General features: G+C 41.5%; 2 protein-coding genes across 2 annotated transcripts; both read left to right on the top strand.

Annotated features, from left to right (window-relative positions):
• The first annotated feature begins 511 nt into the window (after positions 1–511).
• Positions 512–24153, top strand: LOC137259233 (uncharacterized). Its single transcript, XM_067796861.1, has 17 exons — positions 512–644; positions 2297–2317; positions 3121–3223; positions 3973–4176; positions 5623–5859; positions 6773–6933; positions 8180–8302; positions 9869–9980; positions 12256–12413; positions 13725–13826; positions 14630–14710; positions 16246–16369; positions 17468–17577; positions 18575–18748; positions 20559–21096; positions 22566–22668; positions 23365–24153. The coding sequence occupies exons 1-16, from the start codon at positions 546–548 to the stop codon at positions 22658–22660; spliced, it is 2442 nt and encodes an 813-aa protein (XP_067652962.1). The 5' UTR covers positions 512–545; the 3' UTR covers positions 22661–22668; positions 23365–24153.
• Positions 24154–30791: 6638 nt separating this feature from the next.
• On the top strand, positions 30792–58025 carry LOC137259417 (ribitol-5-phosphate transferase FKTN-like). Its single transcript, XM_067797078.1, has 7 exons — positions 30792–30797; positions 31781–31957; positions 32403–32686; positions 39919–40169; positions 42356–42489; positions 55000–55124; positions 57839–58025. Exons 1-7 carry the CDS (start codon positions 30792–30794, stop codon positions 58023–58025), a joined length of 1164 nt encoding a protein of 387 aa, XP_067653179.1.
• Positions 58026–60008: the final 1983 nt, after the last annotated feature.

Below are 60008 nucleotides of genomic sequence, written 5' to 3'. Positions count from 1 at the left end.
GGGCACATTACTGTGGCTATGAATCCCAGTCCACCCAGCTGTGAATGGGTACCTCGATAGGATGCGACAGCTACAAAAAAAACTCGGTGCGTCTAGATACAACAAGAGTTGTATACTCCCAAGGGAGCTGAGACTGATGATACGATGGGCCGTTGATATTGACATCCAATGACCGTACTAAATATATGTCAGCGCCTTGAGCAAGCTATAGTTGCCTCGACATGTGCGCTATACAAATATCCTATAAATAATGATACGATGACCAAGAGGTTAAAATTTTCTCTTGTCACGGTGGGCTTCATGAACAGGCCAGCTAGCTGTATATTTCAGTCAAAATGCTTATGTCGAACTACTGTTATGACGAACTGACACTAATGGTCGCTTTGAGGTCGTTTTAACAGTTGTTTACTGTACTTCGTAATTTCACATTGCAATGTAATAGAAAATTGTAAATTTATAAATATACCCGGCTGTAAACCTTGTTAATAACTACATGTATATTAATTTGCAGTGGGTGTTAAGCACACTCCCTGTATCTACAGTAAATGACAGATAACGGACTAGACCTGGACTTTACCCACGTTGCTATCTTCACTGAAACACTCTCCATGATAAATGGTCACCTCGGATTTCCTACGCCCCGGGTAGGTGTGTTTTATTTATAAACGGTATTTAAACTAAAACGGTATTTAAATTAATACCTTGATTAATGATAATAGTCACCCGGGTAGGTGTGTTTTATTTATAAACGGCATTTAAATTAAAACGGCATTTGAATTAATACCTTGATTAATGATAATAGTCACCCGGGTAGGTGTGTTTTATCTATAAACGGTATTTAAATTAAAACGGCATTTGAATTAATACCTTGATTAATGATAATATCCACCCGGGTAGGTGTGTTTTATTTATAAACGGCATTTAAATTAAAACGGCATTTAAATTAATACCTTTCATTTACGCATTGAAACAACGTCCATTATACAATTCGACTTCGAGGAATGGGTTAGCTGACACAAAATATCCGATGTTCGCTTATGGTGCCATAGAACTGGAACATTCAAGCTAAAGTGTCGAATTGTGATTGGTGTACTGTAATGTCCAAAACTCATATGCACGCCTAAAAAAGAACTGTAAACTGTTAAAAGGGTTGTTTGATATAATGTATTGTGTTAAACAATTATAAGTACACGGGTAACAAGGGGTATATGCCTTAAACAAGGGTTGTCTAATATTTCGTGTATGCTGTTATCACCTTCTCATTTGATATTATGTATGGGTTGTTTAACATAATGTAATGTAATAATTATATTATACGTAAGTCATGGGTGTGTTGCGGACACAAAAATATTGTGCGAGCAATAATTCTTGTTCTGGGTCATTGCTCTACATTTGAATGCACGTTTATTCATCCCGTCAAGTAATGGTTTGCGTATTATTTGATGTAGCCAGTAGTGGTGTTCAGCAATGCTCATACGTGAGGTGAAGTGAGGTGAGGTGAGGTGAGGTGAGGCGAGGCGAGCGCATGCGTTTGAATGTGTAGCTGTTGTTACTAGCCCCAACTTTAGCTGGTTTTACAGTGTTAGCTCCCTGAAACACCATGTCACAGTGACACATTAATACGCCACATTATACTGACTCTCTGTCGTCCAGTCCTTGTTGTACCCATTAACCAACAAGAACCACATTTAAACGACTTTTGGTATGGCGTTCTCACCTCCACACCACTGAGTATGTAACTCAACAGGTCACTATTACAAAGCGGTGTATATTTAGGAACGTACGTGGAGTCGTGTACTAGTATCAAACCTGTAACCAGATAACACACTTATTGTTGCACGCATTTAGTGTTGCCCTGCCGAAATAGTTCTGTGAGCATCCCTGTTTCTAATAAGTATGAATAGCTTTTCAAAAACCTTATTTTCGGGATATATTACATTTTCAGTATCCTTTCTCGATAACCTCATCATCGTCGTTTAACACACTTGTCACTTTTGTCAATAACGGTGTCTGTAGGTTTTCAATAAGGCATGTTATTAATTTGCCAATTTTCATAATTAAATATACTTATAGTCTTACTCTTTCTTAGTTATTCATTAAAACACCCTTCACCTTTTATTAGTTTATCACCTAATATTTATATTTATTTTTTGTCAAAACTGAAGTTTTCATTTTTTTCAAAATGTTAATGGTCTTATCATCACCCCTGTTAGTTTAATATCAAAATTTTCATTTTCACTATTTTCTATTCTCCAAATTTTTCCCTTGGTTAAATTTTATATCTGTCTCTTTGCAGGTTTTATTGAATCTCAGCAAGGTAAGTCTTATTTTCACAACATTTTTGAGCGAAAGAACTGACACTAATAGATTTCCGATGAAGATTTACTTTGGAACTGGACCACCAACGTAATGGTTGAAGTCTTTCAGCTTATCCCAGTTGTTTATACACTCGTGTATTGGTCTTCAGCAAGCCATGCTTGTCATAAGAGGCGTCAAACGTGATCGCGTTGTCAGGGCTGCTGACATGGTTGACACATATCATCGTAGCCCAGTCGCGTAGATTTATGTTCATGCGGCTGATCACTGAATTATCTGGCCCTGATTCGACTATTGACAGACCGCCACCATTCAGCTGGTATATCGCGTAAACCTAAACTCAAAAGAGCTAAAGCTCGGAGTGTCGTTAAGTGGGTGACCGTTTTGGACAGCTCAGGAATTTAGTTCTTCTTAACAAGAAAACGCACATGAAGCATGCGGTCTCACCTTAGGCATTTGAATTTGTTAAAACGTGTCCCTGATCACCCAGTTATAAAACTCAAGCACATACTACAATGTACAACCAGCGTACCGTATACGTGTGGATAGCCACTTCAAACTGTCACATGGTAAGCAGAATGAAAATGACATTTGTTCCAACTGATACCAATAGCACACACAAACACACACACACATACACACACCCTCTCTCTCTCTCTCTCTCTCTCTCACACACACACACACACACACAAAGACACACATGTGCCTCGCTACATAAGTGCAATAATCGCCACACCAACTCATCTTCAGTCTGTCATCTAACACAATAGAGAGTCTCATATTAATTCCGGATGTCTATTTCAGATGCGTGTTTTGTTGATGTTGCTGCTGCTGGTGCCGTCGGTGGTTGACGCCGGTTCCTTGGACACGTCTGTGTGTACGCCACCACCGCCTCAACCCACAACAGGCACGTCTTCTACCACGAGAAACTACCAGACAAAACCCCATTTAAAACTGGGGAATATTTAAATACAGTGTGCATATACCCAAACTACGGAAGGCGTTGGCAGATCGTGACCCGTAAAGGTCCGGGGTAGAATAAGTCTCCAACAACCCATGCTTGCCATAAAAGGCGACTATGCTTGTCGTAAGAGGCGACTAACGGGATCGGGTGATCAGGCTCGCCGTCTTGGTTGACACATGTCGTCGGTTATGCACAGATCGATGCTCTTGCTGTTGACCACTGGGTTGTCTGGTCCAGACTCGATTACTTACAGACCGCTGCCATATAACTGGCATATTGCTGACTGTTGGGTAATACTAAACTCACTCAGTCATTGGCTGATAATGTACCTCTAATCAATAATACATCCCGTAAAGGTGAAAGTTAAAAGTGGTCTCCAGCAGTCCATCCTCGTCTGAGACTTTTATGCAAGCAACAAAAGTTTTAAGGAAGTGCGCTATGAAAACCAATAAATATATTAATAGTGTTGTCTGAAGAGGGGAACAACGGGATGTCTGTGGTATGATGCATCGCAGGTATCCAAAGCCATCGATGCTCATGATATTAGCCACTGGATTGTTCCGATTTAATTGTTTACAGTCGTTATCAACAAAAATACAGCAATCGTTTGCAGTTCTTCCAAACAGAAGCATGAACGTTCAAGTCATGCTATATGATTTATACACATTGAATGATGTTAACTGATGTTTCAGGAGTGTTCAGACCAATAATCCCCAATACGTTTGAGGTTCACGTCGACACCATTGTCATGAACAAAAACATGACGACGGAGGTCCACGAACACTTCGATGACGTTCACAACAGAGGAATGATCGAACAGTATGCTTATAACGAGAAATTCAAAGGCTACTACGACTACGCTCACAATGAGTTCGTCGGGATGTTCCCTGATCAAGGTCAGTCTCTCAAACAGTTCCTGTTCAACCCCATGTAGCATCGGACAATCCCTGCTTAACCCAGAGGTATTGTCCTTGTTGCCAGAAGTGAACAATTCTGTTCAACCCAGAGTTGCGTCCCTTGTAACAAGTAGTAAACAATCCCTGTTCAACCAAGACCTGCTCCCCTAGTAGGCAGAAGTAAACAATCCCTGTTCAGCCTGCAGATGTTTCCTTTTGTAAGTAGTAAACAATCCCTGTTCTACCTAGCGCTGCTTCCCTTGAAGCCTGGCTGTGCCTTTCACCGTACTCCTTTCTCGTAATAGACAGTGAACTGTGTCAATACTTTAATGATAGTTGGTTAAACAACTTTTTTTATTATGAGAACAAGAATTCTTAAAGTTGGTATGATGTTTTGATTATGATCAGCGTTTCATTGAGTACGTCATTAGTTTGAGAGTTACATTGCAATTCATCGGTCCGCTTTTGAGCCAAACGGACTATAGAGATGCTTCGCTTCAATTGTAGTCAACAATGAACAGTCGCCGTTTAAGTTAGAGATATTTCAATTGTAGTCAATAGTAAACAATGGTTGTTTAACCTACGGCTTCAGTTGTAAGCATTAGTAAACAATCGCTGCTGTATACAGAGTTGCTTAGCTTGTATCCGGGAGCGTATAATCGTCACCATGTACCGAGTTGTGTCCCTTGTATCCCGGATTCTACAATCCCTTCCCAGTTTATAGCTGATTCTTTTGAATCTCGTAATGATTTATCGCGGCCCTGTACCGAGTTATGTCCCTTGGATTCGTCGAATCGGATCCGTACTCATCATGTTCAAAATTTGTCTTGACGAATTATTTTGAGATTTTACTTTTCATCGTCGTCGACGTAGTCGTTTCATTATAATTAGCGTCAGCGTGGTCCTCTTTATATTTACTGCCAATCTTAATACTATTTATTTTTTTCATTTGAAACAACTTCAATTTCGTTGTTGTACGGTGTTTGGCCTAGTGGTGAAAACGTTTCCTCGTCATGTAGATTACCAGTGGTTCAATTTCCCGCATGGGTACAATGAGTTAAATCAATTTCTGGTGTCCCCCAGCTGTGATATTGCCAGATTATTGCTAAAAGCGGAGTAAACCTAAACTCACTCACTCACTCATAATAATGACCCGTGAAGGTCCTGGGGTAGAATAGGCCTTCTGTAACCCATGCTTGCCATAAAAGACGACTATGCTTGTGGTAAGAGGCGACTTACGGGATCGGGTGGTCAGGCTCGCTGACTTGGTTGACACATGTCACCGGTTCCCAAATGCGCAGACCGATGTTCATGTTGTTGATCACTGGATTGTCTGGTTCATACTCGATTATTTACAGACCGTCGCCATATATCTGAAATATTGCTGAGTGTGGCGTAAAACTAAACTCACTCACTCATAATAATTGTTCTCGGTATATTTTACAGGCATATGTCAAGTGTCAAATCTGTCCACATCTGATCAACGCTACCTCTTCGGGTACAAACAAGTAAATGGGCAGGGTCGCATCTTCACTGCTTCCGGGGCGATGCACTTCGGGGCCAACGAGACGGAGGTGTACTTGGGACAGAGTCAGGTGCGCGGGATCTGGGTGCAAGGATGGCAGTCGTGCCAGTATTGGGATGGCATGAAAGCATCAATGAATGTCACGTGGTACTTCTCAGGTGAGTATGTGTCCCGTGTATTTCAACGTAGAATAGTTCTTCAGCAACCCATGCTTGTCACAAAAGACGCGCGAATATGCTTGTTGTAAGAGACGACTAACGGGATAGGGTTATCAAGCTCACCGACTTGGTTGACACATGTTACCGGTTCCCAATTATCGAGCAGGTCAATGCTCATGCTGTTCATCACTGGATTGTCTGGTCCAGACTCGATTATTTGCAGATCGCTGCATAACTTTCCCCACTGAGAGATTAGTTAGTTGTTTTATTGTTATGTGCTCAGTCTGTGAATGATCCAGTGTGGGTCAGACAGTCGAGTAATCCAGTGATCAGCATCATGAGCATCGATCTACACAACCAGGATGCGATGACATGTATCAACAAAGTAACTTAAAGCGAGTCTAACCACTTGCACCCGATCTCGTACGTTGCCCCAAACGCCAAGACAACTGGTTACTTGTTTATAACGCCGCTCTCAGCATGTCGCAGCTATATGTCGGCGGTGTGAATATATTCGACACTGGACCAGAGAATCCAGTGATCAACAACATGAGCATCGATCTACATATTTGGGGTACGATGACAGAGGTCAACCAAATCAACAAATCTGACCACCTGATCCCGTTACGCCTCTTATAAAACGTTTACCTTCAAAACTTTTGTAAGTCGATCTCTGTCTCTTTTGTAAGTCAGAGACTGGTTGTATGCACCGTGCCTCAAATGTTTGTGTGCTAACAGGGTAGACATGACGTTACAATGACGTAATGGTGACGCAATATGACGTAGTAGTGACGTCACTATTTTTTCACCGCATCTGTATTCATTGTAACAATGTTTATGTAATTGGATTAAGCTGAATATTTTAAAACAAAAATTGTGATTTCGCTGTCACAGGTGATGCATGTATTTTCAGATCCGGATTCGTGGGACACATCTCTTGGAGTGCCCCAAGTGCCTGTGAGATGTCACGTGAAGGGCAAGGTTCAAGACACGGCAGCCAAATCGCATGATTTTGAACACTACTACGAGTTTGTGCATTTCAGGGACCATATCAGGGATCCAAGAGTTTTTGAGGTAAGGATGTTCTAGCAATATACAGGGGCACCAGAAACTGACTTTACACATTGTACCCATGTGGGGAATTGAACCCGTGTCTTTGGCATGACGAGCAAACGCTTTAACCATTAGGCCACCCCACCGCCCCCTATGTTAAAACAATAGTACAATGTCTATATTGCCTGAAAAGTCCATGATTATGTTCGATCACATGTTCATAGTATCAAGCATTGGTTTGGAAGGTCAGTATGTCTGGTATATTCGTGATATCGTTACATCTTTCTAACACTTTTTAGCAACCTTTTCATCGCAAGAAAGGAGTGGTTGGGTAGTCTATTGGTTAAAGTATTCGCTCATCACGCCGAAGACTCGGGTTCGATTACCCTCGGGGTAATGTTTGAAAACCATTTCTGGTGTCCCGCGCCGAGATGTTGGTGGGACTTTGCTAAATGCGACGTAAAATTACACATACTTGATGTACGCTTGTTGCTCGAGAAACTGAGTAGGGTTTAAGGTAACAAATATTGGTACAAACACGATTTGTGACAGAAATGATACACGGTATGTGTAGGAAATATGAAGATCCCGGCAAAACAAGCTCCAGAGGCAAAACAGCTATGAAAAGTATGTGGACGCATCATTAAAATTGTACGCAGAGGGTCGAGCATGTAAAAATCGAGTAGTCCTGTATCACTAGTAGCAATGGATAATATGGGGATGTTTCGGATCCGGCCACGGTAAGGGAACATAGCTGTATGTATCAACTCACGTTGCGACAGAATGAAAAAGGCAGAGTCGAGTCTGGATCCGCATGAATGAAATCAACCGTACTTCCGCATGGTGTTATCAATATGTTTTACAGATTAAAAAGACGAATGCAGGAGAGACCGTTCAGGTGATCCTGGCACAGTCAAGCTGGTAAGGTTCAGGGCTCTCAGCCTCTCTACACGCAGCCCAGACAGCGAATGGGGCTTCTCCCAGGAAATGCTGCCTAGTCTAACCCACCAAGAACTTTCTGGAGAATTTGACTCCCCAATACTGCAGCCTTCTGCAGTACCCACTGTGTCAGAGGGGCTGCTCTCTCGATGGAGAACCCGAGCACTCTCCTGATCTGCGCCAAAGGATCCGGAGACACCAAACCAAGGACACCGAGAACAAAGAAGGGCCTGTCGACAGTATATGGGATGCAAGCGAGACATTTCAAAGACGAGGTCTGCATGCTTAGAATATATGTATTTATTGTTTGTTCACGTTGTTGTTTTAGATGGACGCGAGTGTCGTGTGTCCAGGACGAATCAACACCAAGCCTTTACCTAATGTCCCGGATGTCCTATCGATGGGTGTAGAGCAGGTGGACGAAGTGCAGAAGATTACAACATTTACATCGGTAATAACATATCCTGCTCACTGACACCTGGAGGCGGTTGGGAAATCTAGTGGTTAAAGCGTCCACTCGTCAAGCGAAGAACCGGGTTCGAATCCCCACATGGGTACAATGTGTGAAAGCCATTTCTGGTGTCCTCCGCCGTAATATTGCTGGAATATTGCTAAAAGCAGCGTAAAACTCACTCACACACTGACACCGGTGTAGATTCGGGTTACAACTGGTTTTGAGCAGTCTGTGACTTTGTAAGAGTCAGACTTGTTGACTTGCCTGAAACATGTCTTCAAATTCAAATCGTGTAGATCCACACTCATTATGTCCACCAATGGATTGTCTGAGCCACGCTCCATTGTTTATAGACCGCTGTCATATAGCTGGAATATAGCACAATGGAGCGTTAAACAATAGACAAAAATATGTTGATTGACGCCCGATGTGTTCTGCAATCAAAAGAAGGGAAATTGCGTGAATACACAACGCCATTTAGAAAGTGGGCAAATGTAGCACATGTTATACGATGGAAGCTGTCAGAACCGGCATCTGTCCAATCCGGCAAGTTGTCAACACCGGCATAATTCCTCAGTCCCATACATGGATTGTGCATTTATCATCAGCTCTACAATCTTACATTGTAATCTTACATCTTACAATCTACATCAGCACATTGTCTTAACTGGATTATTTCTTCAGTCCGGTTGGGGTTATTGGCCGAATATTGGCCTTCAGTAACTCATTCTTGTCGTAAGAGGCGACTACCGGGATAAGGTGGCCATGCTCATGTTCATGCTATTGATCACTAGATTCTGTCGTCCTGGCTCGATTATTTACAGACCGTTGCCATATAGGTGGAATATTACTGAGTGCGGCGTAAAACTAAACTCACTCATTCTTAGCAAAGTAGAGATTCTACTACTATGAAGATTCAGTTCCATCCGCGATCCGACCTCACACCCTAATCGCCAGCACACAAGTCAACCACTCAGTTGTGCTGGCGACTAGGTGCCTGACTCTGAGAGTGTTAGTTCGAATCTCGGATGGGACTCAATCCGCCCAAAGTACTAGAATCTGTTCCAAAAAAGTGTAATCCCAAATATAACGCAAATAGCCTGAGTTGCCGTCTGCTAAATTGCACGTCATCTGAAAATCTGGCTTTGGGTAATTGCCCAACTATGGTAGTCCTTAATATCATCCGATGCCCGTGCCTTAAACAATAATTATTCAAAACGAACATTGAGGTGTTCGGTAAGGTAAGTTATCTATACTTGATTCGGGCGAGGGAAACATAATCAAACATCGAGGGTCCATCAACCCATGGGCCCCGTGGCCCCCGTGAACAATTTATAATGCGAATCGTCATGGTATAAATTATCGCACCGGGTTAATCAACCATCTCTGACATACACATACATGCACTCTTACACGCACGCACGCACACACGCACGCACGCACATAAAAGGTCTCCTCAATACAATAAAGTCTCCTCATGTAAAACGTTTCCTCAAAACAGAAGATCGTTTTGTGTTCAAAGAAGACACAAAGGGTCGGTCATGATGTTCTTTTCCTGTCCAGGAATGGTTTGACTCCAGAATGAAGCTGACAAAGATCGACATGTTTCCAAGCTATCTCTCTGCCTCCCAGTATGGAACTAATCTGCTCAGCACTGTCAGAGACTTCAGCACAGGTGAGTGGAGAAAACGTTGCCAGGTGTGTTGCTAAAAGCCGTGAAACTGGTTATTCGGTAGTAATCTAAATGACACCTAATGAACAAATCATAGCTTCCGGCACCTTATGTAAGTGGAGGTCCCTGTAATAAATCGGTTGATTGCGGACCTCAAAATCGTTCGATTTCTCAGTCGTGTTGGATATTTTATCTTAATAGATATTTTATCTAAAATTGTGCGTTATGTTCTACTGATGCTCGGGCATTAAAACACCATTCTGTTACTCGTTTCTATGTAGACATAGACATAGACAGTTTCTATGTAGGTCCTCGAACACTCTTCCCTAACTCTCTTTTGTATACATACAGTCTATAAAACAACTCAATCCTTGAGCACCCGTCTGTAACTCTTTTCTGTGTAGGTACACGGTATATAAAATCGATACTTGAGCACTCTTCTTCTGTATCTTTTTCTGTGGACTTACACTGTACAATAGGAGCTGTCAAAACCGGCATCTGTTCAATCTGGCAAGTTGTCATCACTGGCATGTAATCTCAGTCCCATCCGTGGCTGGTACATGTATCAATAGCTCCATGGTCCTGGACATTGTCTAAACTGGACTATTTCTTCAGTGCCTATGAGTGCCGGTTTAGACAACTTCCACTGTTTGTAAAGTACTAGGTCCTCCAACAATCTCATGTAGCTCTTGTCTGTGTAGATATACACTCTATTAAACAACCCAGTCATTGAGAGCTCTTCTTTATCTCCTACAATATGTATGCAACATATGACATAGTCTCCTCCAGCTACCGTCTGTGTAGATATTATATACGAAAGATCTTCTATAAAACTCTCTTAGGTATGCAATACAGGACGGGCATGGTGCGGGAACATTCTTCTTTTGACCCTGTCTGTGTAAATTACGAGATAAGCATCATCTGTTGGCCACTTTCCGGGTGTTATTGAGTAATGAATATCCCCGGTCTTCAAACACTCAATCGACATTTTAAAGAAAAAAGTAAACCAAAGGGTTTTACTGTCTGCACTCGTTTACATCGATTACGAGTACAGCAGTGAAGTGTCATCAGCTAGCCGTTCCCATGGAAGCATTTGGAGCTGCTCATGTGTGACGTCATTCAGACTTTACGTCACAATATGATTTGAATGACGTCACCACTGTTGATGACACAACAAAACAATTGTTTGCGAAGTTTCTACGTGTCAATACGCAGCAAACAGTCTCGCAGTTTCCGGGAATGAAATGCCATTTGATCCTCTTTTTTGGGCCAATCAGATTAGAGAACACTGTGACTTTTGGTTTACAATGGATATTATATACAATACTAGGCCCTCGTTTATTCTTCTTTATCCCCTGTGTATATATATTGTATATGAAACACTAAGTCTTCCTACATTCTTCTGTGTGCTCTGTTTCTATCGATATCTAGGTATGCAATTCGTCATCGAATATTTTTCTTTAACACTGTGTTGATGTACATTATATAGAATACAAGGTCCTCGAACATTTTTCTATAACTCGTGTCTTTGTAGTTATACCTAATATACAATACTAGGAGATATCGTTTTGATACTAGATTTTGTACAATGCCCTAACAATGCTATGACGTCATGAAGTTGATGACGTCACAATGCTATGACATCGCTGCACTGCAACTGTAATGGTAGTACTGAGTTCAGACGTACATTTGTCACTGGAAACTAAAGAAGAATGAATTTGGATGATAAATAGAATAATTTATCACCCTCGTGTCTATTGATATCAATTATATCAACACTCCTTGATTAAGTGGGGTGGGGGTGGGGGTGGGGGGTTATCAGCGAGTGTTGACATATTTCATATCATTGCACACTTGGGTGAGATTCTCTATATACAATACTAGGCCCTGGTTCATCCGTCTTTATCCCCAACCCGTGAAGATCAGGGTTACAATAGGCCTTCAGCAACCCATGCTTGCCATAAAAGGCGACTATGCTTGGCGAAAGGGACGACTAACGAAATCAGGTGGTTAGGCTCGCTGGCTTGGCTGACACATGTCATCGGTTCCGAGTTGCGCAGATCGATGCTCATGCCGTTGATCACTTGATTGTCTGGTCCAGATTCGATTGTTTACAGACCGCTGCCATATAGCCAGAATATTGCTGAGTGCGGCGTAAAACTAAACTCACTCTCTCACTCACTCACTCACTCACTCACTCTTTATCTTCTGTGTACATGCACTCTATGTCAAACACTAAGTCCTTGAACATTCTTCAATATGTTTTGTCTGTGTTCAGGTATACAGTACGTAAAGGACACTGTCCGTGGAAACTGCACTGTGACTGCTTTGTCGCAGGACAATTGGGATGACCGCATGCAGGACCCCCAACATGTGCGCATAGCCACTGCGCAAGAGTTCTTCCATTTCGACAACACCTACAGTTACACTGGTTTGGTAAACACCTCTCGTCTTGTGTAACCCATGATTTATCCTTTGCAATTTAGCTTGTCTCGTCCTTTTCTGTTTGAAACATTTGAAATGTATACACAATGCTGGTCCTTAATGGTAAGCATACGAAGCTATGTCTGGCACTGAAATGTACAGGTAAAGACAACATTCTGCTGTTTCTCTTGTTTGTGGCGACTCGCTGACATGTTTGACAGACGTCATCCTACACTAATTGTGCAGATCACTACTGATCACACTGGACTGTCTGGTCAAGACTTCTGCATGTACATATCACCGTCATACAGCTGGAATATTGCTGATTACGGCGTTAAACAACAACCCAACCAAGCAACTGCCCCAAGCTGCTGGATCCTCCTGTAAATATTCGGCTTGCCAGCAAAGCCAAGAACTTGTGAGCTAGAATGTTTGAAACAGTTTCGATCTATGATATATCAACAATCACCATGGGCAATATCACAGCCTATAGCCCAAATAGTGTTATCATTTTGTAAAAGTCTTTTTAATTTGTTGGACCTAAAACAAAATTGGTACTTTTTGCAAATTTTCAGTTTATGTATTTTTGTGTTCTACAAGAATTCCTTTCGATCGTTTTGCAAATTAGTATACACTCATTTAATTTCGTAATTAGATGACTCGTCTAGATTGGGGTCAAATTTGGCGCAGACGGTGTCTAAAGGAATCTGGTCAGGCTCCCTGACTTGGTTGACATTACATACAGATCGATGGATAGATTATGGTGTCAGTCATGTATTGTCTGGTCTACGGGACTCTTCTATTTACTGACAACCTTAATGAAGCTGCAGTAATGTTCGATGTTCCGTCACAAGGAAATTTTATTGTGATACTACTCTAGCACATGGACCAGTGAAGGTCCCGGTGTAGAATAGGCCTTCAGCAACCCATGCTTGCCATAAAAGGCGACTATGCGTGTCGTAAGAGGCGACTAACGGGATCGGGTGGTCAGACTCGTTAACTTGGTTAACACATGACATCGATGCTCATTCTGTTGATCAGGGTCGCTGACTTGGTTGAAACATGACATCGGTCCCCAATTGAGCAGATCGATGCTCATTCTGTTGATCACTGGATTGTCCGACCCAGACTCGATTATTTACAGACCGCCGCCATATAGCTGGAATATTGCTAAGTGCAGCGTAAAACTAAACTCACTCACTCACTCACTCACTCACTCTAGCATATTCTTATCACTTATTGTCAATTGGACGAACTCAGTTTCAACAGCGATATGACGACTGTTGAAACCAACCGTATACATGTTGGTTTATTTGTCCTCAGAAATCCATCCGAGGTGTTGACTGTGACACGTGGGTGTCTCTGCGAACTGATTTCCCTCCAGGTCTGCCTACTAACTCCACCTGGGAGTGGGCGTTTGTCTCGGTAGGTTTGAAGTCTTTAGTTTGGTGTAAAGGGCATCAATACTTACTCGATGTTCTAGTGAATATTGAGGGACTTTGGGGTAGTCTAGCGGTTAAGGTGGTGGCTCGTAACGGCGCACACCCAAAAGGGTACAATGTGTGAAGCCCATTTCTGGTGTCAGTCATATTGCTGGAATGTTGCTGAAAGATAAATGCGAAACTAACTCACTCACCCGGAGCTGGTGCTTCGGTGACGTAATAGGTCTGGTGACTCGAGTGTCCAGACCCGTTGCTCTGGGGCGTGGATTGCTTCGGACCACTGGACTCTCTGTTCCAGATCTGCTGGTATCTCTTGTCCTGCAATATAAGCCCTGAAGATCCGGATTAGCATTGACCTTCAGTAGCCGTATGCTTGCCGTTCGAGTCGACTTGAGGGTTCGGATGGTCAGGCTTGCCGACTGGGGTGATACATGTCATCGTTACCCAGTTGCATAGATTGATGTTCATGCTGTTTAATCGATGCTCATGTTTTTGATCACTGGATTGTCTGGTGCAGATCCGATTATTTATTTACAGACCGCCGCCATATTGTTGGAATATCGCTGATATTGCTGAGTGCGTTGTCAAATTGAACTCATTCATTCACTCACACACTCATTCCTGCAATTTAGTTCTCTTTCTGTCTCTGTCCGTCTCTGTTTGTCTATATCTTTAACCTTGTTTCTTGTGTTCATTGTTATAGTGCTGGAATGTTGCAAAAGGTGGCGTTAAATTCAACTCACACACTCACTTTAGATAACAAACTCTTTCATTCACGCTCTACAGGCAAACTGGACCTCTGGCTACGACCCAATCAAATACGCCCAGAGTGCCATACCTTTTCAGCTCAAGATAACAGTAAAAGGCGTGAGTACAACACAGGTCCCTGAGTAGTTTCCCAGTGTCTTCCGCCAGGGCACAGAACAGCAGGAGGAAGACTAGTTTCCCAGTGTCTAACGTCAGTGGGAATAATTTTTCAGTCTCTAATATCAGCAGAGCATCTGACCCTTCAAAGCGTTTTATATCAGGAGAACAGTTTCCATGGGTTGAATGTCAGGGGCACAGTGGTTTCCAATGCCGAATGTAAGGATGCAGACTTATTTCAAATGTTAGGTATTCGTGAAGGTCCGGGTTAGAATGTTGGCTTTCTGCTTGTCATTAAGGGATCGGGTGGTCAAGCTCTCTGACTTGGTTGACACATGTCAGCGGTTCCCAATTGCGCAGATCGATCTTCACTGGATTGTCTGGTCCAGGTTGTTGCAGATTTACGCCATGTGGCTGAAATACTGCTGAGTGCGGCTTAAACCTGAACTCATTCACTCACTCTGATACTAGTATTAGGGGTCACTCTGATACTAGTATTAGGGGTAGAATAGTTTCCCAGCATCTAATAATGTAAGGCCATGGGATATTTTCCCAGGAAATCATCATCATCAGGACGAATTGTTCCCCAGTGTCTAATGTCAGTTGAAAGAAATCTTTGTGTCAAGTCATGGGACAGCATAACTTGTCAGTCTGTTGTCAGTAGACAGAATACTTTCCCAATGTCAAGGAAGAGAATAGCTTTCCAGTTTCTCCAGTAGACACAATGGTTTCTCAGTGGACACAGTGGTTTCTCGGTGGCCTATGTCAGAGAACAGGATAGTTTCAAGTGACTACTATCAGGGAACAAACTATATAGTTGGACAGTGTTTAATATCAGGAGGTAAACAACTCTTCCTGATTAAATGTCAAGGGCAGTTTCCCTTGTCTAACGCCAGGATGCAGACTTGTACCCCTGATTCTTACGTCAGAGGGTAGACTACTTTCTCACGTGCTTATGTCAGGGAACATGATAGTTTCTCGGTGGCTAATATCATCGGGCACGAGAGGGTCTAATGTCAGCTGAAAGGATGTTTCTTTCAGTGCCTAATGCCAAAGGATAGCAGAGCTTGTGTCAGTAAACAGAATAGCTTCCCTGTGACTTAAGTCAGAATAGGGGGCAGAATATTTTCACAAGGTTTAAAGTCACTGGGCAGAATAACTTGTCAGTATCTGATTATGAGGGAAGGAAACAATTTCCCTGGGTGAAATGCTACTTCCCTCTGGACGTCGTGGTGGCTGAGCAGGCTAGGCGGCTGACTTTGCGTGCAGGCGATTAGGTGCCTGACTCTGAAGGCGCAGGTTCGAATCCCGGATGGGACTCAACCCCAAAATGTACTAAAATTTGTACTTAACTAAGAAAGTGAAATCCCAAATATGACATATGATGCATTTGACCATCTAATCATAACGTCTCCCTGAGTCTGATGCCGATGGAGCAGAAAAGAAGCAAAGAAGCTTGTTGGTAGTGTGTTGGATATTCACTTCAGCACTTCAGCACTTCAGCAACTAAGATATAGACCATCATTTGTCTCTTGCAGTTTGGCATGCAGTACACCAGTAACATCTTTCAGTATGATGCTCAGGAACCCAACGTCATGGACTTTGACATCACCAACTGCATGACCACAGAACGACGGCGAAGTTTCAGGGTTGCTTTTCCACGTATGTATAGTCTTTAACGGGTCAACACCTGCGATTCCAGAGAAACACGTCTTTAGCCACTCGGCATTATCTTTGCATGTCGTCAAGCCATTAAACATGTTGGTCGCTGCATGTTAATAACCCATTAAATATTATGATGACTGGATGTCATCAAACCATCAAATATTTTAGGCATTGCCTGTCATCAGTCCATTACATGTGTTGGCCATTGCATGTCAGTAAACCATTAAGCGTTTTGATGACTGCATGTCATCAAGCCATTAAATATGTTAGCCATTGCCTGTCATGATGCCATTAGAAATATTGGTCATTGCTCGTCATCAAGGCTTTAAATATGTTGGCCATTTTATGTCATCAAGCTATTACATTATGTTCGTGACTGCATGTCATCAAGCCATGACATATGATGACCATTGCATGTCGTTAGGTCATTACATATTTTGACCATTTTATGCCATCGAGCCATTAAATATGTTGGCCATTTTATATCACCAAGCCGTTAAATATGTTGGCCATTTTATATCATCAAGCCATTAAATATGTTCATAACTGCATGTCATCATGTCATCACATATGCTGGTTGGGATTTGATGGTCAGGCTCGCTGACTGGGTGGACACATGTCATCGGTTCCCAGCTGCGGAGATAGATGCTCATGCTGTTGATCACTGGATGTTCTGGTCCGGAACCGATTATTCACAGACTGTCGCCATATAGCTAGATTATTGCCGTGTAAAACTGAACTCTCTCACTACATCTAGGGACCTCGACTCCATTATATTTTATGGAATGGAGAGTTACAAAGACATTACGCTTTACATTATTCAAGTCGAGCCAAACCAACCTACTTCAATGACAGTAAGTTTCTTTTCGACGGACTCAATGCTGAGGGGATAGGGTTGACTGGATGAGTATGGTGTACGCTTGTTTTAGCATTATTCGAACAAAATCCGGGTGACAATGGTGCGATTTGACCACTATTTCCTCCCAGATTATATGAACTGAAAGAGAAAGGTAACTGTTCAGGTGACCCCGAAAATTGACTGAAATTATTTGCGATCCCTTGGGTGAGACGTTGAACCACATGCTTGTGTTTCAGAGAAGTACACACAGGTGATCGGTCACAATCAGAAACAGTTCAAGTACGCTGCACTCGTAGGCATCATCTCCTCGGCATCTATCAACCCGATCCGAGTCACAAACATTATGGTAAAGAAGGACACGTGGATGGTCAAGCTTCCGTTATCTACACGCCATACCTTGCCATCACAATGCTTTATTTGACCCTACAACAAGCTATACATCACCAATACTTTGTCTGATCCTATGACATTCTATACTTTCTCCATTACCGAAACTTTATCTGACCATATTACATGCCATACTTTCTCCATCACCGATACTTTATCTGGCCCTACATGCCATACTTTCTCTAAACTTTTTCGATCGGAAAAGGTTTGGGTTAGAATATTGACCTTCTGTAGCCCGTGCTTGTCGTAAGAGGCGACTAACGGGATCGGCTGATCAGGGTCGCTGACTTGGTTGACACATGTCATCGGTTCCCAACTGATCATGAGCAGATAAATGTTCGTCATAACAATAAAAAAAATCCTGGTCAAGATTCGATTATTTCTAGACCACCGCTATACAACACACTATAATATATATAATATATAACAAATATAAGCAATATAACAAACACACCAACATTTGCATTCAACCCTTGCTTGTCGTAAGGGGCGACTAACAGGATCGGGTGATCAGGTTCGCTGACTTGGCTGACACATGTCATTTGCTTCCAAATGCGCAGCTTAATGCTAATGCTGCAGATCACTGGATTGTGTGATCCAGACTCGATTATTTACAGCCGCCATATACGCGGAATATTGCTGAGTGCGGTATAAAACTAAACTCATTCACTCACTCCATCTGACCCCTGAAGGTCCGGGATAGTATAGGCCTTCAGCAACCCATGCTTGCTATAAAAGGCGACGATGCTTGTCGTAAGATGCGACTAACGGGATCGGGTTGTCAGGCTTGCTGACTTGGTTGACACATGCCATCGGTTCCCAACTGAGCAGATCGATGCACATGTCGTTGATCACTGGATTGTCTGGTCCAGACTCGATTATCTACATACCACAGCCATATATCGCTGAGTGCGGCGTAAAACTAAACTCACTCATAAGTCCATTTCTGATTTCAGGTCACCATTTACAACCGCACAGCCCATTTGAGCTTTGACCTCACCGACCTCCCACCAGTCAAAGGAGACATCGTTACCTTCGTGTCTGGGATCTCGTTGGATCTCGCTGCGTCCGAGTTTATAAGAAGTGTGAAGGCCAATTCATTTGATGTCAACCTGAAAATCAATGGAAAGGTCAGTGAAACGTGCGGTTGAGTTGACTTGCGACTAAAGTGACCACCCGTCAAGCAGAGGATCCAGGTTTGATTCCTCAAATGGGTCCATGGGAACCCAATTTCTGATGTTCACTGCCCCGATATTGCTGGAATATTGCAAATAGCGGAGTAAAAGCATACTCACTCCAGCCTTTCAATCAGGCCCGTTCTCGAACGCAGTCATAGGATAAGATCACGCATGACATTAACTGGTCTTCAGAATACCATGCTTGTCGGAGCAGGACACCAACAAGGTTGGATTGTCAAACTCAGTCACTCACTTCGATGATGCTTGTCATCGTATCCAAACTGCATGTTGGTTATGTCCGTCACACTGGATTATCTGGTCCAAATGCGATTATTTACAGACCGTCAGCATATACATGCAGCTGGAATATTGTCAAGTTCAAGTTAAGCAACAAACAAACAACGATATTCATAATGTCGGTCACTGATTACTGATTATTTACAGACCGTCGGCATATAGCTGAAATATAGCCCGGTGTAAACAAACAAACATAAACAAATCGATCAAACATAGCCACGTCGCAAAACAGTCCAGCCGACGTCATTTGCATCTGTCCACAAGCAGTTGAGAGCTAAGGCCCTATTCTTACTGGTCTGCCTCAAGGCTCTTCGTGTACACTCAGTGGAGTGAGACTACATGGGATTGTCACTGTGTCCACGACCACCCCACCTAGTGTGCAGCAAGCCACGTTTTTCGTGTAGTGAATGAGTGAGTGAGTTGAGTTTTACGCCGCATTCGGCAATATTCCAGCTATGTGGCGGAGTCTGGACCAGACAATCCAGTGATCAACAACATGAGCATCGATCTGCTCAATTGGGAACCGACTACATGTGCCAACCAAGTAAGCGAACCTGACAACGCGATCCCGTTAGTCGCATCTTACGACAAGCATCGTCGCCATTTATAGCAAGCATGGGTTGCTGAAGGTCTAATCTACCCCGGTACTTCACATGTCCGTTTTTCGTGTAAGCCCGATAGGTTGCAAAGCTTTATATTAAGATAGTATTAATATATTCAGACAGCATTAAGTTCTTGGCGAACATTTTTAACAACACGTTTAAGAATCGGCCTTTTTAAAATAATTGTTAATTTATAGCTTCGCCCCTGGCAGTTCTTATCCTCCTAATTTCCGACAACAAGAATCATATATCTGATTTTCGTCGAACACTTCTGTAATGTCTGCTCTGCCTTATGAACCAAATGACATTACAGTTTAAGTTCTAAGTTCACCTATTCCATTCAGCTTTTCAACAGACCTTCAGTATAGTTTGTGTATATATAGTATCGCACCATTCATCGTTTGAGGTGTTTTCTGAAATAAGCAATGGCAAGCTCCATTCCAGACATAAATGTGAACTAGGTTTGTGTGAACTAGGTTTGTGTGAACTAGGTTTGTGTGAACTAGGTTTGTGTGAACTAGGTTTGATACTACCCTCCCGCAGAAAACCAAGGTTCCACAGCGGTATACTGTGTGAAGTCAATTTCTCTTGATCACTGCGTTGGTATTGCTAAAGCGGCGTAAAATGGTACTCAGTGACTCAATTCCGGACTAACGGCATCGGGTGGTCAGGCTCGCTGACGTGGTTGACACGACATCGGTTCCCAACTGCGCAGATTGATGCACATGTTGTTGGTCACTGGATTGTCTGGTCCAGGCTCGATTATTTACAGACCACCGCCATATAGCTGGAATATTGCTGAGTGCTGCTTAAAACTAAACTCACTCACTTACTAACTCACTCACTCACTCACTCAATTCCAGACCATCTACTTGACTGGAGTGCCATCATCGCTGGAGGAGATGACATCAGGACCAACGCCATACGTCACCCGACCCCCGTCAACAACCCCAGCGACCCAGTCACAGGGAAAGGTGACCCAAGGGCCGGCAACACAAAAACCGGTAACACAAGGGCCGGGAACACCAAAACCGGTAACACAAGGGTCGGGAACATCAAAACCGGTAACACAAGGGCCTGGAACACAAAAACCGGTAACCCAAGGACCAGGAACACCAAAACCGGTAACACAAGGGTCGGGAACATCAAAACCGGTAACACAAGGACCGGGAACACAAAAACCGGTAACCCAAGGACCAGGAACACCAAAACCGGTAACACAAGGGCCGGGAACAGAAAAACCGGTAACACAAGGGCCGGGAACACAAGCACCACAAACACAGCCAAATCATGTGACCCCGAGAGTCAACCCCCAAAACAGACCCTCAACAGGAAACCCCTATGCGATGGTATCTACAAAGAACCTGGTGTGCAATACACAAGGCGGGGGATATTCGGCGGGTATGGTTGTACATTTTAGTTTTCCACTGCTTTGAAAAGAAATTCATGTTTCTTACAATGTCCGATTAACTCACCATTCCTTGAAAATAATGGAACCAAGCCCCGGAGGGGTCAAGGCACATTATTCTTAAGGATTGGAGCGTTACGAGGAAATTACCTTACTTAAATTACATATTTCTGTTATCAAAATCATATGTCAAAATGACAATTTTAAAGTCTTTAATTTGAAACTGGTCCACATCGCTCCATTACTGAAAAGTTTCTTACATTATGTAGAGGATAATTCCGAGTAACTCTCCTTTCCTAAGAAAGTAATTAAGCCGAGGCCCGTTATTTTTAAGGAATTGCGAGTTACGAGGATACTGCCCTTCTTAAATTACATTTAATTCATTGGTAATATATCTGTTATTACAAGTGAATGTTAAGATGACAAAATGAAGTCAACATTTCAAACTGGTACAAGTCCCTCCATTCCTCAAAAAGTAATGAAGCGAGCAGACAATGGAATGACGTCACAAATGTAATTTAACTGCCAATATCGTAGGAAGTCCTCTCATTCGGCATATGTCTGGATCACTGAAATATCAATCTGAACGCATCCTGGGTACATTTAACTTAAATATTTCCTGTTAGTGTTGTTGAGTTTCCAGTGACGCCACAGCTTAATGAACATTAGAACTATCCTTGCGTAAAATCAACGAGATATTGTGACAAGTCCAAGCATTCTCTCCAACATTCTAACTGTCTGTTCCTAAAACATTCCTAGCCGGCGAGATTTGAACCCGTACACGCCGAATTGCAGATCCACCTTGATGACGTAAGAAATATGTTGGCCTGAACATTCAACGTTTTCGCACACCTCTTCCTCGTAACAAATAGTGAACTGTGTCAATACTTAATGATAGTTTGTTAAAGAACCTTTCTTATTTGGAGTTGGTCTGATATTTTGGTAATGTTTCATTGAGGATTACATGTTTATTAGATTTCAAATTACATTTCAATTCAACGGTCCTCTTTTGAGTCAAACGGACAGTAGAAGCTGAGAGGGTGATGTTTCCACTTCAGTGTCGTGCAGCACGGGCGAAATAGACAAGGGGACCATTAAGACAAATCACGATCGACGCATGCAGCTTGTGCATTGTATCGTATGCATGTTAAAATTTGCTTAAAATGAAAACGGTTAATGAGATGACCATAACACGACCGCTGGGTCTTCTCCCTCAAATGTGGGAATTTAATCCTCTGTTACGGAGATACGGAAGGCTTTGGTAGCGGCCCAGTTTCTGGACAGAAACCCGTAAATGGCTGACAGTACAAGGACAGACAACAAAGGGCCGGTTCTTCTTATTCTGCCTCTTATGTTGAGTACGACACGTCGAAATCGTGACGTTAAGACAACCACCTGTGTATTTACGTACCTGATCACTCAGTCAGAAATATGTTGATGAATAAAAATTATCGTGTGACAGGAGTAATGGCGGGTGTTGCCGTGGTGATGATCGTTGTTGGTGGCGCAGGGGGAGGAACTCTGGCGATGTATCTGTCCAGGAACAGGCGCATCTAGATTGCAGTGTAAGTAGTATGTGTTTTAGTAATATTTCTATATTTTAGTAATATGGTGAAAAGTATCTTTGGTTGGTTGGTTGGTTGGTTGGTTGGTTGGTTGGTTGGTTCTTAAAGATACAGTGGTGGGATAGCCTAGTGGTTAAAGCGTTCGTTCAGTACGCCGGACCCAGGTTCGAAACCCGCGAATGGTACAAGATGTGAACCCCATTTAGCTGTACGATGTCCCACGCCTTGACATTTATGGGGTCCGTGAAGGTTCCGGGGTAGAACAGGCCTTCAGCAACCCATGCTTGCCTTAAAAGCGACTAAATCGATGCTCATCCTGTCGATCTCTGTATTGTCTGGTCCAGACTCGATTATTTACATACCACCGCCACATAGCGGGAATATTGCCGAGTGCGGCGTAAAACTCAACTCACTCACTGACATTTCTGTAGCTTGCGGAAGATGCCCACACCACAATAAAAATATTAACCAGTAACAGTTGTTGTCGTCAATGCCTTTTATTCATTGATTATGATTTTAGTGTATTACCCACGATAGAACTTACAAAACGTGTATCCAAAATGTTGACACTTTCTTTTACCCCGCTCTTTATTTCCGTGTGATTCCTGGGCGATGGTCTTGTTAATTTCCTTTTGAATTTCACCTGTGAATTATATTACGTTCTCTTACTATGATCTCGATGTTGTTGTTTTACAGGGACTGAAAATGTAACAGATCGTTATTACGGATGATGGTCAAGATGCCGATGGGTGGAAGTGTTTCATTCAGAATGTCTACTCTAAAATAACTAACATGGCTTTAGCAATGATAGTTATATAATCCATTTCTATTTAATGATTTAAACGAAAAAAAACACATTGTACATAAAATTATTTCTAGTTTTCATCGTTTAGCAAGGGAGATAACCCTTACAGTGTCTGTGTAGGGGCCTGTAAGTCATTATCATTGGTACCTGTGCTCTCTGGGTCTGTTTATCATCACCATCATCATTATTAACACACGGGCGTGTCCGATGGTGTTACCTTGGGGTATCTCTGCTGTTTTTGTCCTTCTATTCACTGTATAATACTCACAGACTTGTATCGGGAGTGCTTCTGTTCTACACAGCATTCGCTCTTCAAGCCGAAAATCCGGGTTCGATTCCAGATACTGGTACAATGTGTGAAGCCTATTTCTACTGTAACCGACCGTGGCTCACTCACCCGATGGGTTACCATGCAGTTGAACATCACGAACAGATAGATAATACACACATTGCAGTGCTTTGCTTGAAACATTTTATTGTGGCGCATTTTAAACATTGTCTAGTAAAATCATCACCGAAAATGTTTTCAAACGTTTGATAAAAAGTGTTTATCTAGGCATAATGATTCTAGTCTTCTTGTGTACATACGTGAAGGTTATTCAATAAAATTATTATCATGTAATATATCATGTATTATACCATTTCAAAAGATTTTTCATAAAAAAATCTGATTCCCCACGTTTACGTGTTTGTTGTATTTTAAACGCCGCACTCAGATATATTAACGGAGACGGGATAGCATAGTAGTTCAAGTGTTCCCTCGCCACGACGAAGACCCAGGTTCGATTCTCTAATGGGTACGACGTGTGAAATCCATGACTGGTGTACCCCGTTGCGAAATTGCTGGAATAATGCTAAAAGCGGCGTAAAACAAAATTCACTCACGCGCTTACTTGTGGACGGCGGGCTATGGATATACAAGTCCATCCGGTGATTGACATCATGAGCATCGATGACCAGGGGATCTCTGTGTTGCTGTTTTGCGCCACGCGTAAGTTGCTGAATGTTAACACGGATCGTCAGAAAAATATATCCGTGGTTTGATGCACAAAGCTTACTTTCTAAACACGTGTAATTCATATCCATCAAGCCTTTTATACGTAAGTTATGAAACAGGTACTATATTCAAAGGACTGGCTAGCTGGAACCTGAGCTGATGTGGCTTGGTTTAAATCCATCATTTCCGCTGAAACCGTCCACCAGGGGGCGCTGTAATCGTGGTAATGATGCATAGAACTATCGATGGATTGCAACTGGTGAGTTTCTGATAACAATTTATTGGTGTTAGAAACGAAAAACTATGTATGTCTTAGTAGAGATAGTTTAGTAATCGACTTCCTTTGATAAATGCGCAGCGCAAAATACAGGAAGTACCGGACTCGTTCTCTTTGAGACTTGTAGCTTCACTGGGTATATGTTTTAGCTGTTTACCTGATTTTCACGTTTCTTGTCAGTTTTTAAAAGAGAATGAAACTTGTCTTGCTTTTTTTTATTTCATATCAATTGTACATTCTTTTGGGAAATGACTTCAAATGAGACAATTCAAGGGTCAAAACGTATTGCTATCACAGTACTATGTGCTGCAACAGATTATCGCTACTGCAATAGTTGCTTCCCCCTCGTCATTGTCTTGCTGAACAAAACCGTTATAGACAGCTGTCTGCCAGAGTAACCAGACGGAGTTACCAGACAGCTGCCTGCCAGACAGAGCTACCTGGCAGTTACCAGACAGAGCTACCACGCAGAGTTACCAGACAGCTGCCCGCTAGAGTAACCAGAGTTACCAGACATAGCTGCCAGACAAAGCTACCTGGCAGTTACCAGAGTTACCTGACAGTGTTACCAAAGAGAGGTACCACAGAGGTAACAGAGTTACTTGACAAAGTTACCAGGTAAGTTACCAGACACAGTTATCAGAGTTACCAGACGGTTACCAGGCTGAGTTACCAGACAGAGTTAGCACGCAGTTACCTGGCAGGGTTACCAGACATAGTTACCAGGTAGAGATACCACACAGTGTAACCAGGCACAGTTGCCACACATAGTTGCCAGACATAGTTACCACACAGAGTTGCCAGACATAGTTACCACACAGAGTTGCCAGACAGAGGCAAAGTTACCAGAGTTACCAGTTCTTGAACGTCTTTAACTAACACTGCCTCCGGCTTCTTAAAGATAACACTGCTGACCAATTCTTTTGCATATGGCACTCTTCATGCAAATGTCTTCCAGCAACAACTGTTAAGATGTATCTTTGCGACGATTTTTGCAAATGTAAAGCTTCATATAACTATAACCTTTTCCTCGGTCGATGAGTGTAGCAAAGGTCTTGTGCGCCTTTCATAACATAACACACCATACGTTAAAACACATGCCTATAACTAACGCAACTTAAAGCAACAACAAAAAATAACAACGCATCAATAACTGTACAAATAAGCATTAATTAAGCACCACCCATTTTCATTCTATATGGTTGTGATTAACTCAGCACATTGGTCATTCATGATATGGAAACCAAACACATGGTTATAATTTTGTTAACTGAACCATCTGAAGTGTCAATCCATCAACTACCAACACTACTGCTACTTTCGGCTATAATTTATTGACGGTCATATTGGGGCACTAAAAACGTTCTCAATAATCATGTTCAAATTTTTTTCACACAGACAATGTCTGTGATTCAACGTACACAAAGTTCGCAAAAAAACGTTCACTGTTCAATCCTAAGCCACATGCGCACCATTGGAATCTTCCTCTGGCTTCTGCTCTGTCTGTGTCACTGTTCTGTAGTCCAGTTATCGACTTCCGCTGATGCCTCTTGAACAAGATGAAATAGAGTCTCCCAACTGAAGTAATTGCCGGTTTGAAAGACACGTCTCTAGAGAGGTAACGCTAATTCCCAGTGCCTTTGACAGGATGCACAACTGACCCTTGTACAGGAGTGAAACAGATTTTGTCCACGTGGCACCGATGTCGTCGACGTGTTTTCCTGTCATCGACGATGATGCCTAAAAGAGTATTTACACCCTTTGTTGATAATGAGCGAACGGTTCACTGCAAATCTTAAGTTTCCTTCTAAAGCATGAAATTTCGGTTTCTTTGTTTCTTTTTCTCTTTTTTTCTCCTTTCCCTCGCCATTTAAAGTTCTCTTTCAAAAATATAACAAATAACCAGATAAATTTTGAGTGTTTCAAGAAACGTGACAGAATCTAGTAGAAACGAGAAGATATTTGAAATAATGTGAAAAAAATATTACCTTGAAGCCCACCGAATTTTCGTTGCTGCTTATAAAAAGAGAAGAGAAACGAAAGTGAAACTGTACCATGACGTCCCGAAACCTGGATTGTCTTGACATCGAGAGTCTGCTCTGTTTTATCATTGGGATTTATAATCACATGCTTTTTTGTGACGAGTGTCACCGACGGGGAACAATACGTGACCTTGAGGCATCACTGAACCGCACGATTTCGCCTGAGCTATTAGACCGGACTTCTAACTCTTGGTGAAGTTGGACCCTTGCTTTTAGATCGGACTTCTAACTCTTGGTGAAGTTGGACCCATGCAATTGCCTCAGCTACCTGATTTCATATAAATTTGGAAAAACATCAAGGCGCAGTTATATACCCTACTTATATACGCCTACCTTATTTCCTTGCTTGATTTCCCCTCACAAGGTTGCTTAGTTTGTCATCTTTACCCAGTCGGAACACAAGAAACGTTCAGCTGGTCTCACGAAGTACCAGGCCAATCCATAATTTTCTTTCGTTATGTCACATCTTCCAAGGGATAATCATTTCAGTTCTCATCCCATCAAATTCGAACACGCAGAAAAGTTTCTGAAAATCAGTTAGAGGATCCATTCACCTTTTGTCAGTGAGTGAGTGAGTTTAGTTTTACGCCGCTTTTAGCAATATTCCAGCAATATCACGGCGGGGGACATCAGAAAGTTGGCTTCACACATTCTACCCATCTGGGGAATCGAACCCAGGTCTTCGGCGTGACAAGCGAACGCGTTAACCACAAGGCTACCCCACCGCCCCCTCTTGTCAGTTGACACTGTCTCACGGGCGCACAGGGCAGTCACAGAAATGGTCGCTGTTTCTCTACACATCGCACGAAGCATGGGAGTGTAGCTTCCATTACGGTGGTCAATGACACGTCCAACGAAAGTTGCTCCAAAGGTGGTGTTGTCCATCAGTACAGCTAGTAAGTCTCCTCCTCTGAGTAGCGGCTGGTTGTTGTGGTCATATAGATGGATTCGGATCCTTCTTCAGTGTGACAGCACGTCTGTCGAGATGGAGTGTGCCCCTGGAGTGTGCCCCTGACGGAAGACGTCTGACGTCATAAGTTAGCCCATCCGTCTGCGGTTCTTCTATGAACAGTTCACAATCCGCTTTACTGTCGTCATCTCCCGCGTCACATGAACCGTGACGGGACCGTGGAAGTGGATTGAGGATAAACACAAAGCTGATTGATAAATAATACTATTCGATGAATCAAATAGCAGCAAATAGCCTCTCATCACACCTTTGCTCTCCATCAAAATTCCGTATGATTTTCAAACAACATTTCGGTTTTGAGTGTAAGAGACAAACAGTTCTCTTGGTTTGCTGAAAGACAGCAGATTAAATTCCAATGGACTGACAATACATGTGTAATTCAGATTTCATTTTATTCAAATGAGAACCTAAATCTATCTCTTTTGTGCTAACTGTGACAAAGCCAAAGTCTGTGTGATCAGATTATGCGTCGTTTTGTTGTTGTTGTAATTGTTGTTGTTGTCGTCGTAGATGTTGTTGCTGTTGTTGTCGAATTGGTGTTGCTGTTATTGTTCAACGCTACACTCGGCAATATTCAGCAATACCACGACGATTTTGAAATAATTGAATCTGGACTAGATGAGCCAGCGATAGGCATTATGAACACTGATCTACAGCTGGGATAACAAACCAAATTAAAATCATACCATTAATGCTTTACTCGTACGTTTTAAATTTTATCTCAAAGAGAATTGTGAAGTTGACATTACAATTGAAGATTATGATTATGACAATTCCTTAACATGTGTCCTCTTATATCTTTTCCGATATGTGGTCATTGTACATAGCAGCTGTTTGACTTCTTCATAAACCTTGTTTGGCGTTTAACAGAATGAGCTAGTTCATGATATGATCTCTATCCGATAACGTTCAATGAGATGAGATGGAAATAGTTTTTGAGCCTAAACAAAATCAGCGTTGCTTTGTCATTGGCTGTTACACCTGGATGACGTGGTTTAATGTGCACACAATGAATGTGTGATAGTATTCTGTTTATTTATTTATTCATTTATTCATATTCATTGTTTCAACGTGTGTTTGTTTACTTATTTCAGTTGATATAATGTTCGAAGTTCAATGTCACAGAAAGGTATTCACGCGAGAGCTTTGGAAACTGAAAAATATCAATGTTCCTTTGTTTTACAAGGACTGATAAGCCTAGCTGATAATATGTATTTAGCAACATATGCTCTGAATGATATATTGGTTTTTCGGCGTTGATATACTTAGATATATCGTCATCTGATACACACCGGAAGTCATGTTTATAGGTGTCATATACTCATCATGAATATAGTGAAAGTATACAGTTTAAACACAATGTAGTGACGTTATATGCACGAAATCACGCTTAAACCTTGATGATATCTCACACGGAGCCTTGTGTGTGGTTTATGCTTGTTATTCGAGGTGTGCTGGATGAATATGGAAATAGTAGAAAGTTTGGAGCCTTTGTACATAGGATTACAAGCAATGTACTAAAACAAAACAATATTCACATTTTCAGTCAAATATTTCGCAGTATAGATCTATTTAGATTTATTCAGATTGGTATTATTGATTATTTGATCGATTGATAAGTTGATACATGCATATATGTATATTTGATGGGAGGTTTCCAAAAAGACTTTGTGATCAGTGCTTTATATCTTTTAATATGTACATGTATAAATGATTGCGAATGCCATAATATCACCCATCCCGTAATCACATAACGTTACCTACAAACCATGACGATGTCATCAATGTCCATCAGCTTTGACGGTTTTACATCATGTCAGTACAGCAGGAGCGTGTAGTAACACAACTATAAACGCCATTGACACTTATCAAAGAATATCTCCTTCTGACATTAGCTGAATTATCCGTGGTAGAATAGGTCCTCAGCAACCAATGCTTGCCACAAAAGGTGACTATGCTTTTCGTAAGAGGCGACTAACGGGATCGGGTGGTCAGGCTCGCTGACCTGCTGGACAAATGTCATCGGTTCCCAGTTGCGCAGATCGATGCTCATGCTCATCACTGGATTGTCTGGTCCAGACTCGATTATTTGCAGACCACCGCCATACAGGAATATTGCTGTGAAAGGAATTCACATCTGAATTATTGTTTCTGCCAAACTGTCATTAAACGGAAACATATATGATAGTCCAACAGTACATTGGAACCCATATTTGATATTGGTGATGCTTTGTAAAATTATCTCACGTTTTGCACATCTACATACAAAGTACCAACCTTTGCTTCCAAAATAGTTTTGAGATCTCAATTAAATCGGCCAATCCAAACCAGAGATATTAAATTATACCATCCAGTTATCGGTTAAAATATTACTATAAATAACGCACATTTTGCACCCCAAAAGGGCCCCTGCACGGTAGTCGCGCACGGTAGCTGATGACAACCGGCTTTAAATCAAAGAGAAATCATTCTTGATCGAGAAAAATCACGTCCTATTCGGTCGCCAGAATTGCACCATATTTTCATCACTTTGGGGATGTGGCTTCTAGACTAATATGCATTTTATGGGGTTTTTTCATGTATGTTATGCCATAGCATGGTTTTACGCCGCTTTTAACAATATGCCTGAGTGTAATATCGCGACAGGGGCACTAGAAATCTGTGCATGTGTAGAATCGAACCCGGGTCGTCGGCTTGACGAGCGAACGCTATATCCACTAGGTTACCCCACAGCCCCAGGTGTAATCAAGTAGCTGTTGGAGGACTCGGAGCAACAGCTGGTGAATGGCAATAGAGATGTCAGTTGACGGACATGGTTATACGGCTTTATGCCGTTCTGAACAGCTGTACTGGAACAGGTTATTTATCCTTTCGACAGCAAACACGCGGACATTTACGGGATGTGTTCTGTTACTATTACAGCGCGTTGGATGAAGCGATGTCCTTGGACTTGCAGAAACATCATCATTGGCTCTGTTCTGGTCCTTGGCTTCTTCAGTCTAATTTGTTACCTCAGGTCCAGCAAGAATCAGATGACGGTAAGTTCTAGACTACTTCTTGGCTAATTGGCACTTCACGTCTAGCAAGCAAAAATAACGATAAGTTCTGTGTTTATGTAACAAATGATGATTTGCACATTATCCTGGACAGGCCTACCATACAAACGGTGAACAAATTATCAAAACTGAATTCATATACACCAAAACAGAACAAAAATCAGCAACATAGGAAGATAAACTGGAACAACATCCTTTAAACCGGAAACTAATCGTTTGAACTGGAAACAAAACACTGTAACAATGTTGTATCGGCCACAACAGCGCCCGAGAACGGTTGCCGGGGGTTCAAAACAGCAGTCACAGCATCCAAAACCGGCAACCATAGCATCCCGAAACGTCATTTATTACTCGCCCGTGGAAGATACTGCAGTGTAATATTTTTACGGCAATATTGCACTAGTGTAATACCACTTGACGTATGACGTCAAAATGGCTCAAAGTTGTGATGTCACAATGCTAATGCCGATGTCGCGATATTACTAGACCTTGCTTGACTCGAGGAAAGCTGAGAGTCCTCACACTGTAGGGAATTTCGCGGCAGTTTCTGTCAATTTATGTTGGCGAGTAATAAACAGAATACCAAACTCGCTACCGAGAAATATCATTTTTATTAAACTCGTTAAAGATTTAGTATCAAACTCGCTTTCGCTCGTTTGATAGCAAAAAAAACATTAACTCGTTTGATGAAAATGGTACACGGAAGGTCGTTTGGTATCCTCTATAAATATCGTCAAAGATGGGGAGACGAACAAATGGTTTTTCGTCACCATGAGTCGAATCTTAGCGCATCACCCCACCGTAGTATTACGTGTCAGGCTTGCGATTCTGCACAATTTGGTCCCTCTTTCGACCGAATAGGGTTTGTTCAGTAGACTGCGATACTACGATGTTCGATGCAGAAAGTACGGAGTGAATGATACAGTCAATAGCGTCCCACTAATTGAGTTTCATCGGTTGGCCAGCAGCTGCTGAGGATATTCGCCAACAAGTGCCTACATCGAAACATTCCTGTATTCGTCATCGATCCGACGGTGCTCAGACACCTGGTGTCTGACGTTGAATCTGACCGTCGCTGTCCCCTGTGCTCAGTCGGAGATGTCATTTCACTCGGTGTCTTTGGACCAGATTGGGAGAAACGGGTAGGTTAAAACATTAAAATGCAATCGTTTTCATGTTGGCTTCCAGAACTTTCCTTGGTCATCAATTTTTGAATGCAGTCTTCGGGCGGAGGACAAGTGTGGTATTCAAAGCATTTACATGTCTCGCATCCTTCTTTTAATATCAGGGGCGGTAGGGTAGCTAAATGGTTAAAGTGTCCATTCGTTACCGCGAAGGCCTTACATCGATGTCCCAATATGGGTACAATATACGAAGCCCTTTTCTGGTTTCCCTCGCTGTGATATTGCTGGGATATACAAAAAACGGCATAAAACCCAACTCACTTATCTTACTGGATTGTCCAGTAAAGATGTGAATATTTACAGACTTATTCCATGTAGCTGGAATATTGCTGAATGAGACACTAAATAACAAACACACAAATAATTAAGCAAAGGAGTTTGTACATATTTCTGTGTGTTTCAGGGATCTCTCCTTCGAGATCTCTCCGATGACGAGGACGTGGTAATACATAAAGTGACCTCTCCTGACCCTCGTTCGCTGTCCTTGGAGAGATTAAATGTCCCCAGCATTCCAACACATTACTTCATCCGCCAGTCGGGAAACATACCTTTGCATCTGGTGGTGTTCTACGATCGAGGCAATGAGTACTGGTGGCACAGTTCGATTGGAAAACAGACCGCCACGACTAGTCAAGGATTGCAAGGATTAAACATTGTTTTTGGAAATAGTGCTGGAGCGTATGGCAGGTTCGTTCGTTCGTTTCTTCGTTCGTGCGTTTGTATATCAGCCTTGTTCATCATGTTTAAGCATTATTACTAACAAACAAAGCAAACCAACAACAAACATATTTGGAGACATACTCATTTACTTTTTCATTTTGTTCTTTATTAAATCCTGGCTGATGTGTTTAAGAAACCCATCTCAAAACTCTAAAAAGCCAAATACTTTCTCACAACCATCTGTGTGGTGTTGCGATCTTGTTTGCATTGTTTGTTTGTTGCTTAACACCTAATTCGTGAATCTCTCGGCTTCTTGAGGTAAATGATCAAGTCTGCATCAGAACACCCAGTGGTTGATTGGGCATCGATCTGCGCGTTTGGGTTAAACGTATTAACCAAGTCAGGGAGCATGACCACCCAATCCCCTTTACATCTTGGTAGCATTGGTTGCTGATGGCCAATTCTAACCCAGATCTTCACGAACGAATACTTGCATTGGTTGCTGATGGCCAATTCTAACCCAGATCTTCACGAATGAATACTTGCATTGGTTGCTGATGGCCAATTCTAACCCAGATCTTCACGAATGAATACTTGCATTGGTTGCTGATGGCCAATTCTAACCCAGATCTTCACGAATGAATACTTGCATTGGTTGCTGATGGCCAATTCTAACCCAGATCTTCACGAATGAATACTTGCATTGGTTGCTGATGGCCAATTCTAACCCAGATCTTCACGAATGAATACTTGCATTGGTTGCTGATGGCCAATTCTAACCCAGATCTTCACGAATGAATACTAGCATTGGTTGCTGATGGCCAATTCTAACCCAGATCTTCACGAATGAATACTAGCATTGGTTGCTGATGGCCAATTCTAACCCAGATCTTCACGAATGAATACTTGCATTGGTTGCTGATGGCCAATTCTAACCCAGATCTTCACGAATGAATACTTGCATTGGTTGCTGATGGCCAATTCTAACCCAGATCTTCACGAATGAATACTTGCATTGGTTGCTGATGGCCAATTCTAACCCAGATCTTCACGAATGAATACTTGCATTGGTTGCTGATGGCCAATTCTAACCCAGATCTTCACGAATGAATACTTGCATTGGTTGCTGATGGCCAATTCTAACCCAGATCTTCACGAATGAATACTAGCATTGGTTGCTGATGGCCAATTCTAACCCAGATCTTCACGAATGAATACTAGCATTGGTTGCTGATGGCCAATTCTAACCCAGATCTTCACGAATGAATACTAGCATTGGTTGCTGATGGCCAATTCTAACCCAGATCTTCACGAATGAATACTAGCATTGGTTGCTGATGGCCAATTCTAACCCAGATCTTCACGAATGAATACTAGCATTGGTTGCTGATGGCCAATTCTAACCCAGATCTTCACGAATGAATACTAGCATTGGTTGCTGATGGCCAATTCTAACCCAGATCTTCACGAATGAATACTTGCATTGGTTGCTGATGGCCAATTCTAACCCAGATCTTCACGAATGAATACTTGCATTGGTTGCTGATGGCCAATTCTAACCCAGATCTTCACGAATGAATACTAGCATTGGTTGCTGATGGCCAATTCTAACCCAGATCTTCACGAATGAATACTTGCATTGGTTGCTGATGGCCAATTCTAACCCAGATCTTCACGAATGAATACTAGCATTGGTTGCTGATGGCCAATTCTAACCCAGATCTTCACGAATGAATACTTGCATTGGTTGCTGATGGCCAATTCTAACCCAGATCTTCACGAATGAATACTTGCATTGGTTGCTGATGGCCAATTCTAACCCAGATCTTCACGAATGAATACTTGCATTGGTTGCTGATGGCCAATTCTAACCCAGATCTTCACGAATGAATACTTGCATTGGATGATCATGATGGTCATTCATCAAGGATATGGCAAAACCGATTTCACAACATGTCAACAAGTATTGAGCGAAAAGTATATTTTGTTTGATTTTATGACGACATGTATCGACGGCATGTTTTAATAATGGCTTGAGCAATACATAGATACTAGGCACAAGAAATAAGGGAACCCCCGATTTGAACTTACAGTAGAAGAATTGATGCATAAAAGATGCGTGCTGACTGCATTTGAACTTTTTTGGAATGCTAGAGGGTGGACAATCACAGAATGTTGTTGCCCGATTCATCAGAAAGCCCCAAAGCGTTATTTCACGTCTCATCAACCTTTATCGTCAGACAGGAGACGTTACAACGAGGACTGGTAGAGGAAGACGCCCTAAAACCACCCCCCAGACAAGACACCATCCTGAGAACCATAATTTTGAGGAATCGGTTTGTCAGTGCCCCAGATTTGAAGATAGAATTCTTCGGAGCTTCAGGGATAGGCATTTCAAATTCTATTGCATTGAAACAGGATCCGAAGCAGAGATCTGAAGTCAAGGCGTCCATTCAAAGGTGTAACAATGACAGCTAACCACAGACGTCTACGTAATCAGTGGGCTCAGCAACGCCAGAACTGGGGGAACAGGCAATGGCGAAATGTGGTGTTCATTGATGAATCCCGCTTTTGTTTGCGCTTGAGAGCCACAGTACAGAAACATGACTCGTATGGAGGTGGCTCTGTCATGGTCTTGGGAGGTATTTCATTCAACACAAGGACCGATTTTGTTATTGATCCGGGTAACTTGACAGGCCAGCGGTATGTGGACGAGATTTTACAAACACGCATTCTTCCCATGGCTCACAGGGCAGGTAGAAACTTTGTGTTCCAGGACGATAATTCACGCCCGAACTTCTAGCAGCTGCAAGTTGTTATAACACTACCCTGGCTAAATCCCCATATCTGTCCCTAATCGAACATTTATGGAATGTGTTAGGGCGTCGAGAGCGTCACAGGACCCTGAACCCACCCAGGTAGCAAGCCAGCATCGGACCGACATCGGACCGATGTCGTGTACATCATCGGCCCGACATCGGCCAACTGCATCGAACCGATGAAGTTTTGCTCATCGGATCGACGTTGGTCCAACGTCATCATACTTCATTGGCCCAACTTCGGCCCTGCAAAGGCCCAACGTCGGCATTCTTTATCGGCCCTGCATCGGCTCAAAGTCGGCATTCTTTTTTCTAACCCATTACCTACTGTATTAATTATATTTTTGCTCACTGCACTTCTTCGTGGTGGTGAACCACTTATAAGTGGTCTTGATGTCTGCAGGCATCACTTTACCATTAGCTGGTATTCAAGGATTTCTTTCAGCTCTGAATGAGGCAGTCACGACACGGGTGGATGACAAGAATAATTGTTAAAAACTACATTGTTAAATCCATTACAGGCACATAAAATTGTCACAGGTTACTCTGTTGTATATACATGCTAATTTTACCCCTTTTTAAGGTTTCCAGCTACAACTTTACATTATAATGTATCATGTTGGGTGCTGCTGGCATTAATGTTATGGTTAAGACACAAATGACCGATTGTGTTAACACTGTGTTAAAATTCCAGGAAACAAATTTTGATTTCAGTGAACATAGATCATGGTTTCACAAACTCCCAAAATACATTACATACTCGTAACTCTCACTCAAAACGTATCACAAATGACTTATGTTCATTGCCCACTGAAAAGTCTAATAAAGACGTTTCACAGTGATGATGAAAATGAATATTTGCTTGTATTTAGCACATTGAAATGAAACTCCAAAGTTGTATTTAGCCTGTTCATCACTGAAACCGGGCTCAGGTTAAGGGACATATTGGCAAATGTACAGACAAAAATTATGCTATGTAGGAAGTCATTTGGAAAAGGTAGCAGATACTAAAGACAATATTATAGATACTTAGATATTCCATTAAATTCCATTCAACACTTTCAGTGTTTACGAATGGTGTTTCAAAGTAACAGTTCGGTCCTGAAAGTTTCAGATGTCTGTCTGACCCACTGAAAATTCACAGGACCCACAGAATAAAGTTAAACAAACATTTAAGATTTAACATTTCTCAAAATTGGCATTCAAATTATTAACATTATATAATGACAAACATTATAAACATAAATTTATAGACACTGAACAAGTGTCACATGCCACAAATAACAACTTCAGACAAAGTTATTGTGATATATTCAGTCAGACACTGGGGCCAGCAAGTTGATAACTTCTGCCAGATTTGTCAAAGGGTCAGACACTATTCGTGAACACTGCACTTTATATATAAATATTTATGTATATTTATCTGGAGCCCTACATGAAGCTGTGATCAGAACACATAGTGTTCAACGGTTCAAGACTAAAGGATGGGTGTTGTTTATATGTATGATATTTTACTGCAGACGTTTGCTTTCAGTTTTCAACTTCAAAGAAACAGTTTCTTTCTAAATAGTTGGATGGAATGTGCAAAAGACTGTCATAGATGCATAATTGTTTGCATTGTTGTTAAATACAATCGGAGGCTTTATGGACAATATTGTGAGCAAGCTTTCCTTGTTATAACATGTTGCTGCAGTCCTATCAATGTATGTATATCGAAAAGATAGATGTTTTCCATATAGAACAACTAAATATGGCATATGTAATGTAGGTAATTTGTATCAACTGTCAAGCAATTTTGCTTGATCATAACATGTCTTCCCTCAGCATTGCAAAAGTGAAAAACCAACATATCAAATTCAGGTTTCAAAATTTTACTTTACAAAATATGAACATGATGTTCTTCAGATCGAATTTGTTCATTTTTCGGACAACTTTAGTAATACTCCGGCAATAACACGGCACACCATAAGTGAGCTTCACACAGTAACCATGAAGGCAATCGAACCAATGTCTTCAGCTTAAGGAGCAAACACATGAACCACAAGGTTATCCCATCATCCCTTTTCTTCACAGTTTATGGAGGCAGTTGTGGTAGGTGAAGAGGTGATTTTTATCGGACAGCTTCTGTGAAATAAACACACATAGTTATTCATTATCACTATTATTGTAACATTCAATTAACAATAACATCTTGGAATTCAGTGTTATTCAACATCTAGTTCATGAAAAAAGTATTTTTTGATGCTTGCACTGAATGCTGAATACTCAATTTTGCTCTTTTCTTACATTTTCCCTTCTTCATCATTTTCAGCTGCATGAAATTTTAGTAATCTTATGAACATTTTTATAAAAATACACAAATCATCTATGGTAATTTACAACAATTGTGAACATGAATTACTTATTTCTACCATCACGCGTTCAGATCACTGGCCTTCCTAACTCTCTGCATACTGACACAGCATTTCATGATAATACACTTATTAGTTATATTGTATTGTTAGAGAATACACAACATTTATATTAATAGGAATATGAACTCACTAAATAAACATCCATGCAGTAAGGAATCCTGATGTTTTTGCCTTTACCGGAATCGAACCGGCGACTAAAGACTTATCTTTTAGACTACCATTCAAAAGCTTCATTACATCAGATGTCAGCATTAGAAATATACACATTGTTGTAATGCACACCAAAGTATGAACCCATCATACAGCGGTGTGCCATATATTTAGGAACAAACATGGCTGACGTCACTGGCGAAACGCACAGTAGCGTCAAATTCAAACTCGCATAAAAGTAAATTACTTTAGTACTTACCTCAATATTTAGTGATGTATCCCTTCGCAGCAAATATTTTCCTCAGACGACGAAGGAATAGACAAATGTAGGTTTCTGATATAGTTCACAGATATATTTTCCCACACATGTCGATTTCTTGCTCCAAGTCACACAGGACGTAAACAATACGTTGTCCCAGTCGATTTTTCAATAGTATCCAACAATTTTCTATGATATTGGCATCTGGAGACTGTGCTGGCCACAACATGCCATTGCTGTCATTTCTTTGTTTACATTCTGGTACGATAGGGGTCTGTGCACAGAAACATTGTCAATTTGAAATATATGATTTCCATTCGGGAAATGGCGGACAATAACGGGCCATAACTGTGAGTGTGAGTCAAGACTATCAGTGTATTTCTGAGTATTTATGTTACCTTCCACAACAGTTAGTGTCCTTCACCTGGTCTTCTCCACACATACACACGGTTATTTTCTCCAATACATTCATCACTGAATATGACGCTCTTCATTAACTCGCCATCGAACTTTTCCTCTGGCCCAAGTGAGACGGTTTTTCACATTCACTTCACTAATCCTGATGTTCTTTCGAACGATACGTCTGTGATAATCATATTCGAATAATTTCCTTTGAATTGTACGCTTGGAGACAATTCTTACCCTATTATGGTTAAATGCTGAGGTAATTTCTGATAATGGAGAAATGCGACTGCTTTACACTAACTTTAAAAGTCGGCGAGTGTCTCGGTAAGCGATCGGCGATGTCCATTTCTACGCCGATTTTCTGTGCTTCCACGTTCTCGAAATCGTATTCCTGGGTAGACAAGGATCACTAGATATTCCACTGTATTTTTGTGCTGTTGGAACTTCGCTACGATTAAATCTTAGACGACCTTTGACAATTCACTATTCTTCCCCATGCTACCGGAAATTGTCAGTGTAAACAAGCAGACGACAGAATATGTCATGTGACTGTCACGTGCTCAAAGAGAAGGTTTTAGTTTAGCGTCAGATTAATTTTTTTTCTTCAATTTTTAGCGTCAGGTAACTGTTACCTATGACTTACAGACTCTGGATTTCAAATGAACACTAACATTTTCAGATTGTCACTATTGGGAATATTTTCCTGAATTTACATGTATCAGCATCGTTGAACAGCGCTGGCCCGCTGCAGGCTCAGCGCTGTTCAACGATGCCGATATTAGCCGACGGTGTCGACCATCAGCCGACGTCGGCCCGATGATGGCATGCTACCTGGGCACCAATCTTGATGCCCTAGGTAGAGCTCTGCAACAAGAGTGGCGGTTGATTCCAAGGGCGACATTCCGACGGTTTGTGTCCAGTATGCCAGCAAGGTGTCGTGCCTGCATTGCGTCTCTTGGTGGACACACTCGCTATTGACTATATAATATATACTCTGATATAAAAACTTACAGCTATGCTGATTAAACCTAACGTGTTTCCACGTGGGAAACACGAGAAATGGGCCTCACACATTATACCCATATAGGCAGTGGAACCCATGATCATACGCATTATACCAATGGGTTACCTCATCACCTCTTTTGCTTATGAAATTATCATTTATCCGTGAAGTAGAACTACATTGTATGTCTTCCATCCTTTCTAAACTAGATTCGAAGTCCGCCCCACGATGGTGGAGGGCGTGTTCATCCATCTCCCTCATCCAGTAGAGGAGTTCCTGGTCCAGATGCGGAAGGCGGTGTTCATCGAGTGCGACTATCATCGTGCACAACAATTTCTCAGGGCAAACCCTCCGACAAGCAGTCACATTACACGAAATGGGGCCAAGGTCCTGTTACTAGCTAAAAGCTTACTGGACCACCTTGGTGTCCGGTTCCGGATTGGCGCTGGAACAATTCTTGGTGAGTTCATCATACAGTGGAAACTGTCATAACCGGCATTTGTCTAATCCGGCAAGTTGTCAACACCGGCATAAAATCTCAGCCCCATCCATGGCTTGAACATTTACCATCAGCTCTACAATCCAGCACTTTGTCTAAACCGGATGTTTTCTTCAGTCCCAGTGGGTGCCGGTTTAGACAGCATCCACTGTACATATATTTCATATATTTTACGATCCAGGGCCTAGAGTTTCGGAGCTGTCTTAGCGTTAAGATAGTCGTAAGTGCCATACATTAACATTAACTTACGATTATCTTAGCGATAAGAGAGCTTGGCAGAGAAAATGCAGGCCCAGGTTATAATTGATCTTTAGCTTGTCGCAGGAGGCGACTGACACAGAGGTTATATATTGACAAATCACTATATCTTATGATATTTCTGAATGTGTTAAAATATTTATAATGGGTTTGTGGAAATGTTTAAAGCATTTCAAGATATCTTGAATTGAATTCAACGCTTATGTACTTCACAATTGTAATTGTTTGATTGATATCTTAAACACATTTTGTGTTCTTTATATCTCAACAACGTTTTAAGATATCCGTAATTCTAACTTGGATATCAGAATGTTATTAAAGATGTCTTCAACTGTGAACAGATATCTTTAGAACATTATTGATATTTTTATATAGGGTACAGATAGCTTTAAAACAATTAAAGATGTACTAATGGAAATGAATAAGAGATCACATGGAAGAGCAAGTATTCCTTTATTTATTTCCAGTATTTCGCTCGCAGTGCAAGACATACCTTGTAAAGAAACCCGGAAAAAGAATAGGGGAACTCTTGTACTTTCATGTGTTCTCCATTCTTTTTCATGAGTTTATATGTATGTCTAATTTCATAACAAATGTGAAAACTATTGAAAGGAACACGTCGGAACATAAAAGTCACTACCCCAAGAAAATCAAGTTAAAGTGATGCCTTGGCAGACATGCACTAGCGTGAAATCCCCATTTACTGTGATACTCGAACTGTTTTAGAGAAGCAGCCAAAGCAAGGAACATGGACCTCGATACATGTTCTATGTGTTACGTCTTCATTACTCCTAACACTGCCTATTTTATTTAACAAACTTATAATCGTAAGATCATAGTATTCACGTGTCTCATGTTTAACCAACTTGACGAGATCATTCTGTAACTTTATTCTGAAAAACTAGTATTAACCATTTCGAGTGAGGGAGTTTGGTTCTGCGACACTGTTAGCAATATTCCAGCAATAGCAAGTCGGGGAAGACCAGAAATTGGGGTATAACCATTTCGAGAATAAAGCACACACACACACACACGCGCGCGCGCGCACACACACACACACACACATTGATCGTTTTTATACCTTGTGTATCAGCACCACTGTACCAACGTAACACACTGAATACAAAAACGTTCGAGGATAACATAGGAAACACATCCTGGCAGACTTTCCAAAGATGGTGATCATTCCAGTGCTCAGACTGGTCAGCACAAAAGTCATTTTTATGTGACTTGTATTGGGTTATCCTCAGACCTTTGCTCGGTTTATCGAAAAATAAAATATTATCATTTATCAGTCCCGTGTTAACCATTTCTACTCATTCTTTAAACTCTGTGTTAACCATTTCAACACATTCACAATATCCCGTGTTTAAGCACTTCAACACATTCTCAGTACCCGGTTTCATATATTTCAACACATTGTCAGTACTGTGTGTTAACCATTTAAACACATTCTTAGTATCATGACATTGTGTTTAACCATTTCAACACACTCTTAGTACCATATGTTAAGCATTTCAACACATTCTCAACGCCGTCTCTTAACCACTTCAACACATTCTTAGTATCATGACATTGTGCTAACCATTTCAACACATTCTTAGTACGCTGTGCTAACTCTTTCAACGTGTTCTCAAAACCCCGTGTTTATCCATTTCAAGACGCTCTCAGTAACCCCGTGTTACATTCAACACATTCTCGGTACCTGTGTTAACCATTTAAGCACAATGGCAATGCCCCGTGTTTAAACACATACTGACTGTCTCCTCCCACATCTGGTTATCAGCACTGACACTGGTAGGAAGAAGGTCGTTGAGATGTGGCCGGAATAGATTTTCTGTTGCACTAAGTACTATGACAACATTGAAGTTTGTTTTCTCATTAATCAGGTTGGTATCGCCAGTGTGGTATCATCCCATATACCAACGACATTGACATAGAGATTCCTATTCAGGACTACAGTCCAAGTATCCTGCCGGCATTTTTTAAGGCAGGATTTAAACTCTCCCGAGCAGAAGGGAAGGTAAGACTTTGGGATTTTCACGTTTGAAATGAAGGTATTCAGGTTTTAATTCTTCTTTAGCCCGTATGTATTAAGAGTCCTCAGTAGGAAAACTAACGGGCGGATTTGTGCCATTGATTAGCTCTTGAGTGTGTTGGTGATAGGATGTGTTCTCTTTTCACGTACACCTGATAACACTATTTGATGGTTAAGTTCGATGTAGCCATTTAGGAATTGAAAGAATATGAATACATGACGCGTTTTTATATAACAACTTCATTCTATTCTTTATACGACGTTTCATATCATTTTTTATGAATCATCAAACACGTGCTTATCACATACATAATATCTATGGAACTTCATTTCAGCTTTTATTTCAGCTTTCATTCATCTGCAGGAATAAGTGAATACTCCGAAAGGTTTTGTTGCGGACATCCACAAATTTCTCACTAAAGTTTTCATATACTCCCCATCAAAAGTTTACACTCATTGCCACTTACTTCAGTCAACTGTTCTCTACTACATTTTGCAAAATATTCAATACTGTTTGAAGGTACTGTTTGCACATGAACTGATTCATTGTTAAAGAAATTCTTAACACTGACAAGATCATTGTCGTGAGTTCGATCTATGATACAAATCAACGAAAATTGGTGAATTCTTAACAAACCCTTACAGCAACACTCAGCTGTTCATATGCACAATAATTTCACGTACGTTTCGGCAATTTGATTCATGATCCTCGTGCAGTGCATCTGCATAAGGTTTGCAGCTGGTTCCCTCAACTAATTGGAGAAATTCACGTGAGTCTAAACTTTTGATGGGGAGTATGCATTAAAAGCAAGCTACAGAGCTAATGTACGAAAGAAGGTCACAGCTACCAATAACTTTGCTGTACCAATTCTTTCCTATTAATATGGAGTAGTTGAATGGACAAAACAAGACATCCAGAGCCTTGACCACCTCACCAATCATTTATATCTGCCAATCAATTCCGGAGGCCGGGGTATGATTAAAAATAATGTTGAGGCTCCTCACGACAGAATTTTATTGTGTACTTTTGCACATATGCTACACAAAAAAAGATACGCATAACTGAAAATTGTTACCACTTTATACACTTATGGTTCAGTAATGCAGGGCAGTCATGAAAAAAACCTTAATGAACATTAACATTCAAATTCATGAAAAAGGCAACGTTGACCATCCTGGCAATTTATAGGCCAATTACACTATGTGCTAAGATATTATCGAAAATTCTTTGTACAAGATTGACTGCGTAGGCAACTCATGAAAATGTACTACTCAAAAAAATAAACTTGAGGTTCAGTTCAGGTTCAGTAGTACAGGGCAGTCAGAAAACCTGGATGAACATTAATTGTCCAATTAGAAGAAAGAAACTATACGTCACAAATGACAAGGTCAAGGTCGCAGAACAGTCAGTATCTTATGTGGCCACCATTAGCATCAATGGTTGCTTGGTATCGGCGTCCCATAGACTGGACCAGATTCCGGATGAAGTGCCTGTGTTCTCATACGACCCTTTCATGGTGCGAGTGTTCAAGACTCGTGATTGGAGTCACTCAGATTTAGTAGTGCAATCAGCGGCCTTGTTTCAAAAGAGATCATTCGCAAGATCTCGGTAATTTCCTAATGCATCATGAAAACTAGAACCTCTTCCCGAGAGAGATACTCAAATGTTTCTTCTAGACAGAGCTCAGTCATGTAATATTTGTTTCTCCACATTGCTTGCATTTGTCAAGTTGAATCTAGGTCGATGTAACACGTGTTCTGATTGGACAGAAAAAAGGGAAATAAATTTGCCATTTGTGCCGTTAGGGGATTTTATGAGAACCGCGAATTATGGCCGTATTAGAACAGGGGTTCGTAGGAAGATATGACAAGTAACCTCTGTGGGAAGAGAGTGGGGAGATGTAGGTTGTTGTTGCCGGTGTTGACGTGTGAGGACAGGTCCTCACAAAGGTCTTCTGGAACGAATACCAACCTCACGTAAGCAGTTCCTCACGGTCTGATCAGAAATTGTTCTGAGACCTGGCACTGCCGATGTTGTGGAGGATGCTGTGGTGAACCTGTTCCGCAAACGCCGAAGCCGAATAAAGCTGACCTGACTGGGCGTAGTCACACGAGGTCGACCTGACCTGGGGAGATCACGTGTTGACCCTTACTGCTGGTAGCGATGGTACTTGCTATGGTGCTCTGTGACACATTCAGTTGCCTTGCAATCGCAGACTGAGACTCCTAAGCCTCCAAATGACCAATCGCATTGTTACGCTGAGCCTCAGTAAGTCTAGGAATGACTTTAAAACCAAATTTAAGATTGTCAGCAGATGTTTGCAGACAGCCTTCACCATAGATATACTGATAGACACCATTGATTCAAATTCGAAAAGTTACATGGAAAAATACTACCTACGCGTTCCTTTTTTTTTATTATTTTTTTGTAGTAGTATATTTATTTATCATATGATCCTCTGGTGATACATGTCAAAACTCCTGATGAAAGCAAGGAATTCCACAGCTATTTTAAGTGTGCCAAGGTTGTTGGAAATAATCTGAAATTTGAGATGGATCTTGGTGGTGGTAATGTACTACTACATACAGCGATGGGAGTAAACAAGATGAAGTCTTTTTGCCCAGAGTCCGTCATTCGTGGAGAAACGTCCTGGAAAACCATTGCATCATGTGTACATGCAGTGTATGGAACAGAACAATCCCACAGATCACATCGCCTTGATGAAGTCAGCTGGTCTTAAATGTGAAACTCTGGGTTTTCTGGGTCAAATTTGCAATCTATTCACTGAGACTGTCCAACACCATGTCAGCGGACGTCTTTCTTTGGCGCAAACAGCATGTCTTAAACGACATGATCGCATAAGTCGTTGCTTTTACTATCGTCTCTGACCAGTGAAGGTCTACCCGGGGTAGAATAGACCTTCAGCAACCCATGCTTGCCATAAAGGGCGGCTATGCTTGTCGTAAGAGGCAACTAAAGGGATCGGGTGGTCAGACTCACTAACTTGGTTGACACATGTCATCGGTTTCTAATTGCGCAGATCGATGCTCATGTTGTCGATCACTGGATTATCTGATCCAGACTCGATTATTTACAGACCGCCGCCATATAGTTGGAATATTGCTGAGTGCAGCGTAAAACTAAATTCACTCACTCACTCACTACTGTCTCAGTCTCCGAGTTCCAACCATGTGACGACCCTAAACATGCCCATGGCGTCATGGAAAATGCTGCTTTCAAACGTCTGTGGAATAAGCCCATATACAGCCTGAGAAGAATTCCAGTCAACAAACCTGATCATGTCTTTTTGTCAAAGCCAATGCATATTTTAATATCATCATGCGGACTTCGTCTTTGAAATGTCTCGCTTTCATCCCAACCACACTGTCGTCAGGCTCCCCATTAATATTGGTACCTGCTGAACTCTTGGCGCAGATCAGGAGAGTGCCCGGGTTCACCACCGGGAGCACAGCCCTTCTGACAATCTGGGTAATGCAGAAGGCTGCAGTAGTGGAGAGTCTCCGAAAAGTTCTTGTTGGGTTCGACTATACAGCGTTTCCTGGGGGAAGTCCTCGTTCGCTGTCCGGGCTGCGTGTAGAGGGGGCGAGGGCCCTGAGCTGATGATGAGCCTTACCAGCCTGACTGACCAAGGATCACCTGAACTCTCTCTGCTGCACTTTTCATCTTAACCTGTAGCACATAATTATAATAATGAGTTTACTAATACCACGCAATACTCTCACCACAAGGGACATGCACCACAAAGCCCGCACAAACAGCACACAATTATTACCTCTGGTAACCCAAGCCGCCTGTAAAGACCGTGAGGTTATAGTCACACGACTTATCCCACCTGGTACCAATTTTCTGCTGGGTGAACAAAGACAGTATTTAACAAACTCACATGCCAAAGGTGAGACAACATGCTTCATGTGTGTTTCCTTGTGGGCGAGGGCTGAAGTTCCGAGCTGCCAGAAACGATCACTAATCCAAGACCTCTCATAGCTTCAACTGATTTGTATATTGGAGTAAGGTTGTATTTGATTGTTTAACTGATTCGATTGGTCACCTTGGGAATTTATATAGGAAAATCAGTTGATTTGTGCTTGTCAAACCCGTTCCCTTCTAATATTCTCATGACTGCGTTGACTTTTTTCCAATACTGGGCACAGAGTGTTCGTTGTCTGTACAACTGTTACATAAACATTCCAGTAAATCTATTTAAACTCTGTTCACCTCAGTAAAAACAAATCACTTAATCCCCTAGCTCTCTCTACACCTCGATCTGCAATACTACCTCACCGTCTTCCTGTACAAACTATATATTTTGCTCGTTATCATATTTTGTCATTCACCTGATGAAGTGACAAGATACAGCCCAGAGACATCGTGTTGTAAATATATTTTTCAAAACACAAGGTAGGGGAACCTGAACTTTGAAGTCTGGTGGAAAGACAACACATTCAGGAACGTTACAATGACATTCATCTTGTGTATGCAGCATCATTTCACGTTATCACCACACGCAAACACAATGCATGGGAAGTACGTGCACAACGTGGGAGCCTTCTACACGTGCATGGGGTGTCATAATAAATCTTGACGTTTTTCTGGCAGGTAGATAAATCACTGTAGGGCATTTTTTCCGATAATTTTCCTGCATTTGTGCATGGTCAGTGTTTTCAGGGTGAAATCACACACTACTGACTGAAAATTGTAAACCTAAAATTTTCATGTCATACTCCCGTCACCTAACAAGGGGGGTAACTGAACGAACAGCTTTGCTTTGAATGAAATCCATGTGGATGCATTCTCAAAACATCCATTATTATTGTATCAACATTGATTCAATCCCTCTTATCTCCAAATTCCTGCAATCGTACATTGAAAGTACAGTTCCCCTACTTTTTTTGAAGAGTATATCAACGAAAGCTTAAATGCACAGTATTCGTTGCTATGTTAAATGTCAATCAAGCATCTATACATAGGCGATTTTTCTTGCTTCTTTACATGTGAGTGAGTTAATATTTAACGTCACATCGGCAATGTCGCAGCTATATCGTGACGAGAACATATATGACAAAAAAGAATACATATGGAAAATATGAAGAACCTGTCTACGAAGGACAGTAAAACCACTAGATTATCACAGTTAGTATTAAAACTAGCGTGGAAACTTAAAAAATGATAGTATCACTATTTGGACAGTACAATATAAAAACAGGCTATAGATCGCCAACAACAAAGGGTAGATCACCATACCAGGGACCATGGGGACTTACAGTACCTCTGCTACCTGCATGGTCCCTGGCTGGATTTACACCATCCCCTCAGCTGTTGGCGATTGTATGCAAGATTAGCCACAAATTAAAATGACACATATTCTACGATTAAAAAAAGTGGAAGATTCAATCTGACTTAAACCGTTTTGGGACTGACGTATCCTCTCAGGAGGACAATAATTTTACGGTACTTCAACCCCCTTCGAGGATACAGCCACTAACAATCTTAGCTGCTAATTAAACTTCCAATCATAAAATACTTATTTATTTACATATCAGTCAAAAAATTCAATTCTTTTAAAAATGCAATAATTAAATGAGAACGTACGTTACTAAAAAGGTCCTTCATAGTTCTTGATTTAAAATAATTGTCCCTTGTGATGGAATATTCAACACAGTCAAGTAAGACATGCTTGACCGTGATGATTTCATCACAAGGGATGCAGAACGGAGGAGCCTCACCTTTCAAAAGATATTCATGCGTATACCTAGTGTGGCCCATACGACATCGTCGTAGTATGACCTCTTCAAATCTGGACCGACAACCCAAGTAGGTGTAACCAACATATGGTTTTATTGTATGTAATTTATTGATACCTACTTGGGTGTCCCACTTCTTCTGCATCAGATCACGGATGTAAGATCTAATTGTAGCTTTATAATCAGTATAGGGAATATGAAGTGGTGTCACAGATTTGTGTAGCGCTGCCTTAGCAGCAAGGTCAGCCAAAGTGTTACCTGAGATTCCAACATGGCTGGGTAACCAACAGAAGACGATGTCGTATTGGCCAATCGCAAGATAGTTATAAAGTTCAATAATTTTTATTAAAAGTGGATGTTTACATGCTAGGTGTTTAATAGCCTGAAGGCAAGAAAGAGAGTCTGAATAGATTATGTACTGTTTATGTTTAGGATGTCTTTGGATATATTTAAGAGCTGTTAATATGGCGTTAGCTTCAGCTGTAAAAATAGAACTATTATCTGGTAATCTAGACGATACTGTTCTGGATCCAATGACAGTGGCACAAGCTACTGCGCCACCGTCCTTGGACCCATCTGTAAATAAGGATTTATAATTGCTATATTTATGTTTCAATTGATTATATTCTTGTTTGTATTGTAATTCATTAGTTTCTGATTTTTTAAAGGTAGTTAATGTTAGGTAGACTTGTGGCCTAACCATCTGCCAAGGAGGAGAAGAAAGAAGACGGGAAGGAGCTATGTTTTCCAGCTCAATGCCAGCCGAAGAAAGAAAGGGTTTAATTCTGTGCCCGAGAGGTGGAACAAGAGAAGACTTTCTGTTGTACAAGTCCTCGTAGAGAGGATTGAAAACACAGTTATATGCAGGGTTAGATTCGTTAGAGTATAGCTTTGTTATATATTGTAAAGATAATTTTATACGGCGTTGTGTAAGAGATGGTTCATCGGCTTCAACAAACAGACTGTCAACAGGAGAGGTTCTAAAGGACCCAAGGCAAAGTCTTAGACCTTGATGATGAACAGAATCTAATAATTTTAAGTTGCTGTTGCCGGCTCCACCATATACGGTGGAGCCATAATCAAGTTTAGAACGGACAAGTGATCGATATAGATGGAGGAGGGTAGCTTGATCGCCTCCCCATTTAGAATTTGATACCACTTTCAACAAATCAAGGGCTTTCAGGCATTTAGTTTTCAGAGATCTAATATGAGGCAGAAACGTTAGGTGGGAGTCAAAAATTAATCCCAAGAACTTGGCCTCCTTGACAACTTTGATGGGAGTGCCATCTAGAGATAGTTCAGGGTCTTTATGTGGTTTATATTTACGACAAAAATGTATGCAATTAGTTTTGGATTTAGAAAATATAAAACCGTTTTCAAGACACCATTTATTTATTTTGTTTAAACACAACTGCAACTGCCGCTCTATGGTATTCATATTTTTACCACGACAAGAAATATTAAAATCATCCACAAATAACGAACCATCAATAGAACCATTTAAAACTTTCGATAAACTATTTATCTTTATACTAAAGAGTGTGACAGACAAAATACTGCCTTGTGGAACACCCTGATCCTGACTGTAATGATCAGACAGGGTAGAGCCCACTCGGACTTTAAACACTCTATCATTTAAAAAGTTGGCTGTGAATTGCGGCAAACGACCTCGCAAACCGAAGTCATGTAAGTCTCTTAAAATACCATATTTCCAGGTCGTGTCATATGCTTTTTCTAAATCAAAAAAGATAGACACAGCGTGTTGTTTTTTAATTAGTGCGTTTTTAACAAATGATTCCAAACGCACTAGGTGATCGACAGTACTTCTATTTTTACGGAAACCACATTGTATATCAGTGATAAGGTTATTAGTTTCCAAGTACCAAACAAGTCGATTATTTATCATGCGTTCCATGGTCTTGCAAACACAGCTAGTTAGTGAAATAAGTCGATAATTGGACGGATCGGTATGATCCCGTCCAGGTTTAGGTATTGGTACTACTATAGCATCACGCCATGAAGACGGAAATTTACCGGAAGTCCAAATATCATCAAAAATAGATAAGAGTGCCTCTAAACAGGACTCTGGTAAGTGCTTCAGGAGCTGATAATGGATGTTATCAGCTCCTGTAGCAGTGTCATGAGCTTGATCAAGAGCAGTATGGAGTTCATGAATAGAAAATGTTTCATTATAATCTTCCCCATTATCTGAGTTGAAATTAATACTTCTTTTTTCTTGTTGTCTTTGATACTGTTGGAATTTAGGTACATAATTTGAAGAGGAAGAGTGTTTAGCAAGGGTTTCACCCAGTTTATTAGCAATATCTGATTTATCAGTAAGCAATTGGTTTCCATGTCTAACATGATGGACAGTAGATTTAGTACCCTTACCTTTAATTTTCTGGACCATGTTCCATACCTTGGACATGGGTGTCCGAGAATGTATTTTGGATACATAATTTTGCCAAGATTGACGTTTGTTCTGTTTAAAAGTACGCCGTGCTTTAGCATTTAAAATTTTAAATTTATTTAAATTATGAACCATAGGATGGCGACGGAAATAACGTTCTGCCTTTTTCCTTGCCTTCCTAGCTTGTTTGCATTCATCACTGAACCATGGTTTTCGGATATGTGGAACTGCAGAGGACTTTGGTATACATTCATCAGCTATGGAGTTCAGTTCATCAGAAAAGCATTTAATAGCATCTGGAACGTCAATAAAAAGTTCAGGTTTAAGTTTTTCAGCACACAGTGTTTCATATAAAGCCCAGTTAGCCTTTTTAAAATTCCGCCTTGATGATGGAGGAACATCAGATGGAGCTACAGATTTTAGTATAGTAGGAAAATGGTCACTTCCACAGAGGTCATCGTGGACTGACCATTCGAATTCATTTAATAGTTCTGAATTTGTGACTGACAAGTCGAGAGCAGAATAAGTTCCTGTACCAGGATGTAAATATGTATTGGAGCCATCATTATAAATACATAAATCATTATCTGAACAAAATTCCTCCAGTACTTTACCTTTACCATTTATTGTTGCACTACCCCAGAGTGGGTTGTGTCCATTTAAATCTCCCATAATAATGCAGGGCTTTGGGAGTTGATCATATAGAGCTTGAAGATCGAGTTTGTGAAACGTTGAAGACGGAGAAACATACAGAGAACACAATGTGAATGCAACGTGCAAAGTTAGTCGCACTGCAACAGCCTGAAGATTAGTAGTAAGTGTAACTGGGCTATGGATAACGTTCTGTTTAACTAGAATGGAAGACCCTCCAGTGGCCCTGTCACCCTTTGGCGAAAAACAATGGTATGCACTGAACGAACGTAGGTCAAGAACATCTGTCTCTTTCAAATATGTCTCCTGCAGACAAAACGCTGAGGGTGATAAATCTTGGATTAAAAGTTGTAATTCATGGAAATTATTCCTTAGTCCCCTACAGTTCCATTGTATAATAGGATTATGATAATCTATCGCTTGGGAGGATTTAGTGGGGATATTCCCCGTACCTTTTTGGCGGGCGACAAGCTGTGTGCCCTGGAGCGGACGTTTTCAGTCACGTCCATGTCCTCAAGGGATCCATATTTGTTGTATAAATTGATTTTATTGTCTGACCCTTTCGGGGCTCTACCACTAAGTTTTTTCAAAGAATCTGGCTTTGTACCTTTGCCTTTAGAGAGTTGTTTAGACTTTGTAGGCTGAGATGATGCGTTAAGATCAGAGGATGTTTCACATTGGCTTTGAGATGTACTAGGGACTGATTCTGTTGTTTGGGTAGATATTGCAGGTGAGAATATCAGAGGAGATTCCGTTTTAACCCAGGTCAGCTTTGTCTGACAGCATACAGACGTTGTTGTTTTAGCGGTTACTGCTTCTGACGATGTTCTGGTGATAGAAGCATAGCTCTCCTTATGTTCTGAGCTTTGAACTAGCTATTTAGCTTCCGCAAAACTAACGTTTTGAGTGAATTTTATCCTATTTATCTCCATTTGATGTTTCCAAACAGGACAACTTTTAGAGTAGGAGGAGTGGTCACCCGCACAGTTTGTACATTTTTTAACATTACTGTCACAATCTTCTGTTGTATGTGTCTTTTCGCCACAGTGAGCACATACAACAGACAATGTGCAAGTATTGACGCCATGACCGAACTTTTGACATTTAAAACACCGCAAAGGGTTTGGAATGTACATGTCCACATTGATGTTACAATAACCTGCTTTAAGAGATTTTGAAGCAGTTGGTGAGGAAAAGGAGAACAGGTAAGTATTGGTGTTAGTTACAACATCATTCTTCCGGATTGTGAAACGTTTTACATTGAGTACACCCTGATCTTTCATCTCAGAGATGATGTCAAGCTCTGTCATATCCGCAAACAATCGGTCACGATCTCTGATGATTCCCTTGCTCGCATTGAGTGTTTTATGAGCCGTAACCGTGACTGGAACGCCGACAAACAATTCTGTGCTCATAAGGTTTGTGGCTTGTTGCCTTTTCCCACATTCAACCAACAAAGCACCGGAACGCAAACGTCTAATATTCTTGACATCACCTGCAAGGCCCTGTATACCCTTGGATATAGCAAAAGGGTTCAACTTTAATGGAGTCTTGTCAACAGTTTCAATTACAAGAAATCGTGGCCAGTATTCAATGGACGCGGGCAGTCTTTGATCAGTATCAATTGGATCAGTGTCTAGTTGTCGTTTGGTTTTTTTAGGAGGGTTTTCATAAGCCATGGTTAATTTCCAATAGTTCGTCATCCGAGCTCCCCACCCACCACGGAGTATTACAAGGACAATGCTAAAAACAAGTGGGTCTCCAACTTGCAGCACCAAGGATACTCGGATGATATACTCCAGTAGAAGAGTTATTAATAACACATCTACCAGATTGGCCCATGAGCCACCGCCTTCTGGCATAAGACTCTAGGCAAAGTGCAAAACATCATACATCAAAATCATAAACATGTTTAGAGAATAATTCTGCCAAGACCACAAGTAACACATTTTCCAAACAGATTAGTGTATTGACAAAAAATAAGTCCATACACAGGGCTTGGCGTGACCAGCCGATTGATAGAATCGGGCCGATTCTACCACCCGTCTAGGTGAAGTAAGGGCCAAAGTGGTGTGCTGGGCAAATGGAACGCAGTTAAAAACCCATCTGCCCTCAACCACCAGGATCCCGTCCTCCACCGACACGGGACGCAACCCACGGCAAACAATTTAGTCGCCTCTTACGACAAGCAATGGGGTGCTGTGGACACATTCTGCCCCGGGTCCACACGGGAGAAGAGCACTTAGCGTTACCCAGCACCCACCACGAGGAGGTGGCTCTTCATGGGTGCCTCTTTACATGTAATTTAAGACGAATCTTGCCTATTTAACCATCACCCATTTCGGTAACAGTTTGTCAGATTTGTTGATGGTTATTTTGACCATGAAATGAAAATATACATCAGGTCTGAAATATCCATATTTTCATCTATACCTATAACAAGTATGGGGGCGTTGGGATGATGGCGGAATAGCTCGCTCTCGAATCTGAAAGTCCAGGTTCGATTCCACACATGAGAAACCCATATGGAGGAACAATGCTGAAAATTGCGTGAAACCCAACTCACTCACTCACTCACTATTACATGTAAAGGCTACCAATCAACAGTTTTGTATTTTGACATTTTATTCACTTACTCATAACTTTCCATGAATAACACAATGCGGAATCTTAAAGATAAACCTACAATAATTTACTTACATTATTACATTCTCAAAGCGTACAGAATTTAAATGATGTGAATATATATAGAATGTGTTAGGATTCAAAGCCCTTTCCAGTTGCTGGGAGTCATATTGTTAGTTGAAACTAATGTACGAATCACCATCTACCTCAAACAAATCCGATGATCCTTATAACACTCACGAAAACACTTTCTTCATTCCCACAGTAAGCTTTTGAGGAGCGTAGAAGTCATAGTAATCTGAAACAAGTGCAATTCAACAAGGGTATACTTGGATTTGCAATATTTGAGAAACGAGTAAGTGTGTGAGTTGAGTTTTATGCCACTACCCCGCTTTCAACAATATTCCAGCAATATCACGTTTCGGGACACTACAAATAGGCTTTGCACTTTGCATCCATGTGGGAAATGAGCCCAGGTCTTCGGTGTGACGAGCGAATGCTTTCACAACTAGGTTGCCCAACCGCCCCGTCTTAGTAAAGAAGGAAAACAAAACAGGTTACAACTGTGGATACGTCTTTATCTTCATATGAGCACGGCGTTTGGCCAAAAATGAAATCTTGGTTCATTTGAAAAATACATATTCCACTACAACTGTTAAGTGTGAAGTTGACCCAGGAAGCTCCGGGTTAGATCAGTTTTTCAGCAACCCATTCTTGCCATAAAAGGCGACTATGCTTGTCGTACGAGGCGACTCACGGGATCGGGTGGTCAGGCTCGCTGACTTGGTTGACACATGTCATCGGTTCTCTGTTGCGTAGATCGATGCTCATGTTGTTGATCACGAGACTGACTTGTCCAGACTCGATTATTTACAGACCGCCGCAATCTAGATGGAATATTAATGAGTGTGGCGTAAAACTAAACTCACTCCTTCACTCACTCCTTGTGAAATTGTCATGCAAGATTCAGTAAAATAATATTGCCGGAATTACGCCATGCAAAAGATGATAAACATCGCTTTTTAAAGATAAACATTCTGCTTCAGTTATCCGACGGGTACCATGTGTTATTTCATATTCACGCTGTCTTGCTGGACATGCTTTTCATCTATGAGGAGAAGACACATGTGTGGGTTGGATCAATCGACCAACAAACTGGCGACAAGTTCAGGTGAGAGCAAATAATACATGTCTTTAGGGTACTTCTCTCATTAAACACAAAGGACAAACCCCTTTCCAAATTATATGCGAAAATCTAGCTTTAGGCCGATTTTAGCAAGAATCCTGTAATATCACGGTTGCTGACACCAGAAATGGGCTTCGCACATTGTGCCACATTGTGCGTGGAGAATCGACTATCCGGTTCTTCGGCATGACGAGCAAACTCATTCACCACTGCGCTACCACACCATCCCTTTCCATGTTGTACTATGATAGCATGTATAGAACATTGTCTTATTTGTATTACAGGGAGTTAGCAAATCAAAGCATTGATTGCGCAACAGTTTCGTTTCCTGCTAATGGGTTCCGTTCTATTGCGCAACGTAGTACAATAACCAGGGCAGAATTCTGAGACCAACTCATTCAACCAGATGCATAAATATTGATCAGTATTATCAGATACATCTAATCACGTATACGTTCCAGCAATATCACGTTTGGGGACACTAGAAACGTGTTCTCCGTATAATCCGTGCAAACAAGCCATGCAGTGTACTCTGCTGTACAGCGCGCACTGACAAACGGAAATCTGGAAATCATGGAAATCTCAAAACGAGGCTCGGCTGCAAGAAAAGTTTGATGCGGACTTGATATAATATCACGCACATTGTACGTTTGAAAAAATAAAAATACACTTAATAAGAAAACATAACAGGTGTGACCAGTGAGCTAGGTGACTAGTGAGCGGTCCTAATCATTTTACGCCCTCTTCTAACAGTCTGTGATGCTTTAGTTAAAACATGCTGCCTGAACCTCGATATAAAAGACAGAAATACGATTTTTTAAACCAACGCCAAACCTGGCGAGAAATATTGGGAAGAGTAACTATTACACATCTTTAAGTCATCGGATACTTTAAATTAACCGTATCCATGGTGAGGAGTTAATTTTCTCGGCTTTAGGCAGTATTCCACCATAAATGGGAGTCGAACCCGGGAACTTAGCGAACGCATTAACCACTAGGCTACCTCACCAATTCTTTCCATATTGTCCTTTCATTATTTTAGACAATTAGGAACACTGTCGTATTTTGTGATACATTATTTCTGTTAAGGTTCCGTTGTCTGACCCAGAGAGTTAGAGAATGTTCAGAAAGCTATCACATTTATATCTTCCATCATATATTTCACAGATTGAGAAATAGCTCGAAATCTCAGTCATTTCGTGAAATTACTAAGAGGATCGGACATTTCACGTCATTTTGTGTAACAACAGTCAATATACTTGAGTCATTTCATGAAGTTTCATTTCATATACATATATATGTGGTGGACAGGGTTTTGTGAGGTGTGGCTGCTCTGGTCACTGTACTCGGTGTCAAACAAACAGGTCTAGCCGCTTCAAAGCCAAGCTGAAGTGCAACTGTCGCTGCCCCAATAGTTTTAACTGTTAGTCATGTTGAAATTGAGATGCAATCTTACAGATTAAGTTATTAGGGGAAATCCCATAAAATGACTTAGGTAATTGATTGTTGTGAGTATCCCTATGGGAGTACAGATTCAGAGGCATTATAATTCAAGAACATTGACTTCAAGTCAGAACACAATGATTCCCATCTGTAGAACTGGGTTCCTCGTTAGGATTGGTTATGTAAATAATCGAGTGTGGACCAGACACACCAGTGATCAACGACATAAGCATCGATCTGCGCATTTGGGAACCGATGACATGTGTCAACCAAATCAGCGAGTCTGACCACCCGATCCCGTTAGTCGCCTCTTACGACAAGCATAGTCGCCTGTTATGGCAAGCATTGGTTGCTGAAGGCCTATTCTACACCCATACTCTTAATGAAACATCTTGAAGACATCTGGTCAAGGTCTTCACAGAGTGACAGTACCCGTCACAAACAGTTCAGGGACGGAACTGCAAACTAGTCGCGTACTCATCGAGTGCTTTACCACCGAGTGACCAAAGGATGACCCGATGAGGGTTCTTGAAAGGGTTCGTGAGTATCTTGTTAAACCTCAGAACAAGCGGAACACCATTCAGAAGCGCGGTGACAACAGGGGTCAAAAAGAGCAACAAACACGTTGTTTTACCCACCGAGTGACCACGCGATAACATGGGTGAAACAGTGACTTATGCCTGGCCCCTTGTTGACCGGTCAAAGGCACATGAAGCACACATAAACCCAGGACTCAGTACCTTGGGAGGCGAGGTAGACGAAGACGCAGTCACAGATTCAGCACCGGTATAGACTAACAGCTAGTCTTTAAAATGAACATATTTTACTGAAACAACGTTCATAGTGAAAACAAATAATGCAATGAAATGAAGCCCTGAGACTTTCTTCATTTTCAGAGCTATTGAAATCTAGACTTGCCACATTTTCTAGACTTGCTTGGGCATTCTTTAGGGTCTGTACGGCAGACTAGCACCAGTTCGGTGCACACCTCAGCCAGCTTGGATTCAGTGGCATCCTCCCGTGAGCAGAGCAGGCCTGGTTCTAAAGTCACTCTGGGCCTTATGATGCGAGAGGCTTCCTCCTTGGAATAAAATATCCATTCCCTTGTACTTCTGGTGTTTGTCTGTAACTTTGTTACAACATAATAAAATTACAACAGTGTTGTAACATCCATCAAACTGATCTAAACATCACTGCAGTATGCTCTACTTCTATCAATAGTGAGGTTAATAGCTAAAACATTAATCTAATTCCAGGTTCGTTCTTCCAAAGTCGGACACATGTTGGACTGAATTCATGGGTTTTCGTGTGCGCATCCCCTGTCCGACTTTGCCCTACATAACTACCAGTTATGGTGACAACTGGAACACTCCAGTCCAAGAGTGGAACTGGACTCTGAGCGGCAGCAACATTTACAAGAACGGAATGTGGCCAAAACAATAACGAAGAAGTTATAAAGGCATAGTTCCGTCGAAAATAGACAGGAGACTCATCACTGAACAAAGAAAAAACATTGAGACAGACCTCTTGTAACAATGTATTTTTACTGTTTTTGGGGTAGGGTGGTGGTGGTTGTTATTTTGGGTTTTTTCATTATATGGTGGGAGGGGAGGAGGGGGAGGGGTTGTTTTGCTTGGTTCGTCTTTTTTTACATATTTCTGCGGAATTTTTTTTTTTTTTGCTTTTATACACAGACACACACACAAACACACACAAACACAAATATATATATATATTATTCTTTTTTTGCTTTTGTATTGTATTGTTCATATTCATTTGATGCTCCGATTTATTTGTTTTGACAAACTCTCAAACGTAACGCAAGCTGTATGTAATGAGGGGCTGTAGTCCAGTGACACGATGCTATCACAAACCAAGACGACTAAACAAAGACACAATGCTGTTCGATACTAAGATGATGCTGGTAAATGGTAGCAATGGTATTAGACCTTGCTTGACTCGTGGAAAATTTATGTGAGAGTCACCTAGAGTAATAACAGGTGCCGCTTGTTTGAAATTGCGGTAATGATTCCTTGACTTATTGTGGTTTTCGCTGCCACGAGGTTTGTACTTTAATGGTGGCTTTAGCGGCAATGGGTATGTGTCAATTGTGGCTTTAGCGGCAATGGGTATTTGTCAATTGTGGCTTTAGCTACAATGGGTATTTGTCAGTTGTGGCTTTAGTGGCAATGGGTATTTGTCAATTGTGGCTTTAGCGGCAATGGGTATTTGTCAATTGTGGCTTTAGCGGCAATGGATATTTGTCAATTGTGGCTTTAGCTGCAATGGGTATTTGTCAATTGTGGCTTTATTTATGGTACCATGGAGTAACATTTACGGGAGAGCCACATTCTCACCATCACCCAACCATGCTCATTGCCTGCCACACCATTTTCAACTCATTTTTCTTAAATGTTGTTGATACGTACATCGACTATAAATAGTGGTCAGTTATTTCTAGCACGATCTCACAATACATTTTGAAACATCTCCTTGGCTGATCCCTGACTTGAGGAATTCTACGTTCTGTTTGAGGAAAGTTCTTGTGTAAAACTTTGTTACTTATGTTACATAATGTCATGAATGAAATGTTTTATTCATGAATAGAAAGTGGTCATGTGATATATCTAGCGAACTTGCATGAACATTGCCATGTACGGTACCTCAGCTGTTATTGGAGTGAGTGAATGAGTTTAGTTTTACGCCGCACTCAGCAATATTCCTGCTATATGGAGGCGGTCTGTAAATAATCGAGTTTGGACCAGGCAATCCAGCGATCAACAAAATGCGCATCGATCTAGGTAATTAGGAGGCGATGACATGTGTCAACCACGTCAGCGAGCCTGACCACCCGATCCCGTTAGTCGCCTCTTACGACAAGCATCGTCGCCTTTTATGGGAAGCATGGGTTGCTGAAGGCATATTCTACCCCGGGACCTTCACGGGTCGTCGGTATTAAAAGTGTAAGTGAATGTGTTGTCATGGTTAGAGGTTCCTGTACTGCACTCGTGGATTGTTATACCTTGTACTAGGCATTTGTATAGCGCCAATATCCACTTCGCCAGGTCAACTGCCCAGGTGCGCTTTGTTTTTCCCCGCTCATTGGATGTTCATCACAACGAATTTTGGAATTTTCAATCTCCACTCCATGGGGATCATACAACTGTTGCAGCCTTCCCATCCTTCGAGGTACCCATTCACAGCTGGGTGGACTGGGACACACAGTCACAGCACGTTGTCCAAGTTTACTGCACGTTGCTGTACCCGCAACTAGGTGTGTGCACGTATTCGTGTGGCCACCATCTGGTCATCTGCCTAAGGATTCGTGGGTTCTTTTAAGTGCACAGGGTTGTGACAACACTGAAAGAATCTGCACACAAAGCTGACTCCAAGGTTTTTACACCCGGTGAAAGGTGGGCTCGATCC

The sequence above is a fragment of the Haliotis asinina genome, chromosome 13, assembly GCF_037392515.1.
Source record: "Haliotis asinina isolate JCU_RB_2024 chromosome 13, JCU_Hal_asi_v2, whole genome shotgun sequence".
Lineage (NCBI taxonomy): Eukaryota > Metazoa > Mollusca > Gastropoda > Lepetellida > Haliotidae > Haliotis > Haliotis asinina.
The sequence above is the reverse complement of the archived record's forward strand: the minus strand, read 5'-3'. Positions and strand labels throughout refer to the sequence as shown.

Excerpts from the sequence above, each read along its gene's own strand:
- LOC137259233 (XM_067796861.1), top strand. The coding sequence starts at position 546 with ATGACAGATAACGGACTAGACCTGGACTTTACCCACGTTGCTATCTTC. Across the intron at positions 645-2,296 it reads TCGGATTTCCTACGCCCCGG|GTTTTATTGAATCTCAGCAA; the intron begins GTAGGTGTGTTT and ends GTCTCTTTGCAG. Across the intron at positions 2,318-3,120 it reads TTTTATTGAATCTCAGCAAG|ATGCGTGTTTTGTTGATGTT; the intron begins GTAAGTCTTATT and ends TGTCTATTTCAG.
- LOC137259417 (XM_067797078.1), top strand. Across the intron at positions 32,687-39,918 it reads AGTGCTGGAGCGTATGGCAG|ATTCGAAGTCCGCCCCACGA; the intron begins GTTCGTTCGTTC and ends TTTCTAAACTAG. Across the intron at positions 40,170-42,355 it reads TGGCGCTGGAACAATTCTTG|GTTGGTATCGCCAGTGTGGT; the intron begins GTGAGTTCATCA and ends CTCATTAATCAG.